Genomic DNA, 70,860 nt, shown 5'->3' on the forward strand with positions numbered 1-70,860 from the left:
CCTCTGCATGGACGAGGCGGGGCGGCTGTACGGGCAGGTGAGCCGCGACGCCCCCGGACCCCGGTCCCGGCGGTTCTGCCCCGGGCTCGCCTTTCCCTAGGGAGCTTTCCAGCCCGGTCGCCGCGCTGAAACGGCAGGCGAGACCAAAGGGCTGGCTTATTTATTATTATTGTTTTTTTATCGCTGCGGTTGGTAATGGGTTAACAAAGCTTTCGGGTCCCCACCACCCCCTTTTCTCTATCGGACCGGGGATTCTTGTCACTGTCACTGCCTGAAAGGCCGTGAGGATTGTTAGAAGGCAAGGAACCATCATTTAGAAAGCAAAATAGGTATTGCGTGTCTCCTGCCAAAACATACTGAAAATACAGTCCAGGGCAAAATTGCATTTATTTTTAAAAAGCCTCATCGGTGGGTAGCTGCGTTTCTGCCATAGAAATAGATTAAGTAGGGCCATAGAATCTGAATAATTTCTCACTGGTCAGGTCAAGTATTCTGAAAAAAACCCCCCAAGATTACTCCTTTGGAAAGGAGACGCAGCCAGATGGCTGCCATGCAAACAAGTCCCAGAAACACTACCCTGAGATAGTAGGAAACAGAAACAGGATTTCAAGGGGAAGAAGGACCCTTCTCCACCGTCTCACTTCTGAGCTGTGATAACAGCACACCTGTGGGACTCCAAGAAGTTGGGGAGTTGAGTGACCACCTGACACCACTTTGTCAGGTCATGCTTTTTCCCTAGGTATGTCAGCCTATCAGCTAGTCATTATCAGCGATCTAAACTTGGTTTTTAAGCCACATGAATAAGTTGCCAACTCTAGAATTTGAACGGTAAGATTCAGATTCAGTCTGTGTGTAACTGCTTTACAGGAGCCTGAGTTTCACAGAGTGACAGCTTTTTATTATGCCATAGTAAAGATACAACTTGATTCTACTTTGATTACTCCGGCAAAATTTCTGCTGATTTCAGTCAAGCAAGGACTTGTCCCACTGTCAAAACTCCCAGTACCTTTATAAGAGCAATAGTGACGTAGTGATGTTTTTGAATGTGTATATAACATAGGAGTAAGTCTTTCTTTCTGAATTTCCTTGCTTTTCGGGGCTAGAATCGATCGATGCAAAGATAAGGTGCATAGGTTCAGACGATATGGTAGGTCAATTATTAGCCTAATGTTTTAATGTATATCCAAAGCAAAATGATCAATGAAAACAAAGCAGAGCCTGGATCCTGCTCCCATCGGAGCGGCTGGCTGGACTTCAGTGATCACAGAATTTAAAAAAAGCTTTCATATAGCACTGCTTTGAAGGCATATGCGTATGCCTTGACTGAGGCTGTGTTTGTTCGTGTTTAGGATTGATTGGGGGGGGGGGGCTGAAAATACAGTGGCATGTAGCCATGCCATCGCATCTATATGTTGTGGACACCTGCCGTCACCTCTCTGCTAACAGCCCGGGCAGGCAGCTCTGTAGGCAATTCTCTGCCTTATCAGCGCTCCGCTCAGCAGTGGAAGAATGAAAGGGCAAATACAGCATCTGGGGACTGAGCTGGGCAACCACTTGCGCTCCTGAAACGTGCCCTTTTTTAACACCAGAAAAACGGTGACGAGGGTTGATTTTTGAATGTGCAGTGTGACGTAGCCTGTAGTTTAGGGGAAATCTGTAACCGCTGAATATGCTGACACACTATAAATTCCTCCTGTGAAAAAAATAATCTGGAAATACTTAAAGTGTGTTTGGTACTTGTTTAAAAAAATGCACTGGAGACAATCCCAATGAAATGAAGAGGGAGTTATATAGCTGAGACATGTGGGGCGCAATCAATAACCGCTATTTGTAATGCGCACTTGCTCAAGAAGCTTTTTTATTTCATCATCCTTGTCAGTGAGGCTGAGCAGTCATAGAAACAAGGATAGCTACCACCTCAGCCATAAATTTGTACCATAAACATGTATTTTTCTGAGATATAATGTGTGTAGAAGGATAAATATTGCATCATTTTATTTGGAGAAAAAGCCTTTTTAAAAATTACTCGATTAGTTTAAAAAGTGCTTTTAAAAGACAAGCAAGTGCATGCACTTAATTGTACTCCATATTACTGAGGGTGTTTGAGAAGGGACTGAAGAGTTTCAAACATGCTCTGTTCAGACAGGCAGAGCGTTCACGTAAGGACACTTTTTTTCACTGCAGACTGAGACATAATCAGCAATTGTCTTTTATTGACCGTGAGTTCAATCACCTGTAGTGACTGAGCCTGAAATAGCACCGGAGTTGTAAGAAATAGGTTCTTGTGTAAGGATCTGGAAAGGTCTGACCTGGTGATGCAAACTCCTAATTCACTATCTGTACGGTATATCACCAATTTATTTCTACAAATTCATATCTAAGAAAGTACATTCTTCTATACAAAATCTTAACTTGCACTGTTATTAAGTTGATGGTTCTACCTAATGTCTAGTGAGCAAATAACACTGCATTAACTGGTCTTTTGTAACTGCAAAAAAAATGGCAATTGCCTTGTTGGTATTGTTTTACTGATTGGCCGTGTTTGTGAAAGCACTCTCTTCCACAGCTCTGAGTTCCTACTGAACAGGTCCTGAAGCCCTTAACGCTGGCAAATCTCTAATAGAGCTGGAGTTTTATTCCTGAGGATTGTTGCATTAGGTCTCATGACTGCAGTTAAGTACTGTCAGCAATTAAGGACAGTTTATCTAAATGAGCACTGTCATCCGAGATTCTTTTTCCCTGTGCTCAGGACAGGGTAAGTGTGGTAGCTGTGGAGAAGTACACATCCAGGATTCAAAGATTATTGAATGTGACGGATGTGCATTAACTTCAGGAGTTCTGGATTAGGTCTTTTAATGGCCTCATAACCCAAAATGCATAGCTATGTGCAACGTAGGGAGCGAGTAGAGTAGAGTAGAGTAGAGTAGAGTAGAGTAGAGTAGAATAGAATAGAATAGAGTAGAGTAGAGTAGAGTAGAGTAGAGTAGAGTAGAGTAGAATAGAATAGAATAGAATAGAATAGAATAGAATAGAATAGAATAGAATAGAATAGAATAGAATAGAATATTTCAGTTGGAAGAGACCTACAAGATCATCTAGTCCAACAGCCTGACCACTTCAGGGCACTTCAGGCCACTTCATGCCAGGGGCTGTGGTCCGTGCCTGAAAGAGCAGTCACCGGAGCAATAGTGAGCGCCGTGGGTCCCACCTGCGTCCCTGCGGCAGCGGGCAGCCAGCGGGGTCTGCAAGGTGCACCAAATTGGGGTGCCCATGACAAGCCAGAGGGACACCCCCACTGACAGCAGAGGGAAAAGGGCTGGTCGCAGCCAGGGTTTATGTTGTGGTTGAACAGAATGAGTCCGGTGGGCGTATTTGTAATTCTCGTTACTCCTTGCTGTTCAGCTCAGGTATTCCACTGAGGATTGTTCCTTTGAAGAGGAGATTCGTCCAGACGGCTACAATGTATATAAATCAAAAAAATACGGAATATCGGTGTCTTTGAGTAGTGCCAAGCAAAGACAGCAGTTCAAAGGAAAAGATTTTCTTCCACTCTCTCACTTCTTACCAATGATCAACACTGTGCCTGTGGAGTCAACAGACTTTGGTGAATACGGCGATTACAGCCAGGCGTTTGAACCAGAGGTGTACTCCTCGCCTCTCGAAACGGACAGCATGGACCCCTTCGGCATCACCTCCAAACTGTTGCCGGTGAAAAGCCCCAGCTTTCAGAAATGACTCTGAGCGCACACATGTGTTTTTAAAGAAATACTGCAGAATACTGCGGGGTTTTTAGCTTTTCATGTAGTGATATTTCGAACTTTTTTTGTATATTTCAGTACGGAGCCAGCCTTTGCCTTGCAATGTGTTGTAAGAGATGAGTGCCCAGAGGCTATTCTCTAGTCTAAAGACTTGCCTATCCATAGTTCTATTTGGAAAAGAAGGATTAAATAAGAAAAGCTTAACAGGTTCATCAGCGTTTGTCCATTACTGTGGTGATGATAAAATAATTAGAATTTTTCTACGTCAACTTCATTACCACGTATGTTCACCTGTTATTTCTGCTCATGGGAGCAAATGCAGAAAAAGCTTTTTTCCAGTCACAGGGAGGTTAATGATCTCTTAGCTTCAGAGGCCTTAAGGACAAACATTTGGAACAAAACACGATTAAGGAAAATCTAGCAAATGTGGTTACGCGAACTAGAGTTAGCGCTGTTTCTTGAAAAGCTGCTGACAACGTTCTGGGAAAACTTTCTATTGAAAGCATACCACTGAAAAAACAATTCTGCTTGTATATTGTGCTTTTTCTTCCCTTAGGAAATAAGGGAAGAAAGGGAAAAATTTCTTCCTTCCCTTATTGCTAAAGGGTACTTTGGAAAACTGGATCTTTGATTTCTTTTATAGGCTGATTTACGGTCACTGTGGGATCAGCATCATCCGGCAGAGAGTTCTCATTAACGTTAGCGAGAATTCAGTGTATGGTTGGAAGAGTGCACAGAACTAGCATTTGTGTAGGGACTAAGCAGTTCAAATTAGTGTGCAAACGAAGGTTCTGTTGTATATATGCATGTACGTCGTTAGCAAACAGGGAGAAAGACCGAAAATGGATGATGTATAGGTCAAATCAATTGCAAAATAGGTTTTCTGTTTAGTCTTCTACCATCAGCCATTCTTTCAAGTCCCCTGCAGGCTTGATTCTGCACCGGTGGGAATCAGTGGAGAGACGGTTTAGTGACTTCAGTGCCGCAGAACTGGGTCAGCCGTGGCCACTCTTCTTGCAGGAAGGGGTTATTAGTACTTCATGGCCAAAAAGCAGATGTCCGATGTCTGCAGTTCTGTTCTCCTGTTGTAACGATTTGATGAAGGAATAACCAAGGTGAAACCAAAGAAAAAAAGGAAAAAAAAAAAAAAGGAATGTGAGAAAAGGGTTCAGGGATTCTACTCATTTCCAAAGGTTCATTTATAATAGAGATTTCTATACAAAAAAAACCTCTACTGGAAATACTGGTGTTGTTCTGACCTAGCACTTCATTGCCAATGCAATATTTATAATTAATTTATTGAATACATACATCTGTTTATTTTGTTACTGTTATTTATGCTCAAAATTCTATTTATATACTCCTGAAGGTGGGTTTTTTAGTTGTAACAGATTTTGTGAAGTTTTGTAATCACGAAATTTTAGCAAACGATAGCTTTTAAAATTTCTGTGCATTATCAGTAGTGTAATGTGTACATTTGCAATAAAAAAAAAATCATCTTCAACACAGAAATCTAGCTGATTTTTTTTTTGTCTGAGGACTTCAAGGAGCTTTAGCAAACCGTGGCATCTGGCTCCGCAGCAGCCGTGTGAAGATGGAGTCCCTTGTGAAGGTCCCATAGTTGAGGTACAACAGATGAGGACACGGAGAGACGGAGGGGTTTTCCCAAAGCTAGGCAGTGAGCGCCAAGGCTGGAATTCAGGTCTATCTGCTGCCAGTTACTGATGTGAAACAGCAAGTCTAAGAAAAATATGTCTGTTATGGGAAGGTTTTGGAAATAGCTCATTAAATTTTGACCTTGGGAAACGTGACGGTCACACCACCAGTTATTATCTTCTTGATACAACAAATGAGTGAAGCTCAGCTTTAAGCTGTGTGAGTGTGTCCTGATGTTCCCTCCCATTCCTCATCATTCAATCATACAATCATAGAATCGTTTAGGTTGGAAAAGACCTTTAAGATCATCGAGACCAACCATTAACCTAGCACTGCCAAGTCCACCACTAAACCATGTCCCCAAGCACCGCATCTACATGGCTTTTAAATACCTCCAGGGATGGTGACTCCACCACTTCCCTGGGCAGCCTGTTGCAATGCTTGACAACCATTTTGGTGAAAAAATTTTTCCTAATCTCCAATCTAAACCTCCCCTGGCGCAACTTGAGGCCATTTCCTCTTGTCCTATCGCTTGTTACTTGGGAGAAGAGACCAACACCCACCTCACTACAACCTCTTTTCAGGTAGTTGTAGACCTAGGCTGGCAAGTACTGCCTGTAGACATCATCAGTTATATTTCATCTGCGATAAAGCAGTTGTGGATTTGCATCTGTTCTGTAAAACACCCCTTTCATATTCCGTTTATGTGGTTAAACCCCATCGTTCGCACTTCAAGGTGCCGGACACCAAAAGGAGTGCTAAGCTCCAGCTGCTCGGAGGGGGTGATTCCTGCGGGAGGTGGGAAAATCCCTGTCAGGTGTGGTTTCTCTGATTTTTCTTTGGCTGCGCAAAATCCACCAGCAAAATGAAAAAAATCCTGTGGTCTGCTCGCTTTTAAAAATGGGAACCATACTCAACAGTGCAGCTGGGGACAAAACCGATTATTTTTGCCTGAAAAAGACATCGATTTCTGGCAGGAAAAGAGACTGAATGTTTCCGTTTGGAAATGCTGTGAGTCACAGGAATTGCAATTTCTTGGCTGGCAAACATCTCCCATGGTGTTTCCCATTCTCCTTTGTGCTGAGCCACTGCCACACATCCGGAGGGTTCCCACTCCTCATGTACTGGGAGATGTGGTCCTGATTTTCAAGTTGGTTTATTCCAAAGGTTTTCAGGCTTGGGGCATTCTGTTTTTCTGGTTTTCATTTCCAGTTTTCATTGGACACTATGTTTTCTTTGAAAATTAGATACCTTTCAAGACCTTTTTGTAAAAAATAAAACAGAAAATAAAATAAATATGAACTTCTAAAGTTTGGTCAAATATCCACTTTTGCTTTTCTGCTAAAATAATGCACAGTTTTGATGGGAAACACAGCAAATAACAGAGTTCAGAGGGTACACTGTTCAATTTAACCAGTGAGAGATTTTTTTAAGTTGATGTAACAGCGTTGTTTGTGAATATTGCTCAAGAGTGCAAAGATGAGCAACTTACATTTGCGAACACCATCTTGAGCTCTCTAGCGGCCCTATTTGCTGACACCTTTGGATTTGCATCTTCCACCAGCAGCACAATGTTTCTTACTGTAACAGCATGGTTAGAGGTTGGTTGAATATTTATTCAGACGGAGGGAAGAATGCCAGGAGCTAAATTACCCACACCGCTTCCTGGAGCACTTTAGTTTTCCTTGGAGGTTTCCCATCCAAGCTCTGACCAGACCTGGCTGTTTTGCTTATAAAATCTGACAAGATCACGGCTTGCGGTGGAAGGATTACTGGAAAATGCTTTCCCTACCATCAGGCACCTGACTCGGTCAGGAACTTGGTGTGCAAAACCTTGAAACACCATTGCCTTTGGTTCTGTGGGAATGTAAACACCACCACCACCATTCACCAGATACATCCCGGTTGATCATAGTTTCTCAAAGACAGTAGGACAATTGCAGCGCTTTCATTTGCAATAGTACATTTTACAGCCCTAAAAGGTTTTTAAAAGTCAGGTGTCAAATGTCTCCTTGTGAAGTCTCAGTTAGAAGCTATGATGTGCAAATACGAGTTGTTAGAGTAGTGGGAAGGCTGTAGGAAAGGAGATACTGGGCATCTCCATTTCCACTTTAGGGAAGTGTAAAAAGCCATAAATCTTTTATTCAAGAGCTATAATATCAACTTCACCTCTGCTCAAAGCACTGAAACTATGTTCATGGAAAATTTGGGAGCGCTCTTTCTACTCTGCCAGTTTACTTTGCATATGAATGGAGAAAGACATGATAAATTAAAAGAATGTACTTTCTTTCCTCAAAAATGTATGGAAGCTAACCCTGCTTTCGGGAAGCTTCAGACACGATGAAAGCAGAAATGCGTTTCCCTTGGAAGCGAATGGGAGTGCAAAAAAGACGTCACTAGGACTCCGAATTTGGGGTGAATTTGTGACAGTCTAGGCACACGGCAAGTTTCTCAGGAGCCCTGTTGGATGAGACTGATGGTTGAAACTATGTAAGAACTTCCCAAAATGAGACTAGTGTTTTGTAGTCGTCTTGTCAAGACATTACTATATTTTCAGCGTTTTTCCTCAATCCTACTATCCACTGAGATCAAAGGACATGTTTTTCATTAACTTGCAGAGCAAGGTTTAAATTGTAGTTATTAGCTTAGAGGAAACCTTCAAAGACACGTCATATTTCCACAGCTGGTCAGTGAACAACCCGCGTTTGCTTGTGATTGTGTGGTTGTAGAGCAGGTAGGTATTCTCACCTGGCAAACCTTCAGTGTTTTCATGTGGGAACCAGTGATATCTACACTTTAAATTAATGCAGAAAACAAGCTGGCTGACTGACTACAGCCGCTCTGTGTAAACCAGTAAAGTCTGCTGCAATGGAGCATTTTTAACGAACTACACCTGGTTAGCTAAACCTTTAGTAGCATGACTTTATTTTCACTCTAATGTGGTTTTGTTTTTTTTTCTTTAGACACATCCCTGGATTTTAAAGCTCTCTTTTCGAGTCCTCTGCCCTCCCGTGTTCGATTCAGAGGATAAGAGACCCCCTGTACCCCTATTTGGATTGGCAGGCTACTTTGGTGTGCCCAGGGCCACATCTTCATTAAGTATCTGGAAAACAACAGTATAACATTAAAATATATCCTTATAAATGCTTTCTTTCACAGTGTTGATCTGTAATAAAAAGCAAATGTTGTAACAAAGCACTCCAGGATGGCACACTAAAGTTTGGTTTGGGTATTTACATTAAAAATATTTACATTTTGGTTATATACATCAAAAACACACTGCTTGAAAATCAGAAATGTCTCGGGTCAACGCAAAACCGGCTTGTATCGGGGCCCAGGACTTGCGCTGCTGGAAACGAGCCTCCCACAGCCTGCTCCGGGCACCCCGACTTCGTGTGCACGAACCACCGGCTGGGCCGGCTGCTGAGCAAGCAATCAGAGAAAAGAATTCAGCGTCAATAACTTTTTATCCCCCCCCCCCCCCGTACTACGACTCCTGATAGTTTCACGGACCAAAAGACCAAAATTGATCCTTTCACCGTTACCGCTAATTTTTTTCCGTGCCACCTCCAGCTCACACCCCCGATTCCCGGCGGGGCATTGAGGTTTCCCTACAATACCGGCCCCCAGCGGTACCAGGGTGCTGCCCCCCCCCCCCGGCCCCGGTGCTGCCCCCCCCCCCCCGCCCCGGTCCCCCTCGGTCCCCCCCCGGCGGCACTCGGGCGCCCCCTCGTGGGCACACGCCGCACCACCGCCCACGGGGGCTGCTCCCGCCCCGGAGGCGGGGAGATGGGCGGGGCAAGAAGAAGGGGTGTGGCCATTGGATAATGAGGTCACGCCCCCTCGCTACTGCAGGCCTGGCCAAAGGGACGGGGGTCTTGCGCGCTTGCGCATTGGTACCACGTCGCCCGCGGCCCCTCTGGCTTGCCGTCCTTTCCCGGCATGCCGAGCGGTCGGGGTTTCGGCGGCGCCATGGCGGCGGCAGCCGCCTCCGCGAATTCGGACATGTTTGACGAGATTGTGATGGCTGAGGAGAGGTGGGGCTGGTGGGGGGAGCCTTGGCGGGTGTCCGGGGACCCCGAGGGGCTAGGCGGGGCCGGGGCGGGACTCTTCGCCGGTAACGGCTGGCCTGGGTAGAGGGAGGAGACCCCGGGCCTGGGCCTGGGCTTCCACAGCCAGCAGTAGGAGCTGAGAAGGAAAAAGTGAGGGGTGAAGGGCGGGTAGTGAGCCTAGGGAAGGGGCGAGCAAGCAGAACGGCGTGGGAATTCAGCGACCGACCTGCTCGATCTCGGCTCAAGTGTGGAAAGTTGACCCGGAGTTGTGAGCTTGTAGTTAGCGGTGTTATTCTGGTGAAAGTACCGAGCTGGATTGCAGAGTGCGTTGTTCTTGGCAAATTATTGTAAACTTGTTTGAGGAGATCACAGCGTGCATAATTACATTTTCATTTAAATCAATGTTATGTGATATTTCTAAACGTGGATAGTTGCAGTTCGGAGATGATACAGCACATTTTTGTTTCTGTGAGTTGCTTGTGTACAGTGTGAGTTTGATATACAATGAAAATAGGTGTGAAAAATTATACTTCTGTCTTTACAGGTTTCATGGTGAGGGGTATCAGGAGGGGTATGCTGAAGGCAGTCACGTTGGAGTTATTGAGGGAAGGAGGTATGGATCGCTCCATGGTGCCAAGATTGGGTCAGAGGTAAATAAGAAAATACTTCAGAAATGCGATGGTTTTGTCATTAAAAAAATATTGTAATAGAGAAACTGTGAGGCAAAGTCTGTAATATTAGTAGTCCGAGGCCTGCTCTGTTATACTGCTTTGTACGTATCCAAGAGGGCCCGTAAAACTAGTTTAAAGGTGGTATTTTGGTTTGAACAGCTATCGTAGAATAGTTTGGGTTGGAAGGGACCTTTAAAGGTCATCTAGTCCAACTCCTCTGCAGCAAGCAGGGACATTTTCAGCTAGATCAGGTTGCTCAGCTGAATAGATGGTTTTATGTTTTCTCAGCTTATTTGCTATATGGTATTTTGGTTATTTTTTTCTGAAAGGGAAGATAAGAAGAGACAAATAATTTTTTTTTCTGAGCAAGCTTGTTTAATTTTGTCATGGACTGTACATTTATTTTTGTAAGCCAAAATTGTGGCTAAAGGCTCCTCCCTGTACCCTGTCCTGTGGCTCAGCATTAGGGAAAAACATGGAACATTGAGACACCTTGGGTGTGAACCATAAAGGGATGATTCTGGGTATCTCTGTTCACTCTTGGTTATTTCTAATACCGGGAGAGTTTGTTGGTTGAGGAACTGTTATTCTTTAGCGCATGGAGTCAGTTCTGTGTGTTGGCATACTCATGCGATGGCATACCTGAATCGGTAAGCCTTCCTAGAAATGAAAGGATTGGAGAGTGGTGGTGAGGCACCTTAACTTGTCTCTTATGTCCAGCTCAAGTTTATTGTAACATGGGGTGTGTTCAGTGCTGTACAATGTATTCATAGTATTTTTGGACCTAAACTGTTTTTTTTTTTCAACTTTGATGGGAAACTGTACTACAGGATTCATGGCAGGCCTTATTTCAAGTACAGTGCTACAAATCTAAATCTATTTGCTCTACTGAAGCCTTTGGGTAATTTGGCATTTGTCCTTTTGATATTTTCGGTTTCAGAAAGTTAATTACCTACAGAAAGAGCAGTAGCAATTGTATTAATCCATTTTGCAGTGAGGAAGGCAAAATGTCAAATTCTGAAAGGATGGTTATCATAAAATTTTCATTTGCATTTGGGTGTGATACAGAGATGTACAGTGATGAAATATTTTCCTACTTATGCTACAACTATGTAGTTGCAAGACGAGAATGTTAAACAGTGGCCTCCAAAGCTGGATAGTTTTATGCAAAATGGCCCTACACAGGCCATAACAGAGGAGTGCTCTAATCTATTTGTGTTGGGCAAGCTCCAGAGGACAGTAGGATTGTAGTCAGCGAGTCACGTTAAATGGGAGAAAGAGCGACTTGGGTAGTCTTAGACCTGTGGGCCTATTTTGTGTCTTGGGCAAAATTATGATGCTGATCTGATGCTGGCCTTGCTTGATAGAGAATTAAAGAAAGATGTTATAATTCAAGTGTGTCTGGTTTTGGGCACATCCCTCAGGCAGGCTTAGGCACAGTATTTGCTTGGGTTCAAGCAGAAGATTAACACTGCACCCCTGTGGTAGAGCAGTGCTAATTAAGCTGAGAAGTCTGTAGCTAGGTGTTCAGGGACCAGGTGTGTTTTACTATAGTAGCTTGTGTTTACAGCAGCGGTAACTGCTCTGTCAGTTATCTCCATTTACCCTGGGTCTCTAAGCAGTCAGCTAAGTTTTGTTTCAGATGTCCGCATTGCTTTCTGTGAATGCTAAGTCACTTTTAAAAGGGACTCCAGCTGACTTATCCAGTCTGTGCATTGAAGAACTTAGCTGTATTCCTATTTCATTTGGTGTCCAAAGTTGTAAGGAGAAGTTCTGGCAGCAATGCTAGCTTAGTCAGCTCCTCGTGCTTTTTTTCTGATTCCATGCTACCCTCTTGAGTTAGGCTGGTAAAATTGCATATTAACTCAGAAGTGTGGTTTCCTCTTTGGTTGACTTGGTAGCTCCCTCAGTCCAGCTGATACACCTTTTTGTACGCTGTGCGTGGGCTGCTTAAACTGGCAGTGCTGCAAAAATAAATACCTACCGAAACATCTTAAAGAGGTTGTTTTCTGTCTCCACACTTTAATAAATTTGGAGGTTCGAAGCATATAAAGTATGTCTACTGTTTTGCAGAATTGCTTTTTATGCTGCATTTTAAATATTTTATCTTTTGATGTTACACAGATTCTTACAAGAAGTTTTCTGACTGTTGTACTGTGTAACACAGCCCTTATTTATTCTACCCTAATTTACTGAACTATCCAGTGTGGAAACATATTTGTATAGCCAGTGATTTGTTTCCTGAAGAATGGGGTACGCTGTGGTGCTTTATTTTGGTTTGACTGCGTATACTACATGTGTATTTTTTTTTCCCTCATGACATTCTGATAAATTTGCAGATTGGCAGCTACCTTGGGTTTGCACTGACGTGGCAGTGTCTGCTCCAGAAATGCACAGATGAAAAGAACAGGTAAGGTTAAAAAAATTTAAAAAAAATAAAAATACTGTTCCTTTCATACTGTTTCAAGTTACGGTGCCCAGTTTTGCCTCTTTCCCAATGCAAAAGAAATACTGAAAAGTAGAAGAAAAGTGAATGGAGGGGGGTAGGGTGGTATCATGTGCTGGACCATGTGATAATGGAAAGAGGATAAGGGAACTTGGTTTCTTCAGCCTGGAGAAGAGAAGACAAGGGAGATACCTAGTTGTACCACGTAAGGGGGAGTTCTAGATAAGGTGGAGACACGTTCCTTGCAGAAGTGCACAGTGGAAGGACAATAGGCAACTTTCACAATTTGAAACAAGTTAAGTTCTGCTGGGGCATAAGGAGAAGGTCCTTTCCAGTGCAGGTAGCTAAGCACTGGGGCACATTGTCCAGAGAGACTACAGAAACTCCGTCTTTGTAGATTTTCAGAATCTGGTTGGAGATGGCCCTGAGCAACCTTATCGAGCTTTGAAGTTAGTCCAACTTCCACAGAAGGTGGACTAGATAACCTCGAGCTGTCCCTTCCAACCTACATTTTTCTATGACTTTCATTCTTTTCTCTGTAATTTTTTTCTGTCCAGTTTTGATTATTTTATCTGACAGAATTGCAACCATATTGTCAACCATTTTGATACAAGTTCTGGTGAGCTTTTTTATTGCATTTCTTTATTTTGCTCAGTCATCTAATCAATGTTTCTGAAGATTCTTGAATATTTCTCCACTTTTCGCAGGCAAATTAAAAGGGAAACCTTAACTTTGTCAGTTGCGCTACAGCTTAATTTCTGATTATGGCTTAAATATGTATGAAAAACATATGGGAGAAGTTGAATTAAGGATGGAGGGCTGAATTCTATGCTCTGAATTATTATATATAAATATTAATATAATTTTCCTATTGATTGAAAAAACTTCTGTAGTAGGCTCATTGTTTTTTCTGTTTTGATTTGATTTTTTTTTGTAGCAAAAAGATAAGGGCTCTGGATTCATTAATAGGGATGATTCAGAAATTCCCATATGAAGACCCCACTTATGATAAGCTGCAAGAAGATCTGGAAAAAATCAGAGGAAAATTTAAACAGGTTTGTAGGATTAAGTTGTTATTTTAGCACGAAATGGTATTAATTTCTGAAAGTATTTTGTCTCTAAACCTGTTCAAACCCACAGTATTTGTGCATAACAGCTATTGTTCTCCTTTTGCAATCATAGTAAAAATACTTGAACTGAAATGAATTAAGTGAAAATACTTAATGGTTGAAAATTCCCCAACCAATAGCAAATACAAGTTAAAAGAGAAATATTCTTTAAATGAAAATTGAAAATACTATTTGACGATGAATTACAAGTGAGACCAGAAGAAGAGAAATGGAGGAATTGAGAGTTTTGTTGAACATTTGTCTTGGAAAATAGATGCTTTGAAACACTTTCATGTATTCTTTTTTAGGTTTGTTCAATGCTAAATATTCAGTCTGATTTTAGAATCGATACTGAAAGATCTTCACTAACATTTTGAATATAACAGATGAAGATAAACAAGGATGAGCAAAGAAGAAACATTAAAAGAACAGATAACTGGAAAAGTATTTATCTACTCTTTGTTTTAAACAAAATCAAAACAGTGAAGAGGTGCTGAATATTAAAGGAGAAAGGGAAAACCATTGAATTTGCAATAGTACTCATATGGCATTTAACGTTTGTTATCTCCAGGTTTTATTTAGGATTGCTGAAACACCAGTGCGTAAACCTGTTAAATATTTGCTGTAATTCTTCACTAGCCTTGCACTGATGGATTAATTCCTTAAAAGGAAAACGTACACATTTGCAAAGTTTCCTTATTTAAAAGGTGTATGTTACTTAAAAATCTGTGTATGCAGATCATTCAGTTTACACGATGTGTAGGTATTGTAGATGAAGTAAAATATAACCAGTTACCTGCAGACTTTGCAGTAGGAAACATTTTTGTACATAAAGGATAGAATGACAAATGAAATCAGAATATGAAGGAGAAATATCAAGATACTTGCTCGTAAAGTATCTGCCGCTCAGAACATGAAATTTGCACTTTCCACAAGTTCAGCAGACTGATGCAGTGCAGGGGGGGAAAAAACCCCACCAAACCCCCACAAAACCCAGCAATTAAAGTGATCAATGAGAGAAACGTGACTACCAGAAGAGTTGTGATACTGATACTAGTATTTACTGGTACCTTTTATCGAGGGACAGCTCTTTATCTTCCAGTCTTGAAGATATATTCTTTAGTCTCATTCAAAAAAATGGATGCTGTCAGCTAAATGTATTCAGCTATGTTAGTTTAAGAGAAATACAGTCAATTATTTTACCTGAAAAGTGTTTCAGGTTGGGCTACTAGATGTCTTTGCATACCCCGTGCAATACAGTTATATAATGAATATATACTTCCATCAGTCGTAGCGTATACATGTCTGGCTAAGTCGACATGGTATAGTATAGCTTCATAAAGACAGGTTGGACTATCAGGGGTATCGAAAGCTGTTTGGAGGGGAAACTATCTCAGGTGAAGGAAATGTTTTAATATGGCCACATCCTTGAACAGCACTACTTTGTGCCATCTAGACTCCAATTTGTTTTACTTGTGTGGCTTTTTTATTATACAAGAAAATAATCGACATGAATTTTTAAAATGTTGACTGTGCATTCACATCTGGGATATGAGGGACGTACATTCTGCTAAAATTTTTGGATTTTGGGCTCTGAAGATAGAAGTTTTGCTGACAGTATGGAGGGAGTGATGAGCATATTTATTGACTAATTTCAAAATAATCTTTTACTTTTTGTCTGTTTCCTGGGTATGGAAGTATGCCAATGTCAGAGCCTTTTCTTAATAACTGGTTGCTGGTGTACTTTGTTTGTTTAATTGTCTTAAAGATGTAAGTGTTCAAACAGCTTTGATACACATAGTGAGTGTCAGGGCCATCTAGTGGAGGAGGTCGTTGTATTGTGTAAGAATGTAAGAGTTCACAAATATTTATATAGATAGAAGTTGTTAAAATAGAGAGGACAGAACATATGTGCACATGATACAGCCCTTCTGATTATATGGTGGATTTCTTTGAAATAAAGTAATATTGAGGTAGGATTCATTTGTAGCTTGTTTCATCATTTGAGACCCTGGAAGGGACATGACAACATTGATAGTTTCTTCATTTAGGGCAATTTCATTAAGCTGGCTTTTAGTTGTTATGCTGTTAAACCACTGGGAACCAGAACAAGCACCAAACTGCAAGTATCTGAAAATAGAAGCAAAATAAAATAGCATGTCCTGTAATCTCGGTAAATAGGGAGGCACAAACCAAAAAGATTACATACTAGAGAAAAGAAAGCTGATTTGACTTTATAATCACTTCCGAGAAATCCAAATTTGAAAAAGTTGCCTCTGCATCCACAAAACAGTTTATTTTTGCAAATCAAAGTATTTTACCTCTTTACTTCAAATTAAGGAAAGGTACTAGATATTAATCTGTGATTGACTCAAAATATTTTTTGTTGAAATCATGAATTACGCTGTAAGTAAACTCCCTCTTGATTTTGGCCTAAAAAAAGACAGTTTTGTTGTTCTTCTGAATGGTAGTAGAAAGAAAAGTAAACAATGGAGGTCTAAGTATTCAGGTTTTAAAATGTGGCCTTTTTTGGAATCTTTGTACATGACTTACAAAAACGTATGTAAAAGCAAGGGAAGGGGTGCGAGAGCTCCAAGTATGTGTGAAGCATTTGATTAATACTAGTGTATGATACGTAAGCTATCTGCAAAGTGCTACTATAGAGATTGTATCGAAAACAAAATTATTTTTGTTCGACTAAGGAGAGAAAGGATCTTTGCAGATCAAGCAGTTAATGACTTTTACAAATTGGTGGCTAATTTTCTTACATTGCTTTAATTTTATTTATAACAAATTTACATTATTGGAATACATTATTTATATATATAAAAAAATATATATACACACAATTATAAAGATTGTAGCAATCAGGATTTCAAACTGGGATGTGCCAGGTTTATGGTTGCCTGTTATAGGTCTTTAATTTAGCTCTGAATGTGTGTAGACACTGATGGAGTCTCTTATTCCATGAGTTTGTATTTTTCTGAATATTTTCTGTCTCATGTCTTTTATGCGCCCGATAGTGTTTATTAAATGAGGTATGGTTAACAATTCTGTTGGGTATGTAGTCATATACTTTCTTTGGTGCCAACTTTTTAAACTGTTTTCTGCAACAGAGTTGTGGGGTTTTCTGTGATGTTCAGGGCTTTAACAGTGGAGTCTTCACAGCATACTTTACGGGTAACTTTTTACCTTGTTTACAGCTAAGGAATTAAAGCCCAGGTTACATCAAGTATATTGATTTGCCTTAACCAATGTGAGATGTCTAACAAGACTCCTTCCAAATAATTTTGCCTTTTGAGTACTTGAATATTTCAGAACATGCTTCTTGCCAACATCAAGAGTGGATATGAGTACTGGCTTTTTTTGCATGTTTCCATTTTTGCCTGTGTTTCTCAGATGAGTCACCTAGAAAATGAGGAACATTACACACCTGTGTAAGGTGTGTGTTTAAGACAACTAGAATGTTAGTGGGCAAAAAACCCCCCATCAAAATAAAAAAAAAAAGTATTCAATTTTGTGAGATCTAAATGTATGTTTTCTTTTCTTTTGACACCTTTCCTGTTATGTTAAAATCTTCCTAAATGAATTAAAACAAATTCTTATAAATAGCTTCATTAGTTTCACACCCTGCTTACTCATCCTGTGTCTCAAATGGCCAGGACTCTGGTTGAAGTAAATGCTGTGCTATAATTAAAGACTTGATCAGAAGATCTTTGCAGAGAGGCTGAATAAAGCTTCTACGGAGCATGGTGATTCAGACATTTCCTGGTTTGAATAATTGACTCTGCAACTTCAGTATTGCTTTAAAGGCTGGGTGGAAAAGATAAAGAAAAAAATGCAATCTTGTAGGTTATAATATTGGCTGTTAATAAGTGGGATAATAGAGATTGTGGATCTGTGCTGTATCATCAAACAGGTTTGAAATTTGAGAAGTACTTGATCTGTTAAGAACAGTTAAGATAGAAAATTTCTGCTAAAATTATTGAAGTTGCTAAGACTTTAAATATATTGCTGTATTCACCACCTCTAGTTATTGCTCGGTAGTTAGGGAGGAATGTTTGAAACATTTAGCTTCCAAATTTCTGACTTGCCTGGGCTGCGTTCTAGCTTGTTTTCTTTCTTCATGATCATCTCAGCTGAAGTTGTAGAATACAGAATTTTATTAAAAGGTGGATACAAAGCTAATTACTGCTAGTGTACTGAAGTCATTGCAGTCCAGAAGACTTGTAATTTTTCTTTTGACAATAAGTGATGAGTAGGAGAAATAGTTTTGAGGCATCAGGAGAGAAAGGTAAACTCTGACTAGAGTGAATTCATTCCTTGCAGAATTGCATGCTGATTCAATGCTGTCTTATAGCTGTGGGATCATCGGCTGCTACTACCAGATCAGCCATCACTACAACATGGATATCTGACTTTGTAGGTTATCTGTGTCATTGTACTACATCAGTACAGTTAAAAAAAAAAAATAGGATGGAGTTTGTTAAAGCCTCCTAGTAAAATTAATAAAACTTTTGTTCTATCTTCATTAAGCAGCATACTTTATTTCCATTTTTTCGTAAATGATAGTGTGAAGGAGATCAATTTTGGCTTTGAATGAACATCTCTAATCAATAGAAATGGGTGAATAAATCGGAAAAAAACTCTAAGTATGGGATTATTCGCTTAAAAATCAACCTTGTAGGAGTAGTCTGGCTCATTGAAATCCTGTTGCATTATGATAATTTGCATGTGGATGTGTAAGGAAAGTCTGGCTTCCCAGTTTGACATGCCGTGTTTGGGTATGTGACTTTTTGATCCGATTGCTATTGAAGTATGAAATGTATAAGCAACAGTGTTCTAGTATGCGCATAGAACCTGTGCAAACTCGTGTTGCTAGCTTTCTGGATATACACCATTTAGAGGGAGAAAAATGACTGATTTAAACACTTTTTGTTTAAATAGGTTATGTTCAGATAAAATTAAGAGTTCTAATTTTCCAGTAGATCAGCTCCAAAGTTTATAAATAGGTTGTGTTTTTTGAAGAGATGCAAGAGAAAGTTTGATCCCTATGATGTATTTGTGAATGCTTATTTACACCTTGGCTATGAATACAACATCCTCTGAACAAAGGGAGATCCGTCTGTCAAAAGTCTGCCTGCACCCTAATATTCCACAGTGCTTTAGAGTAAAAACTGATACCCTTTTAAGATATATGACTTACCCCACAGAAAGAGATCAAATAATCTGAATTTTCAAGGGTATTAATCCGTAAGTCCTGTTCTGTTGACATTTTTTTGTTCTGTATGCATCTACATCTCTTTTTGAGTCTTTTTTGAATGTAAAGTTTTAATACCGATCTCCACGTACGATATTACAAGAAAAGAGCATTAAAAACGGAATCTTTTATTTATAAAAATCATGAAGTTACAGACCTGGATCTAATATTTATTTATTCACAACCTGCCAAAGCTGTATATTTTATTAGATATAGCCTTCTGTCTCAACATCTGATTTAATAATCTTAGATTCTTTTCTAGTTTTTCTGAGTTTATTCTGAAATAAAAGTGGATGCCTTCTCCTTGGGTGGCTTGTTTGAACATTTGTGGAGTTTTTTATAATGTTCTGTAATTACTTGGTGGGGTTGCATGCTTGAAAGGGAATGCTGATGATACTGACGAGTGTCATTTTCTGGAGAGAAAGGTGTGGGCATGCAAGATGAGGATAAGACTCCTTGGCAGGGTCATTGCTTTCTTAAGCAATTTCTGCAATGAAGCACTAAATATTTTTGACCAAATGCTCGTGTTGGTGTGCCTGATGATCTTAAGGTTATAGTTTGAAATCTGCTGGAATATTAGAATGATGTGAAGTCCCTCTGGATTAGAATATTTCTGATGGGAGGTTGTTCAGGGCATTCCACAGAAGGTTCTAACAAAGCTGGATCAGGCAGATAGAGCAATGTGTGTGTCTGATACTGCATCTCATTCTGATCTTCCTAAAGAGAAAGGCTTTGGTTTGAAACAAAAGGTTTAATATTTCTACTAATGTTATAATTCTTCATATTCTTGGTGCCGCTCAGTATGAATGTTAGTGCATTTTGAATACTGCCCCCTGCAACTTCTTGTGGCGATAGGTTCTGGTCTAATTACAGCCTAAAACTTCAGCTTTCACAGTTTGGCAAGTAACCGTGAAGATTCTCATTTTACAGTCTGCCAGCGTTGGGTTTTTTTAATCGATAAAAATATGACAGTACACATTACCACAGAAATGTATATATTGCCAGGGAAAACGGAGATTTGGGATGTATGAAATGAGTTCTGTGGCAAGTTTCCAGTTGCAAGTTTTGGTGTGTAGGATCGATGTATAAAGGCCAGCTAGAGCAGTCTGGTACTGAAGCACTTCAGTGTATCCCAGCATTTGAAATTGCAGAACCAGCTCAGCCTCTCTCGGCATTAAAAATAATAATACTAAAAAAAGCTTTGTGCACTATTTTGAAAGCAGTCTTCTAAGTGTATAACTTCATGCACTTAAAGTTGAAAATATTGGTTTCCATAGCAGAGACAAGAAGAGAACTTGGAGCTCTTGAATTCTTTGGGATTGTCTAGACTACACAGTGCAATGGGGCGATATCTGGGCTAAAATTAAAGCCAGCTTAATGCAGCAGAAAGAGTATCCCTGTTAGAACAAAGCACTGATCTAGCTGATGAACAATGCTGGTAAATATCCAAATAAGCTCTGTTTTAACGCTGCTTATACAGTTAGTTCATTTGCAGCTAACTTGACTATCTCTTTGACATCACACTGAATATTCCTACACGAGTATTTATTCCCAAAGTGTAGTAATTACACTCAGCATTTTTCATCCTAAGATTCTGTAAGTACTTTGCAACTTCTGAACATATGTATAGCTTTACCAAGTGGTTCTATCCTATTTCGTATACATATGTAATTGGCTAATAATATGGCATTCTGTATATCTGTTTTTGGCATGGCAAAATGGCCTACAAAAGATTTCTGAATAGGTATAAGAAATAGCATATGGCTTTTGCCTTGAAAAATTAGAAAACTTGATTGTAGCTGTATAGAATTTGTACTGATGGTATCTGAAATAGTGGCATACTGACTGAAAGAATTTAACTGATGTTTGTTTATAATAAAATTACAGTTTGTTTTAGCAAAATGTTTAGGCAGAGAGAAGATTGTTATTCAGTCTCTGCATCCCAACCCTGCCCTAGACAGAATCAGCATCGGTATTTGTCACTGTCTTTCATTTTTGATTGTTTAGCAGCATATTTTGCTGCTTTATCTCAATGTAATAGTAATCACAATTTTTAACCTTCAGCATCTTCAGGATTCTGGGGAATAATGAACACCGCATGGAACCTTTCTTGATAGTAGGAACTGTGAGTCAGCAACCCTTTAATTTTTTTAGGTGCAGCTATTGTTCCAGCAGTGAGCTTTTCTGCTATTGTCCACTGTTTGTCCAGCTCACGTTTACTGGACTGTGGGAACGGATTAGGGTTTCATGGCTTTTTTTTCCTTCTTGCATAAACTCTTGATCAAAGACATTCCTTGGATGACAAAACACTGTATACTGTGTCACACAGTCCTGACCAGACTGCACGAACAGTAGTTTAAAAACACATGCCTACATTGTTCTCTAAACTGGCTTTTTTTTTCTGCAATGTATGTGCAGACATTGAATTTTTGAGACCCCATTTACGTCCTTTAAAAAACTCACATACAGAAGTTATTGTTAATAAACACTTGACAGTTTCTGAAATACAAATAAAAACCAAATGAAACTAAGAATCAATTTATTTGAAACTAAGAATCAATATAATTGTCACTTTTAAGCAGAGCTAGAGGTTATGTCTGCAGTGTATTTCTTTCTTGAGGAAAACTGGGTTGTGGTGCAGTTGGTCAAGTGCACTGTAAACCTAAAACTACGTGGACTTATGGCATAATTTTGTGTGTCATATTCAGAACACCTGAGTAAGATGGAGAATGATTTGAGCACAATTTGGGAATTCCTAACCCTGTTTCACCATAGGTGCATTGTTAGAACCACATACTGAGGATCTGGCCCATTATCATTGTATGTCTTGCTCTTCTTTTAAGTTCTCTCACACAATAAGATGAGGACAAACTTCACAAAAATCCAGTAGCATCGTTATTTCTCAAACTAATGAGAAAGAAACAAATTGTGTTAGAGAAAACTATGGAGAGACTTTTTTCAAGGAGCTTTGACTTGTGATTTGCCTGAAATTCCCCATGAAAAGAGAAGCTTGAATTAATATGTGGCCCATAGATGTATTGTCTGAAAGAAACAACGCGGTCAGAGTGAATGACTGAAACAGCTATAGAAATATTGAGTCTAAACCATGAAATAAGTGTATTATCTTTATAAGAAATAATGTTTACTTTTGAGTAAATAATTGGTGATGCCTTCTGGAAATCTTGGGAAGATATTATGTCCGTGCACATAAAAAGAACATATCTACGTTTAACAAACAGTAGACATTTGCTGAAGATCTGGTCTTCATATTTAAAATAGCCAGCAACCAAATGTAAAGAACTGTGGCCTGCGGGTGTTCAAGGAGCAAAAAAACCCGTTCCAAAATAATACCCTGTATTCAAACAATCTGTAGTGATAAAATCTAATAAAAGGAGAAATAAAACATCAAAAAGCTCAACTGCCCATTTCAGACAGTTTGCCATCAGAGTAGTGACTTAGGACACTAGGTCATTTGTTCAGTGCTGGCTCGGGTGAGTTGTCGTAATGCTCTAGTAGTGGTTTAGTGGTCTTTGTTAAATGATTTGTCCATCGCAGCCCAGCTCCTTGAAGACTGGCGCTAATGTTACAAGTAACATCTTTACGGTGGGTAACGAGTTAGCTGTTGTAGGAGACCATTTAATGGAGCATAGCTTGCAGATGGATTAAGACAAGTGTCACAGGGCAGTCAGGTGGGATGGATGAAGTAAGAAAACCACACCACTCAGTAACATATAATCTAAAATTTACTTACTTAGCGGGTTGGGAATGGTGAGTGGATAGAAATTTCTGTTCTGTGATGCACACTCTACACACACAAATTGAAGCCCTAGACCTTCACCGCATGGACGCAGGAGAAGAGGGCTCCTGCTCCAACCAGTCGACATGTCCAGCAATTCTTCCTTTGATTCAGCTTTCTTGATGGTATTGGATATCTGTACCTGGAGCTCTCTCCAACCCTGAGGGGTTACCCTCTTAACCAGTTATTCCTTTACAGTCCCAGGCCATTCTCTCTGACTTTTTCCGTATCTAAGGCCAGTTACTGGTGGGCAGGAGGTTCCTTTCGCCCTCTGGTCACCCACCCCAAATGTGTTACCAAATGTGAATTTAGCAACAGTTGCCTAATGAAATTCTTATTTTGCTTCTTTGTTTTTCAGTTGGTGCCAGATTAGTCAGAGCTGAGCAGATGTAGTCAAGGTCTCATTTGACTGGGCAGTCTTTGGCTTTCAGGTAGGCTTCACCCCTTGACAGACATGTTAGCAGGGAAGACTGTACTGGGACTGTCCATTAGCATGTATTTTGAATATGATAGGAAAATAGTTTTCTACTGCAGTCTTCAAGTGAGTGGACAGACTGGTATTCTGGTCTAGATATGGATTGCTATGCGGTTTTTAATCCACAAAAAACCCACTAATTGTTGTATTTCTTCAATGATATTGTCATAAATAACAAAAGTAACATAAGCCATAATTAAAATGAGGAGAGAGATGAAATTCACACAGACAATTTTTTTTTTTCCTCCTCCTGTGTAAGAGGGAAGACCTCTAGCAGCCACTAAACAGCCTCTCGTGTCCAGAGAGGTAACGTGAGTAAAAAGCTGCTGTTGTGTTGCTCTGTGTATGGTAGTTACTGCTCCCTAAAAACGTGGGGCTATGCTGGGAAAGAATTGATGCTCTGAAGACCACAGTAAAAACAGCCTCAGGAGTTCAGTAGAAGCAGTGGTGTATACACCAGGAGCAGATCTGTTGCCCACGCACTGCTGGTGGCGCTTCTGCATCAGTGGGACCCACGCAGAATGAAGATGCTGCCTGTGTGCCTCATTCCTCGTTTGCTGTGAGCGCACAGTCATTCTGCCAGTAGTTACCTCTTCAGGTAAGAGCGCTCACGAAAATGATGGCTGTGAACGCTTAATGACTTCCCTGAAATAAGAGACTTTTCAACACGTAGTCTTCGCACAGGCCAAGAGTAGGACAGATCTAAATAGGGCTCTGCAGATGCTAATGGGATTGCCAAGAACCTATTTCTGCTTTCCTTCTTTAATGTCTATCCCATTCAAGAAACAAAAGGGTAACTTCTACCTTGCTCCTAAATTTGTGCTCCTGGACCCTAAAGAACAAAATCAGAAGTCTGGCAAGTCTCACATTATCAGTGCAATCCAGCTGACTAATTTGCAAATCCCTTTCTCATCATTTGATTGGAATATTGTGTGGAACTCAGTCAAAAGCCAGATGGGAATCTATGTTTGCCATGCCAATGCAATTGCTATTATCAATTATATTTGTGGGATCGTAAAAATACCATGTTTGTCTGAAGAGATACATTTCCCATAAAATGATGCTGGCAGGAATTCATTAAAATGCCATCATTTATAGCTTTACTGCCTTTGTCCCATTGTAACTTTTCAATGACGTTGCCAGGAATCTTTATCAGAGTATCTAGCCCACATGCCTGGGTCATTCCTATGACTCCTTTGAAATAATAGCTCCAAGCTTCACTTTCTCCTCTATCTTCTGGAGTTTTCTATCACTTAAAATGCCAGATACGCTTGAATGTAAGTGGATTCTGAGTTTTTACATTTAACAGATCTCGTTTATTCTTTAATAAAGAGTATGTGAATTCAAGTGTTCATAAAAGGTCCAAGCTTGTCAATCAGTATGAATTCAGCAGTGGAATTGAGGAGGGGTTTTGGAGGTCTTTTGGATGTTTTTCTGGGTACACATCTCAATCTGATGTAAGAAAATACAGTATTTTTCCCTTTAATAAGCTACAGCATAGCCTAGCTGAACATGCATATTTTTTACAGCCTATAGTAAATTGTTTTTCTTGCTACATTCTTGTCTTTCTGCCCTTTGCAATGTGAGTATTACTGGCATAGTTCACCCAACATTCAAATTTAGTAGTCTGCATTTAGAGATGATGTTTGAGAGAAGGAAAATGTAAATAACAGAGCTGACCATGTAGACTTAAACCTACTTAAGTCACAGAACACTTCAGTTGGTTTAAGAGAGTTTATAAAACAGATAGGAAAGGCAAAACCCACTTAACATGTTCAACAAAACGCAGGTTTAAATTTCTGACTGAATAATTTGATTTTTTTATCAGCAAAAAGGTTTTTGTTCCAAATCAAGATTTCATAAGAATGTCTTCACTCAACATCAGAGGGTTTAGCCATCATTGATACAAGAGAGTCTTTTTTTTTTCCCCCATTTTTTCTTTAAAGTATGCTGAAATTTTGCAGAAAACTGATAAAAGATCTAGGTGGAAAAAATTAATCTTTTATGACCGAGTCCAATTTAAGCTTTGGCTTGATCTGTATTTAGAGTCAATGTGAATCTAGTTTAGATCTTCTTTCACTGCTATATGACTCTTCCTCGGTGGCCTACCAGTCTAACTTGACCATATTGAGGAGTTCCGCATTTCAAATGGAAAAAATTACAGATCACACTACATACTGGTATTACTTCACCTACCTGATCTCTGATTTTACAGGCAGCCACAGGGTTCAGGTTTCTGCCCGAAATGACTGGGAAGCTGACAAGCTAATACAGGCTCAACTGGGATTCTTCTGATGCAGATGGTTTCCCATCTACTGGTAACTGCACTAAGACAAACTCATTTTGCACTAGACTATAATTAACATGTTAGGTGTTAACTTGGGAGTTTCATTTTTCATTTCCTTTGCTGTACCTACTGCATAGAATCAGTTGTAATGTGAAGTTTAGTCAATGGGAAGCTCAGGAGGCAGATACTAGATTTCTAATTTGTGACAGGAGAGAAAAGCGCTTGATGTTTTACATAGATTGATTTGGTTTTTTAAGGCAGAAGTATTTTCAGAGGGTAAAGAGTCAAATACATGGGTTAGAAGCTTGACCATTCTCCACTAAGAATAAGCTGTTTCTGTCATCTGCAGCTCTTGTAATAATTGGTAATATGTGTCCCCAGTTTTCAGAGATATTTTGCAATGTGAATTGGGACATAGGTTATAATTTGTTCTCATTTTACTTTATAGCCATACATAATTCCCGTCCTTCTTGATCCAGTTCTTTTTGATGTATTTTTAGTAGGCTTTTACATTTTTCTGGTTTATTCCTTATTACCTTAGTGATACAATAGTAAGATGCAAAAGCTGTATATGAGGGGAAGGGAGAGAAAAGAAGGCAGGTTAACCTTACTGCTTTTTAAAAAACTGTCTTCTGTAAAGGTATTCTAGGACACAAAACTTTACACTGATAAATACAAACCAGCATTCTGTACCATCCAACACCTACTTTATTTACCTTTTATTGAAAAGAACCACCAAATGGTGTTTGAGTAATTACCTTAGATGTTTAAAAGAAAAATCTTCAGCAAAAAAAATTAATTTGCTTTCTTAAAAATACACGTTACTGTGACAGTCACCTACTCATTGCTAAAAACGCCTACAGTTTCCTAAAATAACGACAAAAGGTTTTCAGCATTGCACCTATTCAAGCACTGTTGTGGTTTAACCCACCAGGCAGCTACAACAACCACACAGCCGGTCGTTCACCGCCCCTCTCAGTGAAATGGGAGAAAGAATTGAAAAGCAAAAGGTAAAACTCATGGGTTGAGATAGACAGTTTAATAGGACAGGAAAGAAAGAGGATGATGATGATGATAACAATAGTCTATGCAAAACAAGCGATGCACAGCACAATTTCTCACCACCTGGAGCCAATGCTCAGCTAGTTCCTCCTGGCCCGCTCCCCCAGTTATGTATGGAGCGTGACGTCATACGGTATGGAATATCTCTTCGGACAGTTTGGGTCAGCTGTCCTGGCCGCGTCCCCTCCCAGCTTCTTGGGTGTCCCCTGCCTTCTCGTTGGCAGAGCAGTATGAGAAGCTGAAAAGTCCTTGACTGGCAACAACTAAAATATTAGTGTGTTATCAACATTATTCTCATCCAAAACACAGCACTATACCAGCTGCTAGGAAGAAAATTAACTCTATTCTAGCCAAAACCAGGACAAGCAAAGAGTCAAAACCAGAAGATGTCATGTGCTTTACTCATTGCATCAGGTAGTTACTACCATTCAGCGTTCATGAAGGCAATAAATTAAAAAAAAAAATAAGACAACAAGCAGACATTGGGTTTTACCAATTTTATTTCTAGACTTTAGTTTTTTTGCTGGAAACTTGTCTGTTACAGGTCTGTTGGTGAAAATGTGCATTTCAGACCAGTGATGCCAATAAGTACAATATAAAAATGTACAAATCTGAATTGCTTGCTTACTACAGATTGTTATAATAATGTGACAAATAAAGCATCTCTGTTGGCACATGAACCCACTTAATCTGGATTTGGCCTTTTAGTACATACAATAAAGAAATTTGCAGTACACACTGCCACTCAGTGTAACACATAATATAACCAACAAGCACTAACTCAATAATCGTGTTTGGTTCAGAGACACAGAGATGCCACAAACAGAAGTGTTTTATGAGGTAAGCAGTAAGAAATGTTCCTGAAATTTGGACAGAATGTATCCAGTCCTCCTGGGTCCTGCGACTGCTAGTAGCATTGCAATGCTTTATTTATGCACTATGTAGGATCTTAACTGCATTTGCCTCAAAATGAGTTCTAATTCTGTTTTGGTTTAGCAGCATACAGGCAACAGCTAGATTATTCTTCAGCATACAACTCTGTTAGCTGGCTTATTTATGAGATTTACAGGCTTTTTAAATTAGCATTATGCTATAATTAAAAAAAAAAAAACCAAACAAAAAACTAGTATATCATAACAGATTAAACACACAAAATACTTAGAGTTCCAGAAGATAACCTATCATACCAAATGATGTGTCCCAACTGACGGAAAACCACATCAGGTGGCATACAAGAGTTATATTATAATGCACCTTTCATATATCAATGTGGCTAATAACACAGCTTAAAACTACTATGATAATAAACCCCAGATCAGACAAAGAATCCAGCTTTATAAAATGCATAACAAAAAAACTGACATTACTTGATCTTCTGAAATGTCTGCTGTTTTTAAATTAACGCAACCTAGTTGCAAATCGCGAGACCCATTCAGAATAACGTTCGATGCATTTCCGTTTGCAGTAGAACTATGAGGCACTGTGTACGAACATTAAAACCTGGTCTAGACACGGTTAACTGAAGTATGAGGTATTGTGAAACAGGAACCTTTTTGGAATAGAGCAGTAATCACATTAAGTAAAAATTGATCACATAAAAAATCTACAAAAAATGATGTCAATAATATAATCTTCTATGAGAAAATTAAAACCTATAACATGGCAGTATATGACATTGTATAACAAAAAAAAAAACTGATCCACAAAATAGCAGCAAAACACAATGACAAAGATACAGAAAAGCAATGTTAATTTTTTTTTTTCAAACCATGCTGGGAATTTATCCATAGCAGCTCAATAAAAATGGAGCATCCACTCCTTTTCTTTTCTCTTTTTCTTTTTTTAATTTTAAATTTTTTTTCTTTTTTCATTTTTTTGTTGTTTTTTTGTTGTTTTGTTTTTTTTACAATCAACACCTTAGCGGCAGTTTTCTCACATACGTTTCACCATCACATTCTCCTCGAGCATCAACTTCAACAGCTATGTCCACGTCCCTTCAGCTACTTTCTAAAATAATAATAAAAAGATACATAGCCAAGATGTGCAAATTTTCTATTTGTAGCTAAATAAAACAATGGGGCATATACTGGAATAAGAACTTCTTTCAAGTACTCCAATTTTCATATCTATTAACTATGGTGTTTTCATGGTTAGACTGCTTTTGAAAAATGTATAGGAAGGGGCCAAACAGACTGCTTGGTTTTGGGTTTGTTCTTTGAAGCGTGTCCTTTTTTCTTTAATAAGCTGTGTTAAAACTGCAACATCAAGGGTAGAAAGATTTTTTTTTTAAAAGGGGCGATTGCATTATTTTACAAATCATACTGGCCTTACGAACATCCTCTGCAATAAATATTCTTTTTAGCCTTAACTATAAATTATATATTTTAGTGTTTAAAAACCTTCAGTTGTAAAACATCTAGCGACAATCCTTAAACTATGTGTCCTATATGTGAACCTTTAAGGCCCCTAATTTATAAAGATGAGTTGGCACCAAAGGATTTCTAAACTTCAACTTTTCTATAGAAAAGGATAGGAAGATATCCTGGCAATTTGTGAATGCAATTTCTCTCACTGGAACACAACCTTCGGGAAAAAAAAAAAATCACCTCTCCTCTAACACCATAGTTAAACGCACTTGCTTTGCAATTCCAAGTTTGCGAACAAGCACTTATATATTTCCAAACCATTCCATTAAAAAAAAATTCCCACACAATAAAAGAATGTATTTCCTATATCTAATGGACTGAAAGTGCTTTGAATGGAATGGTTTTAGAATATTACAAACAAACAAAAAAAAAGACTAAACTGTGGATTGAACCTGACCATAATTAGGCTGAATATCTGTGGGGTCAGACCAGCATTTTACACAGGTAACTACAAAAATATGAAGATTACAAAAATATAATATATTATGTCACTATTTCGGTTTCTCTTTATAATAGAGTATCGTATGAGTAGTACATTGGCCTTTCCCAACAATGCTAAGCTGAACCCTACAAATGCCTTATGCACAGGCAATCCACAGGCACAAAAAAAGATTAACATATAATAATGCTGCATACTAACATACACTAACTTATGGGTTACGTTAACCATTTATAAGGTGAAGAGGATAAAAAAAAACCTAAGGAAATAAAATAAACATTTACAGATGAATTATAAAGTGACTAAATGCATAAGCAAGCAAGATACAGAAAAGCCTAGAACTGCGTTAAAGCTATGCTTTTTAAAGAAAAAAAGAGTATTTCATTTACTATCTAAAAAAAAAAAACCCTCTTCTACTTAAAAATGGTTGGTTGGTTTGTTTCATATGTAAGAAATCAAATCTAATACCTCCCCTGGAGACATTTTGTGTGTTAATGCCTATTTTTACAACATACAGACAAGAACACTTTAATATAAAAACTAGTTGATTATTATTGTATAAAATCCTCTATTTTTGTAGCACAAACCCCTGGGGGTAATGCAAATACTATTTTTTTCTTTTTTTAAGACAGTTTTTGGGGTATTTTTTGTTTATTTGTTTGTTTGAAGTCACAGATGGAAGGGAGACAGAGCAAGAAAAAATATAACAAGACTGGTTTTCCCTTCTGGTATAAAAATGTCCTGGAGAAAAGGGTTTCTGGGGGGGAGATCCTGATGCTGATTCCTTCTCAGATGCCCTTTCTTTGTCTGCTTTTGTCGCCAAGCAAACCCATTAGAAGAAGTCCTCTTAAATGTTCACATCTCGCACATCAGTAGGTGTGCAGGAAAGGTCTGCTTCATCCTCTACAGTCTTTGTTTCTGAAGATACGTTGTGCTGCTGTGCCTGACGTAGACTGGATTCAAGGAGGGATTCAATCTGTTCTTGGCAGGCTCGTAAACAATCCTACAGAAGATTAAATGGAAGGAGAAAAAGACCCAGGGTCCTTTAGAAAAATAGCAAGATTACAAACCAAATACCATTTCTTGAAAAAGCAAGAGAAATAGCATCAAGTTATTCAGGAGGGCAGCAAACTGCAAGGAGTGTGGGAAGAGCACGAGAACCGCAGAGTAGTGACAGGATTGGACGAGCTACCCCATTTTCTGCAGTACGCTAACCTGGATCCATCTTCTATTCAATGGCCTAGGTGAGCATCTCCATACATGGTCCTCTGGACAAACCATGACTGCGTTTTGTTGTTAGTCTCAGCCCATAGGTCTACAACTAAATGTGATGGATGCTCCACTACAATGACACGTGTAGTAACTAACCCCGGGCAGGACCTTGACACAGTAAGATGATGTAGCTTGCACTACCGCTTTTCTGCCTCTGCTGTTAACGCTTCAGCAGTTCTGTAAAAGTCCATTTACACTATCTTTTACCTCACTGTCCTTTATACGTTTTAAAAAGCAGGGACAGTCTGACTGGACAGCAGTGTGAATCAATCAAAATTAAATGAGTGGAGTTGCAAAGACATGAAACTGGGCTGGAGTCAGGCTTGGTCTAAGTATTGCTGATGCTGTAATGATTTCTGCTTTTACCACAGAAACATTTCGGCAGTACAGTCTACTAGAAGTGCTGGTCATAAACTGTGATTTTCCTAGGCTAAGTTCTGATAATAGAAAGCTCTTAGAAGTGCCATATATATATTTAGATGTACATGCCCAAAGTTGCCTGCCAACCGTTGCTATGTCCAGCAGTGGGCAGCTCAAGTTAGCTAACTGATTTCTACCTCCAAAAGCATCTGAACATAAAAATGTACCGGACTGTATGATCCCAAAATGGAGAGATTGTTCAGAAGCACCACTAAGCATCTTCATAACCCTCCATTATAAAGTGCTGCCAAGCTTTCAGTTTGCTACCGCGTTCACCTGGCCGTCTCAGTCAGGGGGAGATCTCTTTGCCTGGCTTCTGAAGCATTTTCCCAGAGCTGAATGCCCACCCAATCCTACTGAGCGTTCAGGAGGGTGCAAGGGCCTCGCCGCTTGCACAGACTTTGGGCTGAATTAAAAGCATAAAGCACCAAGTAGGATCACATCTCCTGCGGGGAAAGGTAACTTGCATCAGGCAGTAAACCATGCTACGAGTAGATATATCCAATTCTACTTAGCGATCCACAGCAATTTGAATTGGAGACGGCCTGTTAGCTCAACCTGTTCAACTTTCTGCAAGTTACGGTTGTGTTCCTCAGAGCCATTGCAATGACACAAATGGTGCCTTAAACAGGCAAAACAATCACACTCCATTTTGCCCAAATTCCTCCAGCATGCTGTTTACTCATATCTTTATAACAAACATCGTAAGCTTTTTCCCCAACATATTTAACTCTGTGTATCAAGGACTTTGAAGTTTCCTTTCAGTATTGCCTTCTCTGATTTAACCTATGACATGAGTTAGCCCTTGCGGTGAACCCAGTCTTCCATGATAAATTGCCGTCAAAAGTGTTAGGATGTGCATGACTGAGAATGAATGTTGTTTTCCTGAGAGGGTGACCTGCCTGCTGTTTTCTTTATTTCCCAGTTTCAATTCTGCCTTCATTCAGAGGCTTCTTGTGTGATCTACCAGCTTTTCACTGATTCCACTACCACAAGAATCTCCTCTGCCACCAATAAGGGCACATGGCATTTGGGGTAAAATAAGATTAGAAACCCAAGCAAACAATTCTCTGCAAGTCCTTTCTGAGAGAGAGGGAGGTTAATCCTACCTCTAAGCAGATCAGACCATCAGTTACAGCTCACTGAAAACACATAACCTATGACCTTTTCTGGTTTAAACCCTAGTGTAATATTTCCTCTTGACAGAGACACACAGCGTTTTAAATGACAAAAAGAAACGCCTCATATCCTAAAGTCATCATGCCTTTGGCTCCTACATACCTCTGGCCTGCACAATAAGATCTCTATGAAGTCCTTTCACTCCTTCTCAAGATATGACGGATCAATCCTGACTGTAAGGCTTCTGCTTGCACGTCCTGTACCACATACCTCAGTCACACTTGGAATTAGATGAATTAAAGAGCAGCACTCAAATACAGGTTTAGGTATTTTCGGTTTTACAAATCCAGGCACTTTTGAGAATAATTCTGTTGTAACAAGGTAGCATGTTCAGTGTTCCAAACTGAAAGCCAATTTATTTTCAAAGTAAAACAAACTGTTTGCTTTTTTTTGGGGGGTGGGGGGGTGGGTGTGTGTGTTTCATGGGTTTTGCTGGGGTTTTTGTCATTTGGGTTTTTTTAATCCTACCATTTGCGTATAGCATATTTGAGCTCTGAAAACTAAAACCATTCAAAAGAATTTCTATAAATACCTATTCTTCTCCCACTGGAGTCCAGTCATGAATAATTACAGGGGAGTATGTAATTTAAAGGTATTTTTTGACCACAGAAATTTTTTTTCCTATGAGATTCTCAGAGTACAGCATGTTGTAACTATTTTTTTAAAACATAATCTTTATAATTTCTTATGAACAGACTATGTCTTAAGCTACAGTTGAATGAACAATATTTTTTTAATGTTTTAGGCATTTTTTGTTCAAATCTCTTCTTATTCAAATGACTATCAGATGAGTAGTTTGTCTGCAGGAATGTATTAGAGCTAGCAGAAATAACTGCGAAATACAACATTCACTGTGAACAACCTCACCAAACCTTTTTTCATTCTCAGTACTTCTCACCACTGAAAAGCAAATACAAAACTTGTGCATTACTCTGATAACTTCTCCCAACAACTTTTCTGCTTCACTACCCAAATTTTCAATGCCCACGGTTTGTTCAAGGTCATAAACCCTTCCTGGATTAATTAAGCTCCTCAGTGGAAAAAAAAAAAAAAAAAAAAGACTTGCTAGCTTAACTGATGTGGTCAAATACCTTTAACACACACAGCAGACATGATCAGACTCCAGGGTCAGATACTAAAGGAAACAAACAACAACAAAAAAAAACCTGCCTGGAAATCCTTTGTTACTGCCTGACCCGTTCTGGATAACAAGCACATGTTTGAAGGTGCCTCTGAGTAGGGGCAGGCAGGAGACGAATTCCAATGCACTAACAGACAGCACAGAAACCCAATCTAATCTAGTTTAGCAAATTTCTGGCCTGGAAATGAATGTCAGGTAAAATTGAATCTGTTTGGATGATGGGGTCAAGAATAGAATGATGGAAGACAGCCCAAGACTTCTAATTGTGATTATCTGACTTCTAATTACCCCTGATCAAAGGCAAAATGGGAAACTGGACTCCTACCAACGTAAACATGAACCATAAAGGAATTCCAATCAGGTGATATTCATTTTACTTTAGATTCAGCTTTCTTTGAGACTAAAGGTAAAAAAGTGTAATTATATAACCTGAAATCCAACAGACCAGCTGCTCTAGCTAATAGATAATCGGGGAGAATGTTAGCCGTGTTATAATGCACGCTCTTAATATTGCAAGACAATCCAATATAAAGCGTATTCATCTGTGCGGTCTGACAAGGGGAGCATCACTGTGGAGTAACAAACTTCACATACATGCTAGTGAAATAAGATAATAGGAATAGCAGTTGTTACCATGGATTACGTAGGCATGGATTACGGGAAATTCTCTACGCAGGGAAATCATGCCATGTATGAAACCAAGCAGTTTTCTCTACTCAAAGCAATAGTAGTGAAAAATGCTGTTCCCTTATTCCATTACAAACATAACAGTATACAGAGGTATAATTTTATTATACTTATTTTCTGTAGCAAGCTATACAAACCCCTTACTTCTAACTCTAGCTGCTCTAACACGCAAATATATTTAGCAACAAAAGCTGGAGGGGAGTTACTTCCTTTTACAGCTCTTAACTTTAGGTTCGGGTCATACAGATTGTGGCCTTGCAATGACTCTGGACAATAAAGAAGAAATAAGCAAGGATTCTCCTCCCTGCTAAAACTGCTTTTCTTTTAAAAGAGCTCTGTCATCAACTAAGTCAAGTCACATAAGGACATGCTGTTGTTCCCCAAGATGTGGGAGAATCTACTTCAATGCTTTCTATCAGGAATGATTAAATAATGGTTTTGTTTGACTCGGATGCTGTCAGAACAGATAGCAAGCCTAGTATTTTTCCTCAGTACCTGCTTTAAATATCTCGCACGGGATAGTGGCCAACCATGCGCTGAAATATCTACATTGTTCACAAACTGACTAAAAGCATTGCATGTCCATACCAAACTGAGCAGCATTTTATTTCAGCATTTAAAGTTCTTATAGTATTTAACATGTCAGCACTGGATCCATATTACTTTAGCTGCAGCAGTGGAAACAGCAAAAATAACGTGCTCAATACTGAGGCATTTTTAAGGTGAGCAAAATAGTAAGCTGAGATGTCGTATTTGTAAGCAATTGTTTCACATAGTCACTCAATCCTGTCAACAAAGTCCAATTATACAAACCTAGTTTTGCAGTGTTTGGGCTAGTACAGTTCTCTATGTATTTAAATTATTAACACATAAAATAATTTAACAGCATCTCAAAGATTCTGCCGCTAACCACACAGTTGTCTTTATTTGACTCATTGTCCAGCGCTTGGAGACCTCACAAGAACCTTTTTAAAGCATCTATTTATTGGTCTTCCACATTGTTACAAAACAAAGCTCAACTCTGCCCCAACTTCACACACCATTATGACATGGATCATTGACTTTAGGTCTTCCTTGTAGGCTCCCTTCCTGGCCCATTCACTCATGAAAGGTTTATTGCTCACTAGTTACTGATGTGCATCTCCTGGAAGCTGCAGGGCAAAATGAGAGTCCTGTGAGGACCATCTACCTTGTCAGAAAGTCGTGGGACAAGCATTTGTTCCAAAAAGGAATTCAATACCAGCTACTGTGCAGGTCTAGCACGTAATAAACCAAATTAGATCATTAGAACTCTTTTAAGAAGGGCTTTTTCACACCACTTGGCACAATAAAAGGCCTCAAGAATGGTCAAAGATAAGGTCAGAGATACCATGAGGTCTATTTATTGCAATCTCAGTCACTATTTCCTCGTCTTATTTTCACAGTGTTGTTTTCCATAGACCCCTGGTTTAATTACCTACAACCAAACCCAACCTCTGCAACGTCCTAAATCGATGCAGGGTTTCCTTCGCTTTGTCAGATATGCCTCTCTCTCAAACATTAGAGCTGGATGTGGCATTCCTATCAGTGAACTGCAGCAGCATAATCACCGATTATTAATGGATATAACGACAGCTAAATAAGTAGGACAGACACAGGAGAACATGTTCAAAAAAAAAACCCACTCCGAGGTTTGACTTTTATCAAGATCTACTGTCAGATTAGCTACTATGCAGTAAGCAGGCATTCATTCTTAAAACTCTTAAGGCAGGAGATCAACCGAGAGCAAGAGTCACTTACCGGATCACATTTGATAACTTGTGATAGGAAATGTGTGAGGCATTGATAGGAGAGGAAAGTGTTAGTGTTCCCCAGATGCAGGCCTTGCACAGCTGCTACCACACTGCCAGCTGCGATCATGGAAGGTGGGTTTGAAATAAATTTAATATCTGTATGAAGAAAGAAGAGAGAGAAAAAAAAAAAAAAAAAGACTGAAATGATTGCTTTAGGAGAAGCCTGCCCGTACACATACACTCTTCTACCAGCATGGCTTCAGCTGCCAACTATTGCATCCGAAAAGGTAGGGAAAATTGTGAGCAGAAAGGTGCCTCCTGCTCTGAACTGTTACAGGTCCAAACCTGTAAACACTTATCCACATGAGCAACTGTACTTCAGCGAGTAGCCCTTCCCAGCACTAAGCCTGGGAGACCAGTCATCACTTCGAGGTATTTTTATCATAAGCAGGGCCCCCATTCTTCAAATGTTAAAATACTTTGCTCATGTGAATAATGCCACTGGGGTCAATGGCACTATACATCTGAGAAAACCTGTTCGCATTCTGAAGTGTTTCGCATGATCAGATCCTAGGTGCACTCCAATACGGAGTCCTCGAGCCCTTTAAAGCAGAAACCTTTGCACTGACATTCAAAGGAATATAGCTTTAATGAACAACAACATCAACAAAAAGAAAGAGAAAGACTGCTTAACCCTGTCAGGAGGCAGATAATCCATATTTAAATTAAGGTTTCATCTTAAAAACGCTTTGTCTCAACCTAGTCTCTTGTCAGTGGCTGCCATCCATCCTGGCAACAGGGATTTAATGTAAATGTGGCATAACTAAGTGACGGGGGTCCCAAGAATTGGCGGACAATCAGTTACATTCTGATGTGACACCATGCTGACAAGAGGCTGGGCCCCCTTCCAGACTGCATTGCTGTAGGTCTCTCCACAAAGCCACTCCCATGATTCCTTAAGGGGCTATCTCTGCCATTTAGCATGGGTTTGGGTTTTGGTTTGTTCTGTTGTTTTGTTTTTAATAAGAATAATCCACATTTTAATGCTAAGACTCTTTCTGCTGAACAGGAATGCGTTTGATCCGTGGCAGCGTACACCTTGGAGGAGAATCAGAAACAAAGGAAGTAAGTGGCACGAGTAAACGTCCAATTTTGTGAGGAAGAAAGGGAAATGCCACATTATACACGAGAACCTGAGATACATTCCTTCAGCTTTTATCAGAATACAACTTCCTCTGGGTTGAAAAAATATAAACCATCTGTCAAACCCTTGAATGAAATCAAAGGAATGGACAGCTTAGAGGGCTCAGTGGAACAGTTTAAGTATTAAATCATGCATCTCCTTTATTATGATAAAATAACTTTTGTGTAAATGTTTTACCAGTGAAACTAAAGACTTCGGGACTCTCTGAAAGTCCTCTCTCTGAACCTATTCATATACCTCTGACACTCCATTGTAGCCCTGACCAATACCCACCTTCAAAGGGGCATTTCGCCCAGCGTTCTATGAACCTTCAAAATTAAACTGATACGATGAATTGCGGCCAAACTTTTGTGATGCACTGCCAGCGAAAAGGCAAGCTTCATCTAAAGTAATCTCATTTATGTTACTGTGCTTAAAATAAATTTAGCTTATCCCCGTTTCCTCGTCTGCCCGTTTCCGGGCAGATACAAATACGCCCACCTTCTAGGAAGCTTCTGTCATTCCCCAAAAATCAAAGTAGTCCAGACCGCTTATTGACACTACACGCATTCCAAAACCAGTCCCATAACTGAAATACTGATAGTTGCAGGTAGACTTCAGAAACGAGGGATTTCAGTAGGCGAGCATGTATTCCACCAAGATTGGGTTGCTCGGAGGGGTACGGTGGCAGCGCGTTCCCGACGCTATTGACCGAGCTCCACAAACAGAACATGACCAAAATGTGTCAGTTTAATGAGTCTGTCCTGACAGGATCGCGTTTGGGATTAATATTTGCGTTCTTCTTTTAAACGGAGCAGTAAACAAGAACATGAATTCATAGTCACACCCTCATTCTTTCCAAGGTGGAAAAGTGATAATGAAGTTTAAATGACCAGTTTGTGTCTGTCCCTATAACCACTCCAGACAAGCAGCATGGACTGCCTTTTTGTTGCAACTCAACAAGGAATTATTTGTGGCAGAGGCCACTAATTTCAGCATATTAATCAGGGGGCCCCTCTCGCCTGTAATTGGATGCCCCCAAGTGAAGAGTGTGGCATCATTGTCAGCCTCCATCGCCTCATCTTGCGCTATTGAGCGCTCAGGAACAAGGGGGCTTCGGTGAGATGAATTAGACCTGACACAGCCACAATGGGGTAGGGGGCCCCATCAATTGAAGCACACATCCCCAGTAGCCTATCTGAGACTTCATCCAAAAAGAATAAACAACTTCAGCGTTGTTAAAAAGAGAGAGAGAGAGAGAGAGAGGAGGGGGAGGAGAGAGAAGAATGCCAGCCACCCTGAAGGGAGGACAAAGCAGGCATATAGGCGCTGCAGCGCTTTAAAAAAAATTCCTAACAAGGCGAGTCACCCCTTTTCCTTTTTAAATGGAGCAGCAATTCCATCCGTCTGGAGAGCTGGGGGCTATGAATGAAAATCTTTTCATTGAGGCAAATCAAAACTGCGAACATAAATCACTTGCTGCAAGATGCAACAGGTTCCAACTGGTCACATACCTTGAGACTTCCAATTTTATAAAGGCCAGAGAATAGGAGAATTGTAACACGCTTGTTTCAAAGGGGGATCTATCTTTCTCCATCGGAGAGGAGGAAAGCAACAACAATAATAATAGCAATAATAATAATATAAAAGGAGCCTGGTATGTTTTGATAACCAGAGGAACATAATGAAATGCTGAAGCTCCAATATTTGTTGCTATTCATTGTTATGCTTGTATAGAGCTGCAGTTCTCCCTCAACACTGGTCTTAACTTGGGCCAAAAGAGGCCTGCTTCCTTTTGAGCTCTCCCTGCCTTGCTCGGCCATGCCAAAGCCCCATTCATTAAGCTCAATTATGTGTTAACTTCAAACAACCCCTGGTAATTTTTTTTTTTCGCTTTTTCTCCCGAACCTACCACAGCACAAAGACGTCCTTTGGTGAAAATGGATTTTTCGAAACTAAACCAAATCAAACAAATCCACTTCTACTAGCCAGACAACTGAAGAGGGAGCTTAGAAGGAATTCCCCTCAACTTCACCTTGCAGCGTAACCTTCTCTTTTTGGAGCAAACACATACACACTCATCCACAAACACTTCCACAGCTTTCACCTTGTTAAGCCAACTGGCGGAGATTTTATTTTCTAAGGAAGCATTATTTTGCTGCCTCTTCTTAGGAGACCCTCCTTTACGGTAGGACACAGGCTGTACTTCAAGCAAAGGAAATACTGCACTTGCCCCCGAGGCCACTTAAGCGAGTGTCAGTGTTCCCAGTGGACTTTGGATTGGGCCCCACAGCATCCAGGCAGCACAACGCATTTGCAGTCCATCTAGGTTCATTTTGGCAAGGGGCAATACAACACAACCCAGCAACAGCAAAGCAAAGTCCAGATGCTACTTAAGCCACATGTGATCTTCACTAGCCAACAAAGAAGTCGTGAGGAAAGCAAGAGGTAGAGAAAATCCCGACATCCAAAAATAACAATAAAAATAGAGAGCCTAGCGGCAGCCTTCCTGACCGCTCCGTCCCCAGGCAATATTCCCAACTTCAGTAGGGAGCTGAAGAGGGCCCCAATTCTGGTGAACTCAGCACTATTTTTTTTAAAAGCTAAGTAAAACTCTCAGAACATGGTTCTCATTTACTGATCCATTCTCCAGCTGTGGTGTGTAGCAGTGTTAAATAAAGGCTCTGGATGTGCTTCCTAAAAGAAACATAACAACACCGACAGTAGATCAAAGTACTGGACTCTTAGCAAGTCTCCAACCTTTGAACTACTCTTGTTTTCATCCCTGTCATTGCCAACACAACAACCTAGGTTAAACATCCCCATATCCAAAGGGGAGGCCGGGTAGCTGTTCGGATTTAGCTAACGGCCGAGGAAGCTTCAAACTTAGCAAATCGCGCGTTCGGAGTCGCAGCAGCCTTATCTGGTAGAATCTGGCACGGAGAGTTACGTCTGATTTTTCCCAAAATGTTGCTGCAGGTAGTTTGAAGGCTGTTTGAAGGTTGTAGCACTCCCAAGACCCAGCGTTATTCCAGGCAATCTAATTTACGAACTGCCCGTTATGCTGATGTTAGGCCCAAGATGAAGAGCAATGCCAGTGTTTATAAATTTCTCTTTTATGGCTTGGTCGTTCTATCTTTAGGCCTTGCAGCAGGGCCGATTCTGTGAAATAAAATTTTTCTTCTGAGTCAGTGCCTGCAATCTTTCTTCAATCTTTTTACCAAATCCATCTCTGGAAATTACGCTACACAACATTAATTTGTGCCATTGACCACACACATCCCACCGCGGTTTTCCAGTGTGGATACCTCTTCTCAAGTCCAAATGCAGGCTTGATCTCTTTTTTTTTTTTTTTTTAGCACAACTGCTACTGAATATTAACATTTATTAAAGCACTGTATCTCCTTTACACTAAGTTTTTACCAGTGTCAGCAGAGCGTCTGGCATTCCTCTTTACGTGCTACTGCAAAAGAACATTTGCTTTGGCTGCTTTTTCTTCCTTATTCTTTTGCCACTCCTGGATTGGTCTCGCCATACTATAAGAATAAACGCGCTGAACACGTTTTTGCTTAAACACAGTATCTTCCCTCTAGAACTTCTTTTGTCCCTGCTCCTCCACTCTGTCCTGTGGGAACAGCGAGATCTGGAGAACAGAAAGACTCTTCTAAAACTTTTTTTTTTTTTCCTTCCCAGTTGCTAGGGTTCAGTGGGTAAAGCCGGTACACGTACGAATGCATACACACGCAGTCCACATGCAAACATGGAACTTCAAAGAACCGGCGCTCGCGCACGCACGGTGCCCTTGAAACCAAAGATCAGGCCTCTGCAAACCTGGCCTAGCGAACAGTCGGCGTCTTTGGAGGCCGGCCCCGCACATGGCTTCGGCACAGCACGTGGTCAGAAGGGTGCAGATGGCAGCGGCTGGGTCCGGTGCCAGGAAAGCCTCTGTGCCGCGTGGCCCTCCTCCAATCCACCAGCCACCGAGGAGGGGCTGGGGGGGGAAGAGGCAACTTGAAGAGGGAAGTTTTAAAACCCCCACGCAGAGCTATTCACGAGCAAAATCTCCCTCTGCCTTTAAAAACTGTCTTAAGAATGAATCCACACGGAGGGATTCCCCATACGGGCAGTAAGCCTTTTGCAGCCCCCACCGAAAACCCGGTGTACAGAGGTGAAGAAATCGTGCCGCGCTGAGCTGCGAATCCACGGCTACGCTACAAAGAGGGGGGAACTTCTCCCTCCCTGACAGCACCACATACTCAACTCAGAAGCAAAATATCTTCTAAAATATCTTCTAAAAGAAAACTTACCTCTGCAAAGTAATCCACCTTCTGCAAACAAGGGGCAATAATCGGGGCTTAAACTACCTCCCCACGGCTCTGTGAGCTCGCTTTAGACCACAGCTACGGAAAGCTTTACAAGCCGGGGGGTAGGCGCGTGTAGGGGAGCAACACGCTTTGCTTAACGTGCAGGGCTCATACCTGTAGCGCACAGAGCCACAAAAGTCTGAGCATGTTTACGGATGATCTGCTTGGTGTCCTCTGCCAGAGGCATTTTAGTAAGGAAATGTTCAATGAAATCGTGGGGGGTTATTGCAGCCAGATTCCATTTCAGCTTATTCACCAGAAACAGCTCCATTTGCTGCAAAGACAAGAGGGAAGGAAGGGGGAAGAAGAGAAGAGGAAGGAGAAGAGGGAAAATGTGGTTAGCTCCGCTCACACACGGTCGGACGAGCAGTATCCGCAGCTGGGCGAGTCAGCTCTCAGCCGAGCCCGCTTCCCCGGCCGGGGCGGGGGGGCGGGGGGAAGGGTGTTGGGTGTGGAAGGGGAAGAGTCCTCCCGCGGCGGAGCCCCGGCGCAGGCGGGGGGCGCGGGCAGGGGCCGGTGGCCGGAGGACACCGAGCCGCCCCCGGCCGGGAAGCACCCGCCGCAACCCCCCAGCGGAGCCGCCAGGGGGCGCCCGCGCCGCGCGCAGCCGGTCGGTGGCGACGGGTCCGGCCGGGGCAGCCCGCGGGCCGCGGCAGGGGAAGCGGGGGGCGGCCGCCCGGCACGGCCCCGGTGCACCCCCACCCCCGCTCTCCTCCCGGGGGCTACAGCTCCTGCGGCCGCGGGGAGCGGCTCCCGCCCGCCACCGGCACCTCTGCCGGTGGGGAGGCAGCCCCCAGCCTGCCAGCCCCGGTGTTGGGGGGCTTGCTAATCGTTGGGTTTGGCTTGGGGTTTTTTGTTTTGTTTTGTTTTGTTTTTCCTGAGGTGATTAAACGTGAAATTACCAGTAATTCGTCGGGTCTAATGGAGTTATCTGTATAAATGCACAGTTTTTCTGCGGTCAGAGGAATAGTTTCCTTCATTTTTGAAGCCACAAACATGCAGGTAGCTCCGAGCAATTGCAATCGGCTTTTCTTGAGGGGTTCAAACGACAAAAATCTGTCCAAATAATTCATAGCCAAGGGGAAAACTTCCTCTTCGCACTTCTGCTCCTCGCAAACCTGGAAGAAGGAGAGAGATCGTTGAAGAATAATTTAATACAGGCGAAAGCGGGGCTTGTCCCACCGCCCTCGTCTTCCCTCCCCCCTGGCCCCCCAGGCTTTGCAGGGCAAGGTTGAAGGAGACGGGGGGGGGGGAAACGCAGTTGGGGGAAACGGATAAATAAGGGAAAAACAGAGGCATCAAAGAAAATGAAAGAGAAAGTCACGAGTGACAAAGTGGGGAGAAATGTGGCGTTAGAAATCCGTAGGCGATTCATGGTAAAAAAAAAGGGGGGGGGGGAATCGAAGAAGAGGTCTGTCCCCATCTTTCCAGTCCCTAGAACAAATTTTGAAAAAGGAAAGAAAAAGGAAAGCGGAGAAAAATGCGAGCCCCCGTGTCTGGGAATGGGGTGCAGAGCCGGGCTTGTCCCGGATTTATTTATTTCGCTTTTATTTTTTCATCTAATTTGCCGTTGTGCTGCCGATTCCCCTCTCTGGTCGAGACACAAAGGTGGCGTCCAACCTCATTTCCCCAGACGTCATCTTTTCAAAAAATATTTAAAAATATTTAAAAAATTATTCGAGCGCTCAAAAAAGGTTGAAAATGAAGCGGCGGGGGTCCTTTACCGATCCCCGTGCTTTTGGTCCTGCTGGGGGGCTCCGGGGAGGCCCCCCGAAGTGAAATTCACCGCCTCCCTCTCTCGCCCTGCAGCACAGCCGGGCGCGACATTTCCCAGAGCAAGGCAGGGCGCTGCTCTTTCAAAAATTAATTAAAAATAGATCGCGGGCGCCCAGGGCTTCCGAAAAGGCATGAAAATGTAGCCCAGCTCCTGGGGCTCCCGCTGGGAGCCCCCCGAGACGTGTCCCGCCAGGGGACGAGGCCCTTTCCAACTCGCTTTTCCCAGGCGACCTTGCAGATCGCCGCCGCAGCACAAGCATGCCTTTGAGGGGTGACCACTGCTCGAGCCTCTCTTCGCGCTGAACAAAGAAACTTTCACCCTGCAGCTCCCCCAAGAAATGCCGGAGCCCCTCCGGCCGGTCCCCCTGCCCGCAGCCCCAGCGGGGTCCCCCGGCCCCCGACCTTCTTTCCCCCGGCCCCCTTCCCCCGCTCCCCCCCGCAACACACACCCTTGGCTTGCTCCCCGGGACTTTCTTAATTTTTCTCCCGATTAATAAACACTTTTGCTTTGCAAATAAAAGAACAAAGATGGCGCATAATACTGGCACGGGCAGCCACTTGCATACGTGTACAAGGATATTAATTTAAAATAAAATCCCCAGAAAAAATTAACTGGCAGGGTTTCCCGGCGGCCCCGCACCGCGCGGCCGGGGGCTCGGCAGCCGGGGCCGCTCCCCGGCGGGGCGGCGGACGGGGGGTACCGCCGAGCGGGCTCTGCCCCGCGCTCCCCGGTACCGCCTCGCCCCGACGGCCGGAAAAGGTGCCGGGGCACCCCCCGACCCCCGACGCGGTGTGCCGGAGCGGAGACCGGGGGGAGGGGGGGGGTGGGGGGGTTGTCGTTCGCCGCCCCTCCGCGGCTGGACCTGACGGCTGCAGCGGGGATAAAGACGCGGCAATAACGGCGGCGGCGATCGTCACCCCGGCCCGCGTCCCCCTCGTTACACGCGGGCGTCTCCGAAGCCAGAGCAACGTGTGCCGCGCCGGGGAACTTATTTCGGGATGGGGGGGGGGGGGGGAGCCGGGGAGCGGCAGGAGATGGGGGAGCAGCTCTCCGCCTTAATTCATTTCGGTGCCGAAGCTTGCAAAGAAAATCCCCCAAAGATACAAACCTCCAACATCCAAGTGGCAACTATTTTCCTCATATATGGCAAGATTTCTTTCTGCACGCACTTGAAGTAGGAGACGGAGGGCGAGCAGGTCTCCTCCGCCTTCAGCATTGTCTGCAGCACCCTGTCATTGAGGAGGTTGGCATCTAGGTAGGCTCGTCGGATGGTCTCCACCTCGCAGCACAGCAGCTGATGTTCCATGTCTGCCTCCGTCGTCTCGAGTCAGTTTTCTGCAGCAGGACTGAGTCAGTCGCTCGCTCGCTCTCTCTCTTCCCCTTCCAGGAGTCCCTTGGATGCTGCTTCTGCTACTGCCGCTACAGCCCTCTGGAGGCTGCAAAACTTTCTAACTTCCAACAAAACTCTCCTGTATAGTCCCTGTGACGTTACTGTTGTTAAGCAGAGATCAAAGCACGAGAGAGAATGAGAAAGAGAGAGAGAGAGAGCCAAAAGCAAGGGGCAGAGCCCTAAAGCCATCCCATAGGCTTCAAGTCCTTCCCCTTTGCTTAGCTTATAGAGAGCAGGGTTTTAATGCAAATGCAAATGAGACAAGGGCTTGCTTTCTTCAAGGGCAAGGGAGAGGTGGGGGAAACCCAAATTGTCTCTTCAGTGTATCATGCATAATTTTAAAAATGGAGCGAGTTCTGCAGTGGGAGCCAAATGATGAATGGGGCTAGGCCACACACAGACACGCAGGGATATAAATACAAGGAGACTTGGTCGGTTTATTTTACTGGGGGCGCCGGGGAGGGGGAGCGGGGCAGTACCGGCACATTGCTGTTCCTTACCAATTATTATTATTGCCGTCACCGACACCTACCTGCGATATCTGTCATCTAAAAAGGCGCGCTCCCAACCTGAACTCCCTGGTCTTTGTAGCTGATCCCAAGCAAAAAGCTTGCTCTCATTTCCTCAGTCCTATTTTTTCCCAGCCTAGATGGTTTTGCTGCATGCCACAATTTTAAAGGAGTTGGGGTCTCCCCCTTCTGCCAAGACGGTACTTTTTCCTCTCTTCCTTTATTTTTTTTTTTTTTTGAACGTCTTTCCTTTCACTTTAAAGGCTTTACCCTCCAAAAGGGGCACTGAGGTGGCAGGCAACAGGGCGATAGCTAATCCGAACCGCAGTCGGCGGCAGTGCACGCCGTGCAGGCCGCACTCGGCACCCCACCCCCACCGCTCACAGCCACCCAGAAAAAATATCCCAGCAGAGCAGCAAAATGGTGGCCAGAGCTTCCTCCAGCACCTAAAGGGAGATGAATCGGGGGGGGGGAGGGGGGGGAAGGGAGGTGCTGGCAGCCGCTGGAGCCTGCCGGGGCCTCATCCAACACGCTGCACCGCCACGACAGCCTGTCCACGCGTGACGTGCAACGGCGGGGCCCCACCATCAATAACTCCCATTCCCTGGCTGAGCTGCCTGTACCTGAAAACACTTTGCTTTGTTGCTAATAAAAAAAAAAAAAGGCTCTTTTAAACTCCCCACTTTTTGAAGGGCTGATAGGAGAGCTTGAGGCCCGCTGGAAAACACCAGAGGTGAAGCCAATGCACCGCTGCATGGGAGAAACGACTTGCCCTGCACCAAAGCGGAGTGGGGAGAAGTGGCAAGACCATAAACCGGGGTTCACGCTGCCTTCTGCCTGCCCGCCCCTCCAAACCCGAGCACTTGGGTTAACCTCGGGCTCCGTGCTTTGGCATCACTTTTTTGGCATACCTACCGGTGGTACGGCATTCGCGGCGGCATCGCCGGCAGGCGTCAGGGCAGCGGAAGGGTCTCCTGGCCGTGGAGGACATGCCGCGGAGTCACATAGCATCTCTCCTGCATGACCTGCGGGGAAAGCAGTGCCAAAGATCACAGGGCACGTTGTTGCACGGTTGTGCGTTTATGTAATCTCTTTGCATGAAATATCTGCCCATCTTTCCTAGTTTACCGCTTTGCTTGACCATTTGTCTCCATTTTGTCTTCGTCTGTTAGGAGGATGTCAGAGGCCCGGGGATCTCAGTTCCCCTTGCGCGCCGTGGCCCGTGGGGCGAATCTGGACAGTTTCTCAGCGAAGAAGCTGTCCCCTGCCCACGTCCCTCCGCCTGTCTATTGTGCTTCGTACACGGGACACGCACTTCTGTTTTCACAACTTCAGTTGACCGGGGAGGTTTTAATTTTTAATGAAGAAACACACCATGACCCTGCACTCCCAGACCGGAATTTGGCCTGCCCGCCATGCACAACTGGGGGATCCTATTTAAATGGGTTCCCTGCACCCCCAACGCCTTTCGAGGGAGCAGCTGCTCTGGGGGTGCAGGGAAAGCGCTTGGGGGAGCCGGTCCCTGCTCCTTCTCCTCCCCAGGACGCTGCCAGCGCTTTGCCTCCAAACATTAGTTCCCGGCCACGTCGCCCGAGTTGCCCGGGGTCACGGTCTCCCTCTCCCAGCCCCGTGCAGCACCCACACCTCCGGCACCCTCGCCCTCCCGCTGCCTCCCGGTTGGGGGGGGGGGCTCAGTGAGGGTTCCCCCCCCCATCCCCACCCCTTTCAGCACGAGGCCGGTGTTTCATTCATAAAAGCTCCCCGGCGGGGCGCGGGGCTCCCCGGCGGGCGGGCGGTGCCGGCGGCGGGGAGCGGCGCTGGCCCGGGGCCCGGGGGAGCCCCCGGCGGGCGGCGCGGGGCGGCGCGGCCGCAGGAAGCGGCCATTAGCGTGAGCCAATGGGGGCGCCGGGCTGTTACCAGGCGGATCGGGCAGATCTCAGCGCGGGGCTCGCCCGGTCCCGCCGAGACAAAGGGGACTGGTCAAAAGCGCGAGAGCCGCGGACACCGGGCAGATTTGCCCCCCCGCCCCCGCTCGCCCCGGTGGCAGCTCCGGGCTCCGCCTGCCGCACCGGGCGGCCCCGCACCTGCCCGGGCCGGGGAAAGGGGGGGGGGGGGGCGGTGCCGCCCGCCGCCGGGGTCCCGCCCCCGCCGCTACCTGCCCGCTTGGCGGCGGGGCTCCGGCAGCGCCCGGTCCCCGCCCGGGCTGCCCTCGGGCCCTCCCCGCGTTACCGGCTCCCCCAGCGGCCACCGGGGCAGCGGACCCAGAGCAGCACCGGCCGGAGCCCGGGGATGCCCGCGGCTGGGCTGCGCGGCTGCCCGCCCCGGGGTGCGTGTTTAACGGGCGTGCCGCCTCCTGCCCCGCTGCCTAACGCGCCCGGCCCGCGGCGCTCCCCGCCGCTCCTGCGCGGCTCCTGCGCGGCGGCGCTCCCGGGGGCGGGCTGCGCGCTGCAGCCGCCGCCGCCGCTCTCGCCCCGGGGGCTTCCGACGGCGCTTCCTTCCTGCCTGCCTGCCCGCTCGCCCTCCCCGCCTCTCCCCTCCCCTCCCCGCGGCGCCCGCTGCCGGGGACGCCGCTCCCGGCCGGCACTTTCTCATGATGTCATCCCGCCCAGCGCCGCCGCCGCGTCGGCCCCGCTGACAAAGGGCAGTCGGCCCGCCCCGCCGGGAGCGCGCGCGGGTGCGCGGCCCCATCCGCGGGTGCGCGCATTCCTCGCGTGCCGCCGGCCGCCGTAATGTTCCGAAGAGGCGCGCGGCGGGGCTGCCGCGGGGGCACCGGCGGGGAAGGGACCCGACCCGACCCGACCCGCTCCTCCGTCCCGGCGGGGGGGAGACGGCCCCGAGCGGATTCCACCGGCACAAACGGGCGGGCGGGCGGCAATCCCTCTGGCCGCGGCTTCAAGCCCTGGGCGCCTCCGCCCTGGCTCTCCCGCCTGTCACCTGCTTTCCTTCGCCGCTGCCTCTAATTACGGAATCAGAGGGTCCTGGAACGGTTCGGGTCGGAAGGGACCTCACAGCCCGTCCAGTCCCACCCCCTGCCACGGGCAGGGACACCCTCCACTAGCCCGGGTTGCCCAAAGCCCCATCCAACCTGGCCTTGAATACTGCCAGGGAGCCAGGGGCATCCACAGCTGCTCTGGGCAACCTGTGCCAGCGCCTCACCACCCTCACAGGGAAGAATCTCTTCCTAACATCTAATCTAACTCTCCCCTCCTTCACTTTACAAGCCTGGGTTGGAGGGGGGGTGAGCCTGGCGCAGAGCAGGGGGCGGCCGGCCGGGGTGTCCGGAGGTGAGGATGCATCACTGGTGGGACTGGGCAGGCAGGGACAGACCGCAGCGACCTTCCAGAGCTGACGGAAATTAGCCCAAGTTTAGCCTGGACAGCGGAGGTGAGAAAATGGAGAAGGGAGGCAAAAGGGCTAAGGACAGGGTAAGAAAAAGGAAGGAAACGAAGGCTGGTTTTGTTTCTTTCTTCATCAAGGGAAACTTCATGTTTGGCCATGCCAGAAACGAGCCGGTGGAAGGAGAGGCACCAAAGGAAGCCTGGCAGACAGCATCGAGGTGAATAGACAATGTCTTTGTGTACCAACATCCTCAAAGTGAAAACAGTTCAGTGGAAAATGTTTTGATTTTAAAACCTGCAGCTACAGTTTCTGTTTTGCGATGCACTGTTAACCCAGAGTCCTCGGCTGGCAGTACCTTCTGGTAATACATCGGCACGAGGACGAGCAACGTAGATGCCGGCGTTTGATACGGATTAGTGAGCTATGAAAAAGCATGTCTTAGCTGCATAGAGCATGTAAACTCAATTTCCAAGGTAGAAAAGGAATATTTTCTCCATTCCCCAAACTGACACTTCCTCCACGCAGTATTGCAAGGCAATTTAAAGGCACATTATAAATACCGTTAGAGTTTTGTTGTTGAACTGGGTATTGGTGGTAGGTTTTGAAACACGGTGTTGTTATTTTTTCATCTCTCTTTTCACCAATATTGCAAACCAAAACACACAGGGAGATGCGTCGTCGTGATTACAGGTCGAGTTCTGCTCCCACTGAAGTCAGCAGCCGTTGGGTCGCTGTAACAGGGCGGATTGCTGATGTGATGTCTTGCTTGGGGCGGGGGGGACTGAGAGTTTACTGGAATGATTCCTACTCTGTGTTATTCATTAGTGCCAAAGCTCTAATCAAATTTTGCAGAGTACCTTGCATAATTCCCGATAAGTGCCATAAATCAGTACGTATCACATACGCTGCAGAAAAGCTATTTCAGGAATGTCTTAGGTGTCGTCTTCTTACATTTTGTTGGTCTCCCTCTGCCAGAAAAGATGCATTAGTAATCGTGATCCGGACTATCAGATAGGCTGGGCCGGTGGGGTAGCTCCGTCGGCAGATTTGTTGCTTGGCTAAATGTGTTGGCTCCAGAGAGAGGTAGCTGCAGAGATAACGCACGTCCCTGCGCGCTTTTCTGTGCGGTGAAAAGGTGTGATGATAGGGACTCTGGTCTAAATACAAATGTGATTTGGTGCATATTTTGTCACTGTCTTCACCACCTGTTCTCCAGCTCTCCCAGTCTGCCCAGCCCCGCACTGCGCTTCTCCTTTCGCTCCGCTGCCCTGTCCGCTTTTTCTCCACCTGCCTGAAAGCGGTAAATCTGCTCGCCACATCCTTGCGACACATTCTCTGAGTAAAAGTGGCACAAATAACCTCTGTGGCAAGACTTTTTGGGGCACTCAGCACATCTTAACTCAAATTTAAGCCAGTGACAGTTCTAGGGGTCAGTTCTTCTGTACATCAGGTACTAGGCTCTGAGTCCTCTGGTAAGCTCCCACTTCTTGGTACATTAACATGGGATGGAGGGGGAGGCTTTCAAAATCAAAGTCCTATCAACATCTGACACCCACCTAATTGGTTCCGTATTCTCCCATCCTTTCTGTTGATTTAAAGTGAAGTCGCATTTTTGGGAAGCTCATCTGCCTTGTTTCAGAACCTCTTGAATATTGCTGTGAACACATTTGGTTGAACAAACTTACCTCTTACTACCTGACATTGCTCACCGTGCAGTGTTCTCTACCAGGGGCTGGGAGAAGGTGAGGCTGAGGAGAGAAAGAAACCTGCTTCGCTTAAAAGCAGCAGACTGGCTGACGTCGATGGTTAGGACTTAGGATATTTCACTGAAAGAGCTGCAGTTCAGTAGCATGAACAATCCCGGAAAGTCTCCTTTGCGTTTGGTGTTCTGCAAATGACTTTCCCAAGTCTTTCTAAGCAGGCGGGCACCGCCGTGCCCCCAGCAAGAGGAAAGCCTTGCTCTTTGCCGCAGCCAGACCCTGGAAGCTGAGATTGCTGCAGTCACCTGCGAGATGTTTGCATCCCTCAGACCGTTTGGAAAACCTCAACTGTTTTACTCCTTGGTTGTAAAGTGGATTGGCACCTCTCTGAAGGACAGGTATGCGTACTTTGAATCTTTAGTAAAAATCATTTGGCTCAAACCCAAGTCTAAAACGCCGGATTATAATTTTGACCTGAAGCATAGATGACAAAATGATAAATTTGCAAAACTCAGGCATTTTTCAGAGCACATGAATTCAATGGGAGTATTACCATCAACATCAAAGGGAGCAGGATTGAACCTCTAATGTATAGCACTAATGACTACAATCAAATAAACTTACATTGCTTGGGTTTGCTACCGCCTTTTGCCTTGCGTGTGTGCGCACTTTTATGGGTGTGCCAAATGAGTGGATCCAGAGTGCTACCGTTTCGAATCCGGGGCAGTTATACTAGATGATTGGTAAAAATATAATGATGCAGGGTGACAAGCCTTGAGGAATCTGGTCTACTTGTTTCCATAAATCAGTAAAGGAAGTGAAGAGCTGAAAAGCTTGAAAGATGAGATGATAGTCTTAGTGAAGTCTTCAGAAATATTTACACTTAATTTGATCTGCTTGTGGCAACTGTTGGTTGGGTGGGTTTTTTTTACTTACTTGCGGTGCAGCTCAATTTGGTTAAAAATGAGTATAGAATAGCATATCTCTGTGGAAACACATAATCCTTGAGTTACATCTTTGTATACTACTTATTTGATATTTATTGTTTCCTTTTGCTGTGTTTGCAATAGTGCACGTCAGCAGTAGCTGGTTTGTCCCCTCTGGTTGGTTCTTACCTGTCTCGCTCTCCACAGAGGGACAGCTCGTGACAGAAGAGAATGTAAGGTATGATAATAGCCTTCTATTTAACTCAATTGAATTTCTTTTGTTGGCTAATTTTCATTTGTGTTTACATAGTTTTCTAAATTGCTCAGATTTACAACCTTAAACTGTGGATACTTCTTGGGGGGAAAAAAAAAAAAGAGGAATCATCTTTCTGAATGCAAATTACATTTCGGAGGGATTAAAGTATAAAAGTCAAAACATGAATGTCAGTTTTGATTAACAGCTACATCAGAGATGCTTTGTTTCCAAAGTATGACATTTTTTATGGTCTTAACATTACCTTGGCCCAGGAAGAGCCTAGAGTTTGTAGAGGCATCAGTGTCCACTTTTAAAGTAAAGAAGAATCAAAATTAAAAATGTGATGTCATGCCATTTTAAATTCCCTTTATCCTTTACGTTTTCTTGATTCCCAGCTTGGGACGTAAGTGGCTTTATGGAAGTGCTTAGCCTGCTGCTGCCTGTCGAGAGGATCCTCAGCCATTCAGAAAACGCCGAGGCTCAGTCAGCATGTATAAAACCTCCATTTGCATGATCATGGCAAGGAGGTCTTTTTCATGCAGCTAAAAAATTCAGAGGATGCTGTCATGGGATTCCCAAGTCATGATTGCATCGGGCTACGAAGACATCTGGATGGACGCCGCGAAGTTAGATGAGGTCATCTGACAGAGATTGTCAACTGGCAAATGGTACGGCATGCAGATCCAAGACTTCAAACACCTGAAGAAAAACCAAGATAAACCTTAATATTTATTTCCAACCCAAAATATTCACAGAGGTCTCTGCCAGGCGCAAGCTTGTGTCGCGTGTATGGGTATCATGGCGCGAGTGCTAATTGCGGCGTGTCTTGAAACGCGCAGGTAATTTCCCAGAATATTGTGCTGGGAAAGGGTGGATCTGGAAAAGAGGAATGGCTACATCTTTGCTGGAAACACATGATAAAGCTATGCCCTCGCCTTATCTCTGTTCTTTAAAACCTGTGTATAGTTGGAGCATATTTTGTCCACAACCAAAGCATTTCATCAAATCCCAGCGTTGGCTTTGAATTGAGGCTGGGGCTGGAACTGGTTAAAGAAGCTGAATCTCAACAAAATGTTAGTATAAAACCAGGAAAACTTTCTCAAGAAATACCGAGAATATTTTTTCCTACTTCTGGAGTAATCAAATTATGTAGCACAATGATTTGCATTGATGGCAACGAGGCCAGATTATGAATGATTTGGAAGCTAATTCAGGACAAGACTTAAACATGTGCCTAAATTTAAATAAGTACACCGGAATTACTCATATGCTTAAAAATTAAATATATGTTTAAGTACATTGCTGAACTGGAGCCTAAGGGTACAGTTTTGACGTTAAAGCTAAACTAATCTAGACACTGCCTGTTATGGAGAGTGATTAGTCTTCTCCTGGTTTACTTCCCTGAAATGGCCCACACTGGACTAAAACAAATGCAGTTTATTGACAATAACTGCTGCTTCCTCAACAACTTTGAAAAGTATTCACTTCTCATAAAAATGTAAGTAAAAGTCCTAGTGAATACTAAAAATCAATGGAGATAGACTGCAGTCGGTTTTTGTACTGACGTGAAATCCCTGTTTGATTACACAAGCTACAGCCTGGTGGAGAAAGAATTAAGGGGAGCGGTTCTCCCGCTGACCGGGATGCATTTATTTCTTTTCCTTACGGGCTCCTCCATCCTCCTCGTGATAACTAAGGGTAAGGGAACAGCAAAGCAAATGTCACCAAAATCAAGCTGGCCGCAAAGCAAGCGAGAAGAGACAGGGTGTTTTGAGATGCTCGCCCTTCCCCGTGGGATGCAGGGGGTGTTGTAGGTGCACCAGCATCGCTGGTGGCCTCTCAGCCTCGCTGAAACCAGCCGCAGAGAGATTAGGGCTTCACCGCTTCTCTTTGGCCCTCTGTGAAGTTTTTTGCTACAGAGCAGGAGGACCACACTGTCTCCTGGCAAGCTGATTGATATTTTTTCTGGAATAAAACCGTAGAGATTGAAGGCTGTTCAGAAGACCTGGCACAAAGGCAGGTGACCGCGTGGGAAGGTTAAGGCTTCCTGGACGTACACCAGGAAGTCATGGGCTTGGGGAGACGATGTTTGCAGAGCTGTCAGCATTTTTAAGGGTGGCAACAGGAGATCTCTGTCTCTCAGTGCAAACATTTAAAGGCAGCAGAGGTCTGAGGACCCCAGGTATGCTTCTGGCAAGCTTGCCCTGGAAGGAGGAAGACTGTGGCCTGTGGATTTCTGTCGTGGACGTTTGTGCTGCAGCTGAGCACTTGGCCGCCTGCCTGTGATGGCTTTGTGATAAGACTCTGTGCAAAGATCTAGCATATTTTTAATGAAATGTTTCCATTAGCTTTAATATACCGTACCCATCAGATTACAGTCACTCAGCAAAACCCCAGCCTTGGACACACAGTCTCATTTATCCTTGTTCCTACCGTGCACCCAGCTCTGCTTTGCTGATGTTGGTTCTGGTTGTCCAGTCCTGTTCTGGGGTTTGGGTTGGGTTTTTGTGGGGTTTTTTTCTTTTTTTTTTTTTCTTTTTTTGGAGGGGGGGTGCAATTAGCCTGATTGGAGCAACTAGGCCAAGGAACATTGAGCAGTAAAATAAAGTCTTGATGACATATTTGAACTCTTGTAGACCATGGGTTATCTGATCTGCAAGGTCACTGCTATTCTCTGGGAAAGTTTAAAAGAATCTGCTCCTTTTTCAAGCTTAAAGGGCCCTTCTTGACAATTTTAGGATGCAAATTCAGTTTAAGTATATGCAGTTCTGCGTAGGTGAGTGTTTCGGAGTATTTACTACCCGCATTTTATTTTTTTCTTTTCTTTGGATTTAATTGCTCATCAAAGGCAAACAGAGTAGAATTAGTTTTAATAAATAGAAGAAAAAAAGTGAGTCCCATAAGGATCCTTCCACTACCAACACTGAATGAAATGCAGAAAGGAAAATAATAATAATGTGGAAATGAGAAACCTAAAAAGAACTTTAAAATTCCTTTTAATAATTTAAGCTGTCATCAGTAGCAGAAATAAGGAATTATATTTCAGACATGACTTACACCGGGCATGTCTTAAAAAGAAAAAGAGAAAGACAAATTGATAGTGCCTGAAGACACTGTCCTTGGGAATAAAAAAGTGCTGAATTAGGCCCTGGGAAGCCAAGTATCTTCTCCACTGTTCAGTCTGTAGAAAAAAGAAATGATGGCCCTTGATCGTTAGCAACTCCAACAGATGGACTTGGGGAAGCAGTAGGAAAACAACATCATTAAAAGTTTTGTCTTTCTGAATTTATGAAAAGTCAAGTTGTGCCTTGCTTAGAATGTTTGAAGCTGTTCTATTGCAAAGATTCGGTATTAATATGATTAGCTTAGCAGTATTCTTCTGCAATACCCATCACAAAGTCCTGTCCGAATGAAATCAAATGCTAAAAACATCGTGTAATAACTTTCACAGACCATTAGGGTTTAAGGCTACAGCGTGGGAGTTTATTACAAAGGGACCCTGAAATGTTGTACGCTCTTACATCAACATGTACTTTAAGTTAGAGGTTCCCCCCCCCTTGACTTTATTTGCTGCAAAGTATGATGCTCTGACTTTGTGTTCACCTACAGACTGGCTTAGCTGTGCGGTGGGGTTGTTGCAATAACATAAGGGATCCTCTAGGAAGGGCTCAAGGAGGCTGTTCTTTTCCTTTCACGGGAATCTGAATATGGAAACTCTTGGCCATTTTATCCCTGCTGACCGTGGCAAACTGTCACCCCTCTGTTTCCCTCCTGCTATAGTAACAGCATTATCTGGCAGGATGAGGTATGACTTTCCCTCGCTGGTGTCTTTCATGCCGCTCCGTGTACCGTTGGAAACAAGGATAATTCACACCCTCGCCTCAGGGATTGTAAATGTAATGCCTTTAAGGAACACGTAGTTTATCTACAAAGCAATACGCTGCTTGTGCCATAAAAATTTGCCATCACCCACCAAGAATATGGATTCAGATCCGTTTATTTGACTCTGCGTAGGTATCGGAGTTTAAGGAAGGATCCTATTGCCTTGCGATTATCTCTTTGGGCTGGTTATATCCTGGTATAATTCCCGGGGCTCCCATGAAGCTGTTTCCAACTCCTGTTGGGATAGTGGGGAAAGACTGAGTGCATGTACTTGATGAAGTTAAAGTGATAGTAAAATGTGAGCTGGAGTCTTTGGCGGGAAAAATCTATCAATCTCCATTGATAAAAAGTTTATGATTAATCACTGGCTTGATTACATTGCCCTTTAATTAAGCTTGTAAGTGCCAAAGAATGGGGACTTTGGTGTGTTTTTTCTTTGTTATCTCCTGGCCATGGCTCTGCTGGTGTGATTTTATAAAAGGTCTTGCATCGATTTCCCGTTACTACAACTGTTCCCACCCCCAAAAGGGAATTAAGGTCATATTCTTCCTTGCTGATGCTTCCACGGTTGGAACCATTTCAGTGGAAAGCAAAAATGTAGGTGAAAATACGCGTTGGTTGCATTTATATCGCAGAGTTACCGTCCTTTACCTCGGATTAACTTCTCAGCTTTCCCTTTCGGGAATGCACACACACATCCATGGGATTTTCCTCCCCCAGAAAACTGCTGATGCTAACCACAGATCTACAGCACAGGCAGCTGTTACCAGCGGTGTATAGTAACCTTCCTCGCTCAGGATCCCGCTGCACTTTACAAGCTCATCAGCTACAGCACCACTGACGTGCGACGAGCACCGGGCAGAGTGTGGCACCTATTCAGAGTGCGTGGATCAGGAAAGTTTCAACCAAAGCCACAGGAGCCAATTCCATCTCTCGCGAGGAGTATCCTGGGATGATCGAGGGCCAGAATGAAAAAGGAGAGTTTTAGTTCCGAACATAGTATTTGGGAGAAGAAAACATTACAAAGCTCAGCGTGGCATCCCTGGAGAAATAAAGGGTGCTGATGCGCTGACGGGCTCACTGAGGTCGTGGATCTCCTGACACTGAGCCGTTTTAAACCTTTTGCCTTTTTTTTAGGATTTCTGACGCTTTTCACTGGGTCATGCCTGGGACTTTGGTACTAAGCAGCACTTTTGATAACTGCGGTGTAGTACTGAAGATCTCCCCCATTCCCACAGCGCCACCAGCACAAGGAGAAACGACCTTGACAAAAACCCCAGCGGGACTCTGTGTGCACAGTTCCTGCACTGAGAAGTGAAAATTCAAGTGCAATGTGTGGAATTTGCAAGTGCAGCTTCCCTTGTTCCTAGCCCACCCTCTGTGCTATAAAAATATTTTTTGACTAGCGGTTGTTATCCTTACAGCAGAAATGTAACAGCAACAAGGCATTATTTGAAATATCAACAACCAAGGGAAAGGCCAGGGCACGTTGCTTCGGGAGGGTTGTCTTGCAGATCTGCAAGAAACCTCAGCGCCTTTTGTCCTGAGGAGGACTTGGTGGCTGGGATCAGATAGGGATGGACACACAACCAGTGATGAAGGAGGGACCAGACCCCCTCAGGAGAGCGGCTGGCTGCTCTGGGTGCCATCTTCAGTGCCGATTTGCTCCAGATTGTTGTCCCCCTCCAGGGACCACACAATGTAGGACTAGATGTTGAGGCACGTATTCTTCAAATATCTGTGTTGAATCCAGGCCTTAGTAACTTAGAAGCTACAGTAGTGAGCACGTCAGCACCTGAACCCACCTAAAAATTCAAGCTTTAGCCACTTTCACAAGTCATTCACTGTCTACCAAGAGTCAGTCCCAAACCAGAACAGACTGACAGCTTTGATGGTATCAGTCTGAAGATAAGGAGGAGACTTGCCAAGCCAGATGTTGGCTTTCCTTGCATGCCTAGCAGGCAGCCCGTAAGGCATCCATCCTTTCACAAGTCACCATCAGGAGAAGTCACTCTTAAGATTTACCTACTAGAAGGTGCAGGCAGGAGTTGGAAGAAGGTAAGGATCAGGCCACAGGTCTGTTACACCACTTCGAGCTGTTGAGTTCAGCATTTTGTTGCTGGCAGTGACTGCTGCCGGACTGTTTCAAGACAGTGCTGTCACACTTTGAGACCTCAGTCCAGTAGACCTGGCTGGAGACGCCGGTCAGACACGGTTCACTTGTGCTCCGATGGGTCTTCTTACTGGGAAAGCCAGATCCTCGGCTCAGGCTGGATCTTCTTTCCTGCTCTTTTGATGAGGGAAGTTAAACACAGTTAACATGCTGTTATTCACAAACCTACGTCTTCTTTAGAAACCCTCTGACGGAGCCCAAGCAGCTCGGGGCACTGGCTTGACTTGTGGCGTAGTTATCTCATCCTTCTGGCTCAGCTGATGAAGAGGGAGATGGAATTGCACACAGGTATGCAATTTTGGACTAGTTTAAATGATATCACATAATAATAGTAATGATAACGATGATAATATTTTATGCTATGGATGAGAAGAATAAACCATTGTCTCAAACTGTACCTGACAAGCTGTACAATGCAGTGTTATGTACTCAAGAGGGAGAACAGAAGTTACTTCACTCACTTTCATCCCATCCTCTGAGTCTTGTCTAGCCTACGGGTTAAATCTGGGAGGCAGTATCATCTGCATGAGAAATGTGGTATGAACCATCAGCTCAGGCTGATAGGAACTACAGGATCCCACACAGCCCATGCCAAAGGATAGTACTATCAGATGGAAAGAGGTTATACACATAGTGTAGTGTATCAGTCTCAGTTAAGTATCTTTGCAATGGTTTCCCACATCCCTTGTTTAAAGTGTCATGATTAACCAATAGGCTCTGCAAGAATTTCTCACAATCGGTAGAAATACAAAAAAAACCCCTAAAGGACCACAGTAGAAGGGAAACCTAATGATGGACACAGTAAGTGTGTGTTCACACCTCTCCTGAAAATGTCCACAGCTATCTGGGTTCCAAAGTATTGTAAATTCATTGCTAATATTTTTGGTTTGGGCCTTTCTGCATAATATTGTAGTCAGGTTTAGGAAAAGCAGCAGCAATCTTGATTATTGAAGTCCTGTTATATGTATGATGGAACTTTGCAAAGCCACATTTTTTTTCTCAGCCTGCACAAAATAATCAGTTATCTCTCTCTGATTCTCAGAAAAAGACTTGATCATGAAGTGATTGCAGCGAGATCTTTTACTTGAGTTTGTAAAGACTCATAAAATGTGCCAGGTGATAAATGCCTTATCTGGTATGACAACTTACTTGGTATTAAATTCAAATAGAGGAAGATAGCATGTTTTATGATGCTTTTCACCTCCTTTTTACCATGCATCTTTGCCTATTTACTGGTTTGCAAAGTTCAGCAATTGGTAATGGATTTGCCAACCATGCAAGTTAGAAAGTTTCTCTCTAGATTATCAAGATCAATGGTTTCCTCTCCTTCTAATTGCAAAACTCTTTCTTTATCATGAAAATTTTAAATTTCCATAAATAGCTTTCTCAAAGGCTGAGTGCTAAGCAAAACTAAAAACAAAGTGAGAGGAAGTACAATGCGAATAAATAACAAAAATGCAAAGCCTGAATTCTTTCAGGGGGAGAACTTATGAGGTGCTGAGCACCCCTGAGAGCTGCTTGCATTGATAAAGTGCAGCATGGAGGTGCAAAAGCATCCTGCAAGGCCTCTTAAAACAGCCCCTGGCAGCATTCCTTAGGCCAAAGTCCAAAGCTGATTCAACGCAGTATCTTTAGTCATAGAGATGGAGGAAGGAACAGCTGGCAGATGAAGATGACGGAGAGCAAAAATGTATCTTAGATGAGACTTCTAGGTACTTAAATGCTGTTAAATGAAATATTGTCTTTCCATAATTTAACTCCTGAAAATCCAAAATATTATTCTACATGTTATGACACAGAGACCTGATGCACGGTACTTAAGCAATGATGTAATGTTGACAGGCAAACGCAGCTATTGTATTCATAAATGTTCGCTTTACAAAGCAAAGAGCATTGTAACAAAATATACTTAATGCTAGCATGGTAGACTGCAATGTAATCAGTGTCTTGGATGACTCGAGAACACAAACAAAAATAGATTAGCTAACAACTAAATTGTATTTATCTGGCTTGACAGGGCTAGTTCAGTAATGAGTCATTTTCTGATCTAATATCGCTGCCACCCCTAGTATTGCGGGTAATTGTTACTGCTGAGAGAAAAAGTTCAAACAACCCAAAGGCTGAAGAGGCGAAGGCGCATTAGCATGTCTAACGCAGGAGTATCAGCGTTAGTCTGTCTGATCCCCAGGAGATGCAATCCACCAATTAGTCGCATACTTCCTTGAGCCGGGAACCCCGGGTCTCGGCCACCTGGGGTCATTACAGATCTGACGGGGCTTTTGTGAAAGCAGAGTTATTTTTCCAGGCAGGATGGTAGCCAAGGGCCTGACATTTCCTTCACGTAAGCCGTGCTGCCCACGCTCTGCTGGCCGCCGCATCCCTCACCTCCAGCATCCCTCACCTCCGGCATCCCTCACCTCCAGCCACAAGAAGAGCGAAAACCTTGCTCTGCTGACCCCATCGGGCTATTCTGCGGGTGCTGAGAGCCCTGGGACATGACCAGAGGTTAGACTCAGCCACCTTTATGAACCCCATCTTTATCTACCCTGCGCTGCCGGCGGCTCACGTAGCCGGCTCCCCAGACCTGCCTCCCAACGAGCTAGCGCAAGCATCGATAGCAGCGTAACTGGAGCAGCCCAACGCTCAGGACAGGCTAGTAGCCCAAGTATTTGCCCAGGGGCCTGGGTGGTTTTGCTGGCCAAGGTATGCTCCACGCTGCAGCCAGCAATATCCGAGCCGACAGGCTCAGGCACGTCCTCGGGAGCTGCGTTACTTTGGGGACTGTAGCACTGACGTATCTATCTGTTGGTAATCAATGGGGATGAGTAGGAAACTCTACCTCCGAGCAGGCTTCTAGAAGGATTAAAAGCGTTCTGCATTTATAATGGCAAGTAATTACCTTTTTTGAAAATAGTTGTGGACTTAATTTTAAATAATAAAACTTTGCGCTGAGGTCAGTCGGGTTCCAGGTGGAAACGTGCTGTGAAAGACAAATATTCAAAGCAAGAATGGGCATGAATGTGATTGGACTTGATTCCGATCAAGTTTACATTTGTTTGAAGGCCCAGCCCAAAGCCTGTGAAAGTCATTTGACTGACGGAATAACGGCTGAAGTCAATGAATGGGATTACCCTACTGTCAGCCCAGTATGGGTGAGATCAAAACCCAGATCATTATCTTTTTGTGGTTTTCCTTTTTGCATATTGAGAGGCAGTCAGTGTTAAGGGCCATTGATTGTTTTGTAAAACACCCTTTAAGTTCAGAGAGAGCCTGCCTGCCTGCGGACTCTTGGCAGGATATGGCCCATAAAGCTACCGGGAGGCTGAAGATTCCTCCTACCCCTGGATGTGCACTGCATCTGCTTGGTTTTGCTGCCAGAGGTAATCGGGCGGTTAACAGCTTTTGCACAGAGAGCCAACTGAGTGTGTGCGATGTGAGAGCCTAGCCAGGCATGAAAATATAAAATGAAAGAATAAGTTAAACCACCGCATTCTTTGGGGAAATGCTAATGGCTGAGAGTTATCACTTACCGCCTTGGTCTCATCAGAATCAATTACTTAATTTTTCTTTTTTTTTTTTTTTGTGTGTGTGTGTGTGTGTGTGCGCATGATGCTGCTGCTTTCACGAAAAACAAGTCCATGGAAATACTGAATACCAGTATGTCAGAGGAAGCAAAGGATGCAAAACTGCAGTTTTCCCATGGCCTGAAAATGACTCCCTCCCTGGCTTAGGGCAGCCACAGGTATGCTGTTAATTTTAAGTCCTCTTGCCAGAAGGCTATAAAATGTCTTTTCATCTTACGTTACATAAGTATCCAACAAATAAGAAGACTGTTATTACAAAGGCAACCACACTGAAAAAAAGGTTTCATTTACTCTGAAAACCTGCATTAAAGACTTCTGATGTCTCTGTGTAACTTGTAGGTTGCTGAACACTGTTGGAGAGGAAAATGCATTAAATTCTTTTAAAAAAAGAAAAAGTAAGTTTGGTGCAACACCAGACTGGGATGCTACTAGCAACCACGTGGTAAATCTACAGTTAAACTTTAGGATAATTTAGTCTCAAAGATGAGCTGCTATATTGTTTCAGCATACCAGACAGCATTCTGGAAAACAGTGCTAATATTTAGCACTCTCTAACTAAAAATTTTGGTGATCCTTCTGAACGAAACAGAAAAGATCCATATATGTCAGGAGTGGAAGCTGTGAGGTGCTACGTACATCTTAAAATACGAAAACACAACCAAGTCTGAGGATGCTCAGGACTTAAAGTGCTCAGCAGCCACAGGAAGGGTCTTCAAAATCCTCATGCCTCTTATCATCAAAGAAATAATCCTGCTTGGCTTCATTGGGTGCTGAATCGTTGCTTTGCACTTTGACACGATTTTCTCCAGGAAAATAAAATATGGTTTTGTTCCAGTAAGATAAAGACATTGTGACAATGAGATAAGGCTTAGGAGGATGCCTCTGTGAAGGTGATTCAGCATGAGTTCAGCATACCTCTTAGCAATTAAGGCATTCTTCCTGAAGTTGTATTATGTACTTCTACATCTTCATCAGGTATATTTAAAATATGTTCTAAGTCAGTTAACTTCCAGGGAGTAAGGCATCCTCACCTGCTCATTTCACAGGGGGGAAAAAAAAAACCCAACAACCCAAACAATAGAAATCACCATGTGCCTGTTGACATCCTGCTTGTGAACCAATATTGTCACAAGCAAGAGGCTTAGAAAGAGCAGACCAATCAATGAATATGAACTGACTTACACTAAGCTAAAATTAGGTCCAATATCCTGATTGAAGTTGTTACAATTAACTAAATAAATACACATTCTCAGTTAATTATTTTTGTAATACCATTGTGCCTAGAGGCCAGATGTGAGGCTGAAAGCCACCCATAGTAAGCACTGCAAATACATCCAGTTAAGGTACAGCCCCGGTCTCGAACAGCTTGCTGTTCATATAGACAAAAGAAACAAAGCACTGGAGACAGAAAACAGTCTTTTTTATCTCTGTGTCACAGAAACAGGCCCAGAGAAATTGAACTGTCTTGCCCAACACTGTATAAGAATTATTTGGCAGGAATGAGAAGCAAGCAGAGAACATCAGTATCTGCTTCATGAGTCTGCCTGCCGTTTCTCTAGCACAAACTCCTTTTTTTTTAGCAGAAGACTTCTCATGCACAGGACAGCTCTGGCCTCCTGTTTCTTTACATTACAGTCCTTCTTTTTCGAAGGCAGTACGATACGTACTAGCCAGAGCTTTTGGTTTCTCGTGGCTGTTGATGAGCCTGTCCTGTACATCTCACCAGCGTGAAACACAGCGCTACTCTGTATTAACGAATGATGTTTCCCTAGCAAATATTCAGGGCCTCAAACACACAAAGCCATGAGCATCCACATGTCCATTGACTGCTCTCACTTTGTTTCAGAGCTCATCTACATTCTTCCTCAAATCTAGAGCCAAGCTTTGCCTCCTTTGTGAACATTTGGAAATCAGCTTTGTAGAGAAAACTTTTAAAATCTCATTGCAAGGGGATAAATTTGTCTGGTAAATCCAGAAATAGCCCATTCTTTAAGGTCAAAGCAACCGGCAGTTATAGCCTCATCCCTTGGAAATAAAAAACTTACCTAGCAAATACTTTGGCTGCAATAACTAAGTTACTTTCGGCACCGTTAGCCTTTCCCGATTAGTGTCGTCTGCATTAGGTACTTGCACCTATAGAATATAAACTCATCGAAGCAGAAATTGTGCTGATTGCTGAATCTTTCTATCTGCTGAAAAAAAAATACAGAAGTAGAAATACAGAGTGTCCAGTGCGTGGTGACTCTACTCTGTTTTTAAAGAGACACCTTGCAGCAGCATCTTCAAGCATTATTGACCTAAACCCAAGATACTTGCTTTGGCCTTTCTCTCTCTATTTTCTGTCAACCTTGGTTCTTTCGAAACCAATAATAAAATGGTGCTGGCTTTAACTTAATCTAGAATTTCATCTTCTGTCTCCAGACAAGCAGTGCAGTGATGTAACTAGTGGATAGTTCTCAAAGTTTCTGTCTCCCTTTCTCTGCAGAAAACAAATCGCAGAAGAAAGCTGGAAATCATGAGGTTTCAAAAGTACTATTCCTACATCTTTACCAAACAACCTCAAATTTGTGTTCCAGGCTTTGATAGATTCATTTTGTAGTCAATCAACTATACTTGTGGATTTGAGGACGTTTGAAAAATTGGCTCAAAATAAATAGTCTGTTCTTCTTGTAATCTTAACTATGGAGTTGCTTCTAATGATGCAGTAATGAAAATTGCTTTTTTCAGCAGTTTTGCTATAAAATATGACTTTACATGAGTCCTTGAGTCCATCTGGAACTCCAACAAGTCAATGTCTGTGCCATCTTCCCGGTCGTAAAATTATTTTCTGCCTCTTTGCCAGACTGAAAGTTCTAGGAAAGGCCTAACTGAGAAATTACAGAACAGTGTATCAAACAATAATTTTTCCCAGATAGCCACATGTCTGAAACAAAATCTTCCTTTAAATAGCATGGATGTATAATTTGAATACATGCTTATTTTCTAGTTCGGGAATATTTATTTACCTGAAACCCTGCAGCTTTAAGAAACATATCGTGAACTGAAGAAAAAGACTAGCAGCATAATAGATGGCCTAGACATCTCCCTTTTTGAAGTCTCCTGGCTGAGAAAGTGCAAAAAAAAAAAGACTCCTCTGTGTTTGATGAATGCAAGAACCAGGTTTCCAAGCAGGGAAAGAGCCTTTAGAAACACAAGTGAGGTTTTGATCCCTGGCCCCAATGTCATCCATCTTGGAAAGCTTTCTGTTTTTATTATTTTAAACAGGTCAGCAACAGCGAGATGGGAAACTGTAGATTTCAAAACACACGTCTCTACAGTGTTTCAGCAAAACATTGCATAATTTCAAATGGAATTTTAATATTGGTCCTGGATCCCTTGCAAATTACCTAGCCTTTTGCCAGTGGGAGCCCCAAGCCTCTGAACCAGCAGCACCTCCTGATTTACAGCGGTAAGCATGCAGCACGGAGGAGACCAGAGCTCTGGTTCCCAGGAGATCTTTTCGGCTCCTGGGTGCGGGGTTGGGTTTAGGGGAATTCGCTTTGCTGCTCCTCTCTGGTCTTCCCCCAGCTCCTGCTGGAAGCTGGCTCCTGGGTCCCAACACCTCCGCCTGTCCCTGCTCCCTCCGGATATTTGAGGCTCAGACCTGGATCGTGCAGCTGCCCCGTGGGTTGCACGTGGCCGCGACGTCCCTGAACCCGGATTGCCACTGTGGAGAAAAGTCCTCAGCAACGAATGAAAAATATTTTCCATTTTCAGCTCTGTGTCAGATTAATGGAAATTTTGCAACTTGCTCAAACCGTTGTAGTTAGGATTGTGGATTCGCTGGTGTGAACAGGAACACGGTAGCTGTTTTTCTGTTTCCTGCATTTGAACACGGTGAAAATATGATCCGGGCCATCTGTAATGCTATTTGCTGACGCTCTTTCTTTAGGAAAGTAATTCGGGAAGAACAACAAAGAATTCTTCGGTGAACTTCCTTGCAGAAAAGGTTGTGGTTGTCTTGCCAGCTCTCAAAATTAAAACTATGTTCCAGTCAAAAATGCCTATTCAGACTGACATCAAAGAGAAAAATGCGAGCAGGTCAAGGAGTTTAATTTCCATGGCACTTGCATTTGTGATTCACATGTAGGGCGCAGTAATGACTTACATGCCCATTGGCAATAATGTAATAGAAGGCTAGTGTGAATAAAAAGAAAAATGAATCGGAGGTAACAGTAACGGGCCAAATTCTGTATTCGGTTGGATGCGCGGAGCTCATTGAAGTTGGGCAGTGTCACGCAGAGCACGATCTGGCGGTCTTTCTCACAGCAGCGTGTCCGTGAATACGGCCCTCACGGAGTGCCCTCGCTGGTAGCCTGGGCTGAGGTGTTCGGCAGTGAGCAGCGGTGCTGCTCTTTGGGGATGTGGGTCCAAGGTGCTCCGGGGGGTGATGCCAGAGGGCTGCTTTTCACTGTCTAGAGATCAGGTCCCTTTAATATGTCTCAGGCTGGACGTACACGATGACTCCTGAAAATCTGGGTCTCAGGGCACATTTCCTGAATCGTTTGGGGTGTGTTTTCATACCAGCTTTTTAACTTCTCAGAATCTCTAGTTAAGGTGAAGGACTATATCTTGAGGTATGAAAGCAGGAGGTATGTAAACGTTTTAACAGTGTCTGTATATTCTCCTACTACTCCTTATTTGCTTTTCTCATGGGACGATCCAACTAGGCATTACAGACTGTTGATAAATAGATTTTCAGCCCATTTCATTTAACCATTACTGCATTTCCATATCAAAGATTTTACACTTGGCATGCCCAAGCTTATTTTATTTGTAATCTTTTCTCAAATGAGAAGTTTGGAATGTTTTTTCATTATGTGTTTCATCTGCAATGTACTGCCTTCATGTTATTTTTTAAGATGAGATCTTATACGCTACCTCAAGTCATTCTACAACTCATTGGCTCTTATTTATTCTGGCCTCCTAATCTAACACAATTTCTATGTTGAAACTTGTTGCTATTTTTTTTTCCAAGGATACACCATATGATGTTAAGCATGTGCTGTATATCAAAGTGCAAATATAAACTAGTTGATAGTCTCTAGTCACACCCTGGATAGGTGTGGCAGTTGGGAATTTTTCACTTTTTGGCTGGAGATCAGAATGTGCTTAACATGGCTCCACATACAGGATCTTGGTCAGGAGAGAACTGGTTGGGGTTTTTTTGGGTTTGGTTGGGGTTGGTTTGTTTTTTTTTTTCATGTATGTTGTTTGAAGGGTTGGGAGCTGAATAGTTGTACTCTTTCCAGAAACGGATTTTTACTTGTTTGGCTATATTTAGAGCTGCAATCAGGAGATTTGAGGGTATGATAATCCACTGCCTTACTGTCTTTCCTTCTTTCTCTCTTTCTCTCTATCACTTTGTGGATAAGAGGATGGGCGAGCTTAACTCTAATGTCAGCCTAAGGCATGGTGCAGGGCTGCACTACTCCAAGAGAAACTCCAAGGAGGAAGTATGACTCAGAGAGCTGCAATTCCTTCCACAGTTCCTCCTCGTTCCAGCCGAGGAAGTAAGTTACTTCGGTATTTGTGCTGCTAGACTAAAGCTTCCTTCTCCTCTTGTGCTTACGAGCCTCAGCTTGCAGAATAGAAAGGAGAGGGATGAGGGTCTGTGCCAGAAGCAAGGTGTCACTAACCTGGGGAAGGGTGTTTTACCGCCTTTGACATCTCGGGTGCCCGAGTGAGACAGGGACCACCCTGTCCCCGTGTGGGGTTTCCGTGTAAACACTCACCTCATAGCCAACCGCCTACGCTGGCTTGCCAGTCATTTTGCAGAGGTATACGTGGCTGCCTATCTCGTCAGGCATCCTTTACGTTCGTACGAAGAGCGATGCACAAACTATCGGGCAGCTTTATACTGTTTTCTTCTACAGATTGTTGCATCATGCTGATTTTCTTGCTTGATTTTCACAGTCTTTCATTCAATAAGATGTAGTCGCTCTCGGGTTAATGTACAGCTCACCAGTCGCTTCTGAATTACCTCTCGGACAATCAATTTCCCTCTGATTTTTATTTTCCGTAGGAATAGTTTGTTATTATACTTCAGAGACTGGCAAAGGATTTTCAGGCAATAATTCTCTTGCCAAAACAATAACACTCATCAGGCTATTCATAGCGAAATGTTCAAAATCAGTACTTCTTCACTGGTAGCACAACTCCAAGGCCTGAGAACACCAGCTGACGTATGATCTGTTTGCAAATGATGCACATAACTGTTCACCTGCCTGACATTCTGCTCAGAAGGGACACGCTTTGGGGAAAAAATAGAAAATTCACAGCCTTTTTTTTTTTTTTTAATATGCTTAACAGACAGCAGAGCAGAAATACTGTACTACAATACAGAGGGACCTGCAATTGAGCACTATTTTAAAAGAATTTGCAATATGACAGTAAAATGTTATGTTAACTGAGACAGTGTCAAATGAGAGCACATACTAAATATTTATGTGATGTACTGGCCTGAAAGATAAATGGGTCAGGAAAACAAGACAGGAATTCATCCATATGCACATCAGCTAGATGATCCAGGTACCAATAAAACCTTGTTGCTATACCCTCTAGGATTACCAGGGAGAGATTTTCAGGAAGTATCTTGCAATAGAAAAACCAAACTAAACCAAAACCAGGAGTAAGAATCTACTTCAGAAAATAGATCTGGCCCTCATATGGCGTTCAGCAGCACAGCTATACACACACATACATGCACTCGCGCTTCCTGCCTGAGTTATATCAGTTTCAAAAATAGCCTGTGGAAGAAAATTCAGGCTATTGGACCAACTTCTGCTTTCAGTAAAGTGGACTGGACGTAGAGCTGCATTTATACCTCCATGTGTGATTTTGTGTACCGACACGTATAAAGCTCATCCTTATGCTGTGAGCTTTGAACGGCATCAGTACTAATTCACCCGAGTACCTGACAGAGATCTACAGAGAGATATGGAAAGAGAAACGCTATTCATTTCAGCTGATCTTTATTCTTGCACTGGAAATCAGTGATGCAAAGGAAGCATGCAGTTCAAAGATGCAAAAGTTGCTTTTATTTTGCATCGGTTTATTCAGGTATTTTAAATAGGCTTAGTTAAAATAATCAGTTGAGCCTTTTTGACAATTTTGTAAGAAAGCCTTATGTGGCTAATTCTTAAATATCATCAGACAGCAGGCTAATTGTGTCCAAGTGCACATTGTTGCCCCAGGTAGCAGATAACTTCCTGTGTTGAAACGGTGACTTGAGAGCGATATACTTGTAGACAAGGAAATATCATCTTCCAGCCCTCCTGTGTCTTAAAGTAATCTATGAGAACTCTCTTTAGCTGAATGCCTGTGCTTAGCCAAGGTATTAGACATATTCAGGATGTATTAAACTCATACACCTTCTAAATTACTTGATGGTGTTGAGTTCAGATAGCTAGCTAATTTAGTTAGATTTCTAGGGCTAACAAGGACTGAATATGCTGAGCTGCCAGGAACGTTATTTGTATAGGTATGTAATAAATGTGCTTAGCTGTGTTTAATTATACAGATGTGCAACGGACTCCTTAACCACTTTCTGTAGTTACTATCCTGTTCCCAATGCTTAGTAGTATGGAACGCCGCTTTTGAAATGGGCTAAGACTTTGGAATAGCAAACATTCGCGTTTCATGCTTCGGCAGTTCTGAACACATAATGAAAAATATGGCAAAAGAACCTTTAGTGGATCAAATTATGTACCCTTTCGATTAGAAGTAAGTTCAAAATAATTGCATGCCATCAAGTCAGAGGAGAACTTACCCTCCCCAGTAAATACTACTTTAACAAAATTGGCTGGATGATTCGCTGTGAACAATTCAGTGAAAATGTTATCTGTGTTTTGTGTAGCCTTCCTTTTTCTTTTCTCCAAATTCCTCTTTCTCTTCCTCATCCTCTTTTTAACCTTTCCACCTTCCAATGCTATGCATAGAAGACCTAGGAACCTAAATGAAAGCATACATAAGAAACCAATGACAGTTAGCGGTTTGGGCAGGATAAAAACAAGCCATTGCTGGAAGTGCAGAAGGTGATAAAATACCAATAATCCATATTGATATCTGACGTTCCTAGCAGAGGAAGGGTTCGTTCCTTGTATTGTTTCAGTTCCTGAGAGTGGCCCTTGTCTCCTATGTTGTATAATATAGCCTGAATAAAATGCGGCTACAAAAGGCAAAAGGTAACACTGATCCTACTCTAAATAATACTGTGCTCATCACTGCCGTGTCTGAGAGCAAGATATACTATTGCTGCTGCAGGACAAAGTTCATGGAATATCAAGTGCTGATAATCGGTGCTCAGAGTCTGGAAATGTATGTACAAATGGATCAGATCCACAGCTGGCATCTGTCTGGCTCCAGATCTGGTCCAGTAAGTTTCTAAAGAGTAGTTCATGACAGACCATTGAAAACTTCCAAAGAAAGTCCCAGGGCACATGACAGAAATGGCCAAGTGGGACAGCACAGTAGAAGAAAGAAATCCTGTGGGTTCATTTCTTTAAAGCATAGAAGTCATTAATCATTTCTATTCCTTTCCATTTGAAACAGCTGCCTGCCTGCATTTGCTAAGTAACTGCTTTCCTAACCACACAGAAACTAAGCTGTGGGCCCCAGAATGCTCGTGCTTCCAGATATTAATAAACAATTTCCCTCTTTCACTCTGTCAATGAGAGCACGTTAACATTCTTAGCATCTGGTTTTGGTAGTGAAATAAAACACTAATGTTTCCACACTTTATGAATTCCTTCCAAAAATCTTTCTTATTGCTTATCTTCTCAACTGAGGTTTCAGAAGTTCAAAAGCTCGACTAGAAAATCTCAGCGGCCTTCTACCTGTCACCTGCGATGCGGGATGTTGCTCTTTGTCAAGCTAGAAAATAATCTCCCCCGTCGTGCTTATTTGCTCATCTTCTTGTGAAACTGAGTTACGTTTTCCACGTAAGCTCGTTACTTCAAAAAAGTCCGCTGTCATCTCTACGGGCTATTGCAATTAGTGAAATGCCAGCCAGCAGGTGGAGACGCATGAAAGCAATCTCAATTCATAGACGGGCTGCTTTGACATTTCATTCCCATAGCCCTGGCCAAGCACTCGAGCGGGCCAGAGCCAGAAAATATAGCTATTGGTTTCATGGAAAAGTTCAGAATTAAAATCTTGGATTGCTGACAAACATGTGACGGAGCAGCTTCTACTGTACGGCTGCTCTGCACAAAGCTGCACTAAAGAGCCATCCACTCAGGACCTTTCATGTCTCAGTGAATCGCGAAGGGAGGGAAGCTTGCTGCAGACTCTGGCCTGACCTTGATTCATTCAGTTTGTTCAACAGTTCAGAGCTGCCTGTCAGCGTCAGCTGTGCTGAATGATGCAAGGAGCCACACACGCTCCCGTTGATGCATATTTGCTTTTGGCCTTGCGCTGTGCAAGGATGGGGCTCCGACGACTCAGTAGCATTCTTCACCCAGATGCATTTCCACCTATTTGCTGTAAAAGTGCAGCCTGAGATGGTCTGAGAACAGCTTTGCTTCCTCTGTTCCTTTCATAACTCCTCCCACCCAGTGTTTCCTCTTTCAGAGTGGAAACATCATTGTAAGAGCTATTTCTGAAACATCCCTGCCAAGATCAGGAAGTGCAGAGCAATACATAAGTCTGAGGAGGGGGAAAGGTAGTTTGTGAGTTATTTTGGGAGTGGGGATGTTGTTTACATGAGTTTGGGAGAAGACCTGAGGATAATTCTGTGTTGTCTTCAAACCAGTTGATAAGTTTTTAGCTCTAGTCCCTCTGCTCTGTAGAAACTGCAAGACACTGCAGTACTGGCTCTGCAGAATAGC

At 43.1% G+C, this 70,860-nt stretch overlaps 4 protein-coding genes across 12 annotated transcripts in view; 3 read left to right on the forward strand and 1 right to left on the reverse strand.

Moving 5' to 3' along the window:
* The window catches only part of FGF19 (fibroblast growth factor 19), a 4,166-nt gene extending 386 nt beyond the window's left edge, over nt 1-3,780 (forward strand). The window contains exons 2-3 of the mRNA XM_054827931.1: nt 1-37; nt 3,403-3,780. The exon at nt 1-37 is cut by the window's left edge and continues 67 nt beyond it. Coding sequence (XP_054683906.1) covers nt 1-37; nt 3,403-3,735 — 370 coding nt within the window. The 3' untranslated portion in view covers nt 3,736-3,780. The remainder of the gene's footprint in view (nt 38-3,402) is intronic.
* Nucleotides 3,781-9,301: 5,521 nt separating this feature from the next.
* LTO1 (LTO1 maturation factor of ABCE1) lies at nt 9,302-40,278 on the forward strand. Of its 9 annotated transcripts, none has more exons than XR_008577198.1 (8): nt 9,302-9,451; nt 10,011-10,116; nt 12,477-12,547; nt 13,521-13,638; nt 23,107-23,179; nt 25,439-25,541; nt 36,978-37,033; nt 39,009-40,278. XR_008577198.1 is itself a non-coding variant. In XM_054825991.1 (6 exons), the coding sequence occupies exons 1-5, from the start codon at nt 9,357-9,359 to the stop codon at nt 36,987-36,989; spliced, it is 402 nt and encodes a 133-aa protein (XP_054681966.1). In that variant the 5' UTR covers nt 9,302-9,356; the 3' UTR covers nt 36,990-37,033; nt 39,009-40,278. The 9 variants fall into 9 exon arrangements, 3 of the variants coding, with proteins under 3 accessions (XP_054681966.1, XP_054681963.1, XP_054681964.1); XR_008577197.1 differs by lacking the exon at nt 23,107-23,179 and adding an exon at nt 32,336-32,483; XR_008577200.1 differs by lacking the exon at nt 25,439-25,541.
* CCND1 (cyclin D1) lies at nt 27,055-46,768 on the reverse strand. The gene is made up of 7 exons (XM_054825987.1): nt 46,260-46,768; nt 46,047-46,156; nt 44,341-44,723; nt 42,358-42,573; nt 41,570-41,729; nt 35,916-36,064; nt 27,055-30,440 (listed from the first exon to the last, which is right to left on the reverse strand). The coding sequence occupies exons 3-7, from the start codon at nt 44,536-44,538 to the stop codon at nt 30,285-30,287; spliced, it is 879 nt and encodes a 292-aa protein (XP_054681962.1). The 5' UTR covers nt 44,539-44,723; nt 46,047-46,156; nt 46,260-46,768; the 3' UTR covers nt 27,055-30,284.
* A 259-nt stretch (nt 46,769-47,027) lies between these two features.
* LOC129206716 (formin-2-like) lies at nt 47,028-47,861 on the forward strand. Its single transcript, XM_054826438.1, has one exon. It carries the CDS (start codon nt 47,028-47,030, stop codon nt 47,859-47,861), a length of 834 nt encoding a protein of 277 aa, XP_054682413.1.
* Nucleotides 47,862-70,860: the final 22,999 nt, after the last annotated feature.

The sequence above is a fragment of the Grus americana genome, chromosome 5 (genome assembly GCF_028858705.1).
Source record: "Grus americana isolate bGruAme1 chromosome 5, bGruAme1.mat, whole genome shotgun sequence".
Taxonomy (NCBI): Eukaryota; Metazoa; Chordata; class Aves; order Gruiformes; family Gruidae; genus Grus; species Grus americana.

What these genes read in the sequence shown, in the direction of transcription:
- CCND1 (XM_054825987.1), bottom strand. Translation starts at nt 44,538, where the DNA reads ATGGAACATCAGCTGCTGTGCTGCGAGGTGGAGACCATCCGACGAGCC. An exon ending in TTGCCACTTGGATGTTGGAG is followed by an intron (nt 42,574 to 44,340) that starts GTTTGTATCTTT and finishes TCCTTCTTCCAG; the next exon opens with GTTTGCGAGGAGCAGAAGTG. An exon ending in AAGTTATCAAATGTGATCCG is followed by an intron (nt 30,441 to 35,915) that starts GTAAGTGACTCT and finishes AATCTTCTGTAG; the next exon opens with GATTGTTTACGAGCCTGCCA.
- LOC129206716 (XM_054826438.1), top strand. Translation starts at nt 47,028, where the DNA reads ATGGGGGCGCCGGGCTGTTACCAGGCGGATCGGGCAGATCTCAGCGCG.
- LTO1 (XM_054825988.1), top strand. Translation starts at nt 9,357, where the DNA reads ATGCCGAGCGGTCGGGGTTTCGGCGGCGCCATGGCGGCGGCAGCCGCC. An exon ending in TGCACAGATGAAAAGAACAG is followed by an intron (nt 12,548 to 13,520) that starts GTAAGGTTAAAA and finishes TTTTTTTTGTAG; the next exon opens with CAAAAAGATAAGGGCTCTGG. An exon ending in TCAGAGGAAAATTTAAACAG is followed by an intron (nt 13,639 to 18,021) that starts GTTTGTAGGATT and finishes CATTCCTTGCAG; the next exon opens with AATTGCATGCTGATTCAATG.